Source organism: Epinephelus lanceolatus, chromosome 19, assembly GCF_041903045.1.
Source record: "Epinephelus lanceolatus isolate andai-2023 chromosome 19, ASM4190304v1, whole genome shotgun sequence".
Classification (NCBI taxonomy): domain Eukaryota; kingdom Metazoa; phylum Chordata; class Actinopteri; order Perciformes; family Serranidae; genus Epinephelus; species Epinephelus lanceolatus.
Genome location: NC_135752.1, coordinates 21,663,239 through 21,735,327, shown reverse-complemented (window position 1 = coordinate 21,735,327; position 72,089 = coordinate 21,663,239). Strand labels below are relative to the sequence as shown.

Here is a 72,089-nt window from a genome sequence, read left to right as displayed (position 1 = left end):
AGTCGGACTCAAACCCAACACAAACAAAAAAACAAACAAAATCAAATCCAATCTGACCGGAGCTGAAACAGACATCAAGAAAAAAATGATAAATACATCTAGTTTGTTCTGAAGCCGGTCTGTTTTCATACGGATCACTCATCCATCCAAACTGCTGATTGACACAAATTGGCGTAACTGGTAAATTCAACCTCTACTGCCTTGTTCACTTAAGCGTCCCAGGAGACATTTGTAAGTAATGCTTATTTATCAGAATACTGATTATTTATATTAAGAGCACGGAAATATATTGAAGCACTGAGAGAGCTGCTGCAATTAGTTGATTAATCAATTAGGGGATCAACAGAAAATAGTTTTGCTTTTGTTTTTTGATAATTTATTAATCATTTAAGGTATTTTTCTTTTCTTTTTTTTAAGATTTTTTTTGGGCTTTTTGCCTTTAATTGACAGGACAGTGTGTGAAATGGGGAGACAGAGAGAATGGGGACTGACACGCAGCAAAGGGTCACAGGCCAGACTCGAACCCGCGACCGCTACAATGAAGCAATGCCTCTGTACATGGGGCGCTGGCACTATCCACTACGCTACCGACGCCCCATTTATGGCATTTTTCAATAAATCTCTCTCTCTTGTTACAGCTTCTTCAAACGAAGGATTTGCTGCTTTTCCCTCTTTAATTGCAGTGTAAAGTGTTTTGAGTTTTGGACTGCAGGAAGGCAAATCAAGACATTTGAAGACATCACCATTTTAATTGCTATTACTATTGTCATTATTATTTGCAATTTTATGATTTTTTTAAGACCAAATGATTTAATTGAGAAAATATTCAGCAGTTTAATCAATAATGAAATTAAGTTGCAGCCTTAGATATAATCAAATGATCAGTAACATTATGCTGGCGAAACCATTATGTTACCTCCTGGCCAAAATTCAGTGCCTTAAAGAGCCACCATTTTAAACATGACGCCACATAAAGTTGAGAATTAGGCCAATTTCTTGGTCTTTATTAGGGATGTGAATCACCAGAGGATCCAAAATACGATATTATTGTAACACTTAAGTCCCAATACAATATTATTGCAATTTTAAATATGTTGTGATATGTGATATGATTAAATCTATTGCAATATATTGTGATTTTTTTTATTATTATTATTATTATTTTAAGTGTAAATTATTTCCACAAAGGAAAACTTGTCAATATCTAACAAGATCAAGTTTTCAGTCTGTGTATCTCACCACAGCCATTTATTTATTTATTTATTTTGCAGCAAAATGTATCAAATAAACTGAAAAAGCAATTGATTATATTATTCTGGTAGGCTACAAGGTACAACTACAAAGTTCACCAACGACCTTGCTTGGGTTCTTGAATTTTCAAGGGGTCACAGTGTAAAGCTTGGGCTCTCAAACGTGTTTAAAACACTCATGGGTGAAATCACAAAGAATGTATTGTGGCTACTGAAAGCACCATGAATTGTCCATCACTTGCAGCTGCTGTCGTTTCCATCTCAAGGTCACAATCACAAAAAGATATTGTGTTAATATTTTGACAATGCAAACATGCTGTTTGCAGGTTTTGCAGCTGTGTGTAATTCCCCCTTCTACGTCTGATCGCAGTTGTTATTGTAGCAAAGTATAAATGCTGCCTTTGCCCCAAGACCACAGTAGGCAGAACAATGGCGGAGAGAAAAAGAAAACGAACCTTTTCAGACTGCAAGCTACAGGTCCTCAAAACTTTAGGCAAGGAGATTAAACGTGACAGAAAGAAATTGTATTTGGTATTTAATATCCTAGTCTGGGTGGCACAGTGATGCAGTGGTTAGCATTGTTGCCTCACAGCAACAGGGTTCCTGGTTTGAACCTGGGGTGGAGGAGCTCTTCTGTGTGGAGTTTGCATGTTCTCCCCGTGTCAGCTTGGGTTTTCTCTGGGTAGTCCAGCTTCCTCCAAAGACATGCAGGTTAATTGGTGACTCTAAATTGTCCGTAGGTGTGAATGTGAGTGTGAATGGTTGTCTGTCTCTATGTGTCAGCCCTGTGATAATCTGGTGACCTGTCCAGGGTGTACCCTGCCTCTCACCCAATGTCATCTGGGATGGGCTCCAGCCCTCCTGCGCCCCCTAACAGGATAAGTGATCACAGAAAATTCATGAATGAAAGAATGAATATCCTGGTCTGTCATTGTTGTTGGTGCTTTCATATGCACACCTTCAGATTGTTAAAGAAGATGGCATGATTTGTACTTCAGTTATCACCAACTCTGACGTGAAGATGCTAATAATTTCACTGTAACTGCTTGTGGCTATTAGCACTGATCTTGTGAATTGGACTGCTTTTACATTTGAGGCTCACTTGCATAGAAAGGGGCCAATTTTGTTCCCAATGTATGCATTTAACCTCATTTGAATAGATGCAAACAGCACAGAAGCACACTATTTGCTTGATAATGCAGGTATGGGTGTATTTCACCTTTTGCAAGGACTTTGAGAATTACACTTTTTGTCTTATTTGTGCAGGTTTAACGGACGCAAAAAGCCACGCAAACCTCTTGTGAACTCGCCCTTCAGTTTTTTCAAGTTGTGATGCTACCTGAGTGAGAGCAGCATTTGAATATGCAGCTGCATATTGTTGACATAAGATGTCCTGATTCTGGATCAGATCAATTTACACTTTGTGTCTATACTTGATTTTCTTTTGGAATAACAGACATTATTTATGCACCTTAAACACAACAGCGTTTCCAGAATTACACAACATGTTCGCCATCTCCCTTCCTCACACGTAACGAAGTCTTGTCTTGTTGCCAAACCGTCTTTTTAATTCCAATCTTCCAACGTGTACAGAGCGAGCCATTACTTGATATCAGATATAAGGTTTCATTTGTACAGTTTAAACACACGCAGGTGTACTTGGACTCACACACAAACAGATGCATGAGGTGAATCATCACATAAAAGAAATAATCTTGGCTTCCAACACTTCACTTGACATTGGCCAGATGTCTCCCTACATTTGCATATTACCACTGTCATATTCAGCCAACAAACATCTCTGTTTACCTATTACAGTCAGCCCAAGCACCTGTGTGTTACTTGGTGCATAAGAGAGGATTTGGGTTTCAAATCCACAATCAAGCTCCTGGCCTTCATTATTCACATGGGGATGGACGTGTTGTTAAACGTTTAATAATTTTTAACTGAACATGTTGCTGCATCTTGAATATCTGTGGATTCAAGGTGGTGTTTACGCTCTGTCTGTTAATGTTTAGTTGTATGTTCTTTTATTGATTTATGTATGGTAATATGAATATGTAGAAGAGATTAAGAAGAGACGGTTTCCACCTCTGGTAATAAGACAACCCACCAGTAAGCCGTAGTCAAATTGTTGTCAAATATTCAGCGCTTCGTTGAAATTAAGCAACAGATTGGGATCAAATTTCCACACTGAATCCATACTGCAGTGATCCACATAGAGCAATCATGCTGGAACACATAAACAAAGCTGCAACGTTCACTGTGGGATTCGTCCATCCCTCCCATTTTCAGCCTTGCATCCATTCTGAGTAACTTGTCCACAAACAGGAATTAGGAGCAAGGCCACATCACAACCCTGTGGGGAGTTTCAGTGTGGTGCCTGGACCACTCATTCACCCACCTTTGTTTAATTACAGGTCAAAGACACCTCAAAGTTTGTGGCCACATACACAACAATTCAAAGGGGGGGGAGACCCCCTGGAGGGTACCTCCCGCACTGTAAATAACAGGATCCCGCCTTTTTTTTTTTTCATCTGGCTGTCCTCGTGCGTGGATTTATGGATCTCTGCAGTGATCCATAAATTGTTTTGTGGAGTGTTTTGTGAAAGCTCTGGGGGGTTGGAACCACTTGTACATGCCGATTTAATGGACAATATTTTGTACAGTTTGTGGTGTGATGATATAAAACCACAGTCCGTGTGAAAATAATGGATGTAGCCACTGTGATGTCACCCATTGTTTTGTGGCCTCCTGTTCTGAAGCCTTGAGTGTGGCATTCTGGCCATCGCCATCGATTTTTGGAGCCAGAAGTGACCATGGTTGGATAACAGGGTGGAGTTGTGGAGGACTTAAGTGATGCCACACAGACAGCCTGTCACTTAAAACTGCCACGCCCTTATTAAGGCATTACTTTAAGCCTTAATTAAATATAAACGCTTGAGTTATACGAAATGTCCCCCCCTGGGAAATTAGTTTTAAAGGCGAAAACTGTTTTTTGTACCAGTCCAGTGTTTCCCACAGAATGAGGGTCTGTATCTGGTGGTTGGGACATGGCTTGTGTGTCCCTTAGTGATCATTCTGTCTCTCCTCTCTAAATTTGGAGGTTTTTTTGCTGCTCTATGAGTGATCGTACTGTCAGGTAAAGAATTGCTCACTCAGTTTGTGGTCAGATTGATCAGAGCTGATCAAGTCACATCAGTGGCTTAGAGGAGCAGCTGCTGCAGAGGCGAGTGAAAGCAAAGTTTCAAACCTGGGCTGTGGGGTGCATGGTTTCCGTAGGAATGCAGTTGGTTGGAAAAACAATGAACAACACAAAATGGAAGTGCCGTTATTCTAAGAAATACAGTGTTCTGTTTCTATGTGAATTAAATGTGAAAATTGAACGGTATATTCCAGCAGCACTCCCAATGAACAGTCCAGCTCCAACAATAGAAAATCAAATGCTGACATTGTGGTGGGCTGCCACAAATAAAAGAATGTTTGGGAAACCCTGCAGGCTGTAAACATGTTAATTTCTGCTGTCAATTTGGGCGTTTTAACATGGGTGTGTGTGGGGATTGACTCACTTTTGGAGCCAACCTCAAGAGGCCAGTTTTTGGCACTTCTGTGTTGGCTTGATTTTTCAGCCCCGGAGGTTGGCGCTTGTTTAAAACAGACAGCAAGATTCAGATGTTATTCAGTGGTCTCCAGCAGATACAGAAGTGGTTCAGTGTTTAATCCTGTCTTATACAGTAGGTAACATAGCAACTACTATTCTATTAGACTGCATTCGTTTTTACCAGGTGTATTTCACAAACTGGATCTGAGTATACTTCTCCTTCTTGTATCTATGCTGTATTTACAAAATAAGATTTACTTTTTCTTCTTGACAGTGATAGCAACTAGCGTCAGTGCACCAAGTGAACACACGTGAAAACAAACGTGTCGTCATCATTAGACACTCAGTCCGTCCCTCTCTCTTTCTCTCCCTGAGGTCCCTCATCCCCTCTTTTGAAGTCTGCTCTCAGTCCCTGACTCTTTTTAATCATGTGGAAGACCCGAGTTTTAAAGCCAAGGTAAGATAAACTCTGTCTATAGAGTACATCTGGCAGCTAAAGCTCTGCTAGTAAAACAGCAGGAGAGAGAAAGGAGGAGAGAGAGCCAGAGAGATGTCAGGGTGAGGACAGCTACAGGCAGAGCAGGATGAACAAGCTACAGTATGAAGAGGGCATAGAGAAGAAAACTTGAAATGTGAGCTAGGAGAGGTAATGATAGTATATTCCATTGCTTCTGTGAGCATGGGCAGAGCTGCATGTAAACAGCAAATAGTCAAGTTGAGGACAGGTAAAAAAAAAAGAACATCAGATAAACAGAGGCTATGCAGCAACAGCAGCAGTGATGTGCAGTATTTTATATGCTTGCAGTGAGAGGGCCAGTGTGGTATCCTTATTATCTTAGTAAACCTATCACAGTTCATCTTACAATCTGCCACTTTGAAATAGCCTGGAACTAAATTAAATTGAGGAAGCTGATAACTCTGACTGAGTTCAATAGTTTTGAAAAGTCTGTGGTCAGTGAATCCACTTTGATTTTTCTCTGCTTTTGGCTCTTACAGTGTTGCAGTGTAGCTTTTGGCTAGGTCGACTTTGCAGTAGGGGTCTCTGACCCTGGTTGAAGCTGATGTAGGCAGTTTTATCATGGTGTTACTGGACAAATATCCTACTGTAAACTTTGTGCATATCATGTCAGTGGTCATTCAGAGGGAGTTCCTACTGGCTGTTTTACAGATGCAAATGTACGCACTTGTCCCTTAAGATGATGACAACTTCTGCCAACACATGCAAAACAACCCAAAAAAGGAAGACAGACTCATCAAAGAGAGTCTGACAATAAACAAAACAAAACATGTGTCAGTCTCGATGGAGCCTTTCATAGATGGAGAGAAATTGTTGTTAATAGTCCAGCTTTCTGCTAACTGCGGCCAGTGGCTCACAGCTGCGGCTTCAAGTTCACGTTTATGTAGCCAAATAGAGCAACGAATCACCGTGTGTCCTCCGCCTCACTCTCCGCCTCCACAGACCACCTCGCTGGGAGGAGGGCAGACAGCAGCCCCCAGCCAGCAGCTGCAGCAACTCAAAGTCAGACCTGCTGCTGCTGCTGCTGCTGCTGCTGGCTACTAGCCCACTGTGACCACTGAACTGGATTTGCTGCAGCCACTGACCGGAGGTTTGTCCCTGAAACTGCTGTCTGCACTCCCTCTCGGTGATCCACGTTCCACAGGGGCGGAGAGTGAGGTGGAGGGACCCCAGGGTGTGGTAGCTAGCCCTACAGTACCTTATGTTATTTGTGGTTTGATAGACAGAGAGAGAGCTCTCAGATTAAATAAATCAAAGTATGGTAAACAGTACTCTATGAGGTGTGTGCAGTTGGCCTTAGTCGTGTGGTGGGAGGGGCTTAAGACAGAGAGGGAAGACAAAAGAGCTGCAGGAGGAGGAGGATGTATTTCAAATCCTGTTTTTGCCCTCTCCAGAAAACTGCATACCCCTGCTTTAACTATTGCGAATGTAAAATTTAAAACTATGACGAGGTGTCAGAATGGATGAGGGTTTTTTTGTTTATATTCTTTAACATATTTTCTTTAAGAGGGCTTTTTCAAAAAGTTAAATTTTGATGATGAAATGTGTTTCAAAGTCTTGTTTTAAATCTTCAGCTCTCATCTCAGTGCGGTGTGGTACAGGAGGAGTCATAAGATCATAAACATGGGAGGTTGGATGGAGCAGGAGTGAGACACAGTGAGGGGTAGGTCCGCCTTATGAAAGACACATGGAAGTGAGCACGATCAGGCAAAACCTGTAGCAAGCATTGGCTGGCGTGTGTGTGCCTAAGCCTGTGTTTAAATGTACATTTATTTGTGTATGTGTGTGTGTGTGTGTGTGTGTGTGTGTGTGTGTGCATGTGCATATGAACAGTAATTGTGTTTGTCTGTATCCTCTTGTACATCCTGTACATTTGCCAATATTTGTCTGGATATAAGCATATCAATAACTGTAGTGTGTGTGTGTATATGTATGTGTGAAGCAAAGTACAGTGAAAGCTCTGGAAAAAGCTTGGGCCGTCATCAGTTTTATCCGATCCATTTCATGCAAGAAAAAGCACAACATCATAATGCCCGCCATATGGAGATTGTTACTATAGAAAGCAAAGCAAAAGAGGCTGCTTGTGAATGCAGGTCGCACAGGCTGGAGTCTGCAGGAGAAGACTGACTGCTCACACACACACACACACACACACACACACACCAAGGATATTGGACATTTACCAGGGAGAATCAGAGATAAGGAAATTGAAGAGTCTCTTTCCTCTGTCTCATGCGGCTTGTTTTCTCTCTAAACAAACAGCCGGCAGCAGCGCAGTGTTTAGGAGCCCTTTATGAAATAGTCCGACATCCTTTACGGGATGCACACAAACACATGCACACACGAGTTTAAAAGCTGAAAAAAAAAGCTCAACTTTGACACACAAGTACAACAGGGGTTAACTAATTCCAGAAAAATAACACTTCCCGCTAAATTCAGCAGCTGCGAAACACTTTGAACTGCTGGAGGTCCCCCAGCCAACGTCACCAGAGTCACTGTAGGTTACAAGCTATCTCACATCTGGATCTGTAGGTGACCTGAGGGTATAGACGAAAAATGCCAGTCTAAACCACCACTGTCCTCGCAGAGTCTCTATAGCATAGTGATCAAACAGTGGGACGGGTAGTCGTCCCACTGCAGCTCAGCGTGATGGATTCAGACAAATCACACACATGCTGTCGATGCTCACAGATGCACAGCAGCACTTGTGCTTTTATAACGTATAGAAAAGCCTTCTTTTCACACACACATGTACCCACACAGAGTCCTGGCACAGTGTTATGAGTGACATTGTGGTGGCCCGTCCTAGTCTCGCTCTGCCATAACCATCAGTAAAGATGAGACTGTGAGGCCGACTGCATTAGACTCATGCCGCAGAGTCCCCAGCGACCTGCGGTTCCTATTAGCTGGCCATCATCTTTGACAGTCTAATAAAGGCAGATCTTTTCAGGAAGGGCTTTTCCTTTTGTTTTCTCTTATTTTAAAGCTTCACTTTTGAAGTTAATGTCTGATGCTATTGTTCACAGTGTCTAGAGGAATATGAGCAAGAATGCGCTGTGGAACGCTTTGTCTTTAATGTTATTTGTTAAAGCTGTAGCCGTGATTTGTGCGTCCATGTGTGAATTGGGTTGCCAGACTGTGGGGGCACCCTCGAGGCGCTAGGCAGCCAGTGTCTGCTAAGGACACAGTATAGCTACTGTAGCAGCATTCACACAAGTCACCTGCATGGATAAAATATGTGCAGTGCTGATCTTATGTGCAAGTCTGACCAATATTTAAAAGCAAAACTGTTAAGATCAAATATAGTTTTGTTGGTGTGGAACATAATTGAATTCATAAACTATAAAAAAATATCCAATATATAAATAAAAAATTATATTACATGTCAGTTTCTCATCATAAGTCAGTATGGCAGTATGACAATCAACAACTTCTGACAATCATATAATAGAAAAATCAACTCATTACTAAGATTACACTAAGCCTTTACACACGACTTTGATTTGGATTTCAAGCTGTGTGATTAATGGCGAATGATTGTGTCTCATATAACCATGGGGACTTGAAAGCACCATACTAAATAATTAAATGCAATAAATGTGTTCTGGGCAGTCATCGTTGCTATTATCTACACTCGCCCTGTATGACGGCTGGAATTGGGGACATGGGGCCAGAAGCTGTTTATTGCTTTCATATGGAGCCAACATGTGTTTCACATTTGCCAGGAAATTTTTTTTTTTACTGTAATATGTACACTCAGGGTGCTCTTACCGTTGAGATCACACTGCCTCTTCTGCACTGTTATCATTTGTTAGTAAAACTAATAGTAAAACTAAGAAAAGAAAACGAAGGCTTGTCCCAGATAGGCTGCACTTTATTATTTTTCTCCTTCTTGTGTTGTTGCAGGTTTAAATTACAGCTTTCGTTCATAATGAATTGGTGCAGATCAGATGTTGATGCACACAAAGTAAAATCTAAACTGTAACAAAGTTGTAGTGTAGCATTACAGTCCTGGTTCACCTGCACGAGGCTGGCTGCGGTTTGTTTATAATTAATCAAGTAAATTTATTCGGCTGCCTTTGATTGCGGTTTGACTATCATGTTAGTGTAAACAAATCTGGTTCAGCATCCTCAAAATAGCCAAAACATTCTTCTCTCATGAATTACTGATTTGGACTCCAACAAAAGTCCCTTTGGCATCTTTAACCTGTATTATAATCCAGATCAGTTATGGTGATACACTGGCATGGAGCGGAATATGACATCAATGAGACATCGTCTACGGTGCTGAAAGGCAAAGTGCATCACTGAAAACCTCATCAATGTTCCTGAGGGCTCCGCACTGGTGGGACCACATCATGCATATGCGCACGTGTGTGTGTGTGTGTGTGTGTGTGTGTGTGTGTGTGTGTGTGTGTGTGTGTTCACAAACACCACATCCAAACCATCACAGGACTCATCTTCTCTGTGATTACCCTCGTCTGAGGCCCAGCAGGAACATGCTTGGTTGAAATGAAGCAGGCATTGTTTTATTCTGAGGCAGAGAGGAGCGGAGAGAAGTGGCTGGAGTTATTTTGTCGGGGCCGTATCCCGTCTCATCGAGTAAGATTAGTGGGTTAGCGAGTTAATTTACGGCTTAACCCTGACCTTTTTTGGTTTTACAGTGGTGCATTTTGCAGAAACATACCGTTTAATCTTGGTCACTGTACGACAAATTTGTTCCCAAGCAGGTTATGTTGATTTATTAAAAACTGCAGCTGATTAAAGAAAACCACCTGAACATCATCAGCAGATACCATTTTGAAAAATATCAGTGTTAGAGAAAAGCATGTTTAAAATATCTGTGAACTTAACTGTTTTGGTTGTTTAAGATCTTCCCAAATCCAAATCAAAAAAATCAAACTTGTCAGGGGTACCTTCACATTACAAAGCAACCGAAAACACCCAGAAAGATAGTGTATAGTCATAAACATCAGCTTAAAGAGAAATAAATCAATTCTTTTTAATATTTTTAGAATTTCATTAATTATTTTTACATTGTAATGCTGACAAATCATGCACTATATATGCTCCTTTTGTCTTACAAATAAAAGCACCACTTTTCCTAAAAAAAGAAATAGCTGTTCTCTAGTCAGTCAGCTTTCATGTCTTAATCACCAGATGTTAAATGGGGATTCATAAGAAGGTATGTATTAATATTGACTCAAGGCTGAAAAATGCAGAATTACTTATTTTTACTTTGTTAATCCTGAGCTGATTTGTGTTGTCACAACACTGGAATTTGTAACTTTGATACAAAACCTTGAGAAATATTTGATGCCATTTTTTAATACTAAGGGGGGAAATTGACATTGAGTACGTACAGGTTGAAATTTACATTAAAAGATAAATATAACAAGACTATAACTTTTCTTTTCTTGGTTAGTTGCAGAAAACAGTAGAATGACTGCAGTAAATATTAACAATAAGAGAGAGTCTCAATATCAGTACTTTGGAAAATGAATATTGAATTACTAATAAGCACTAATAATATGGCCTACTGCTATTTTCAAAGAGCAGGAAGCACATTATTTGTCAAAGTCAAAATGTGTGTCAAAATACCATTTCATATTAAATATACATCATATTCAACAGACTTAACAATACAACTTTGTTTGGTTCAGATGCCCACAAAAATCATGCCATAATCACTGTTATTCGATGAAATTGAAAATAATGATGTAAAAATTATCATTCCCTCTAATATCAAATTGGCAGTGTTAGTCAAGGTTATCGCATTTAGACATTTTGTCATAGTTGTTCAGCCCTGACACATGAGTTGACAGTACAAATTTGCAATAATAATCTTCAGAAAAAATGTTTTGCTTTAAGAATTTATGTTGTTACCTACAGCAGGTACGCTGTAGCTGATCTATGCCTCCTCAAATTAAACTGGACGTCAAGGCAGCTACAGAAATATGAGGACCACAAAACCTGTGGTTGGTCAGTCTTGCTGCATGTGCCTCCTCAAATTAAACTGCATTGTCAAGGCAATTACAGAGATACCATACAAGGACCACAAAAGCTGTGGTTGGTCAGTCTTGTTTTTCTTCCTACAAATGTCTAATGCCAGTACAGATTGTTGAGAGTAGTTGAAAAAGATTCAATTACTTTATCCTTTTCAGTGACACACATGCGGCTCAACGATTCCCTCTGTAAACCGTCTTCTCACTACAACCTCCGCTTTCACATAGCTTAATAAACCAATGTACATACGGTGACCACACAGAATTAAGAGATAAAGCAAGGCAGAGGTTCCTAGTGTCGCTCATATCACAATGTGAAAGGAATGTAAACGCAAGAATTGTGTCCAACAAAATTAAAGACGTCCATTTAGCATTCTGAAATGAACAGGTAAAATCCAACACTGAGCAATAAAAGACTAAACCGCAGGTATCTACTGCCATTAACCCCTTGCAGTGACTATAAATCCGTTTTATTGTGAAACTGTGTTGAATTGATTCGTGAGACCCCCTCTGGTGTTTATAGCTTTGTGGATATCCAGTGTGACAAAGCACAGCCCTCCACAGTGATACATACAGTACAGGCCAAAAGTTTGGACACACCTTCTCATTCAATGTGTTTTCTTTATTTTCATGACTATTTACATTGTAGATTCTCACTGAAGGCATCAAAACTATGAATGAACACATGTGGAGTTATGTACTTAACAAAAAAAGGTGAAATAACTGAAAACATGTTTTATATTCTAGTTTCTTCAAAATAGCCACCCTTTGCTCTGATTACTGCTTTGCACACTCTTGGCATTCTCTCCATGAGCTTCAAGAGGTAGTCACCTGAAATGGTTTCCACTTCACAGGTGTGCCTTATCAGGGTTAATTAGTGGAATTTCTTGCTTTATCAATGGGGTTGGGACCATCAGTTGTGTTGTGCAGAAGTCAGGTTAATACACAGCCGACAGCCCTATTGGACAACTGTTAAAATTCATATTATGGCAAGAACCAATCAGCTAACTAAAGAAAAACCAGTGGCCATCATTACTTTAAGAAATGAAGGTCAGTCAGTCCGGAAAATTGCAAAAACTTTAAATGTGTCCCCAAGTGGAGTCGCAAAAACCATCAAGCGCTACAACGAAACTGGCACACATGAGGACCGACCCAGGAAAGGAAGACCAAGAGTCACCTCTGCTTCTGAGGATAAGTTCATCCGAGTCACCAGCCTCAGAAATGGCAAGTTAACAGCAGCTCAGATCAGAGACCAGATGAATGCCACACAGAGTTCTAGCAGCAGACCCATCTCTGTTAAGAACAACTGTTAAGAGGAGACTGCGCGAATCAGGCCTTCATGGTCAAATAGCTGCTAGGAAACCACTGCTAAGGAGAGGCAACAAGCAGAAGAGATTTGTTTGGGCCAAGAAACACAAGGAATGGACATTAGACCAGTGGAAATCTGTGCTTTGGTCTGATGAGTCCAAATTTGAGATCTTTGGTTCCAACCGCCGTGTCTTTGTGAGATGCAGAAAAGGTGAACGGATGGATTCAACATGCCTGGTTCCCACTGTGAAGCATGGAGGAGGAGGTGTGATGGTGTGGGGGTGTTTTGCTGGTGACACTGTTGGGGATTTATTCAAAATTGAAGGCACACTGAACCAGCATGGCTACCACAGCATCCTGCAGCAACATGCCATCCCATCCGGTTTGCGTTTAGTTGGACGATCATTTATTTTTCAACAGGACAATGACCCCAAACACACCTCCAGGCTGTGTAAGGGCTATTTGACCAAGAAGGAGAGTGATGGAGTGCTGCGGCAGATGACCTGGCCTCCACAGTCACCGGACCTGAACCCAATCAAGATGGTTTGGGGTGAGCTGGACCGCAGAGTGAAGGCAAAGGGGCCAACAAGTGCTAAACACCTCTGGGAACTCCTTCAAGACTGTTGGAAAACCATTTCAGGTGACTACCTCTTGAAGCTCATGGAGAGAATGCCAAGAGTGTGCAAAGCAGTAATCAGAGCAAAGGGTGGCTATTTTGAAGAAACTAGAATATAAAACATGTTTTCAGTTATTTCACCTTTTTTGTTAAGTACATAACTCCACATGTGTTCATTCATAGTTTTGATGCCTTCAGTGAGAATCTACAATGTAAATATTCATGAAAATAAAGAAAACGCATTGAATGAGAAGGTGTGTCCAAACTTTTGGCCTGTACTGTACATACATCCTAAAGCTGATGTTTCTACAGGCTCCAGGCTGAAGGCTCCGCGATGCCATCTAAACCCCTGATGCGGTGCACCCTCACAGACCCCTCTCAATGCGAAACCACATATTGCTTATTACCACACACTCTAACACTGTGCAATACCAGACTGAGACATTCCAACCATCCAGCTGAATCTGAGATCGAGGGACACTCGGGCCCAACAGTCTGTGCAAATGATCATGTATGACAGGTTTCAAGACTCGCCACTTGAGTCACCCCCCCCCCCCCCCCCCAAATGTGTTGATTTTCTTGGCTTGTGTGTCATGAAGTAGTCCAAGAGTCTCCAAGAATGAGCTCAATTGTAGTAACAGCCAGTGGGAGTTAAGCTCAAGGGGGAGTAAACGAGAACAAACTGAAAAAAGAAATCACTTTTAATAACTCACACAGACATAAGTGAGCAGAAGGGATTCCCAAGCACATGATGTAATTATTAGCAAAGTGTGTGATGGAGAACCTAATATATTACATTTATTTACTGGTCATGCACCAAAAAGTTAACTGGAATAGGGTTCAACATGACCCAGAGACTTCATTGTGTGTCACTTCTTTGTGTGACCATTATTCTTGTTAGTAATAAACATTAAAAGCTCTTCTATGATGACCAGAATGCAAACAGCATTCATAGAGAATATCAACATGAGATCCGCACCATCAGGTTCAACAAAAAGCGAAAACACTGAATGTCGCAATAGATGGCCATAGCATGTTGAGAATATTTCGAACACATTTCTCTTACTTCCCATGCGCAGTTCACACACACCTGCATTTTACAGTGTTAAAACCTTCTAAGACTAACTCCGTAGAAATGCAGAGCTTTCCACACACACACACACACACACACACACACACACACACACACAGTCCCCTAAAATAGCCCACTCCTGCCACAGCCCTGTTGTAGGTCTATACCACACCAATCTCCCCACACTACCACAAAAAAAACCCACTTGCTCCTTAAGCCACCTCACCTCATGTTGAGCCCAGTCAGTCTGTTCTTACTTTAAAACACACTCTCACCAGTCATATAACACACCATCCTCAGCCGCAGCCCCTCATATTACCAGTGCTCTGACCAGAACAAACAGTATGGGTAGCTTTAATTCTCACAGCTATGTGTTGTATGAAAAAAAAAATCAAAAAAAACAAACAGGCTAAGAATCTAGAAAGTGCTCAGAGAATACATTTATCCACCAACGCTGCATAATCATAAACTTATGATATAAAATGTTAGAGGCAGGAGATGAAGCCAACCCCAACTGTGGGCATTTATTTGCAATATCTTACAGTGATCATGATAGCACATCACAAATCACTAGGATGTAGCGGTGAGCAGATAACGTAACGGAGACTGAGAGGACCTCCATTACAGTTTTACAAGTTGTTGATTTGGATCTGTATCAGAGTACACAGTGACATCATATACACTGATCAGCTAAAACATTAAAAGCATTGACAGGTGAAGACTCATGGATGGCACTGCAAGCACTGCTCAGGAATGGCCCAAGGACCGTGACAAAAAGCTGAAGGCATCGACCTCACCTCCGAATTCCTCAGATCCAGATCTGATCAAGCATCCATGGGCCGTACCGGTGCCCCAACTTACAAACCACAGGAATGAAAGAGATCGGCTGACAGTGCCTAGTGCTGGACACCACAGGACACCACCCAGAGGTCCTGTGTCCATGCCTCAACAGGTCAGAGTCAAGTTCAATCCAAGGAGGCCCCACTGTGGATGCGGGGTACCTCTGGGGTACTGGCACGTCCCACAGTTGCTCGATCAGATTGGGATCTGGGAAATTTGGAGGTCAAGTTGATGCCTTGAGCTCTTTGTCATATTCCCCGGACTATTCCTGAGCAGTTTCTATGGATTGGCATGGTGCATTGTCCTAGTCAGGGGGCAACTGCCATTAGGGAGTGCTGTTGCTAAGAGAGGGGGGTACTTGGTCAGCAGCGCTGTTGGTTTGGGTGGTGTGTCAAGTGGCATCCACATGAATGCCAGGACCAAAGGTTCCCCAGCAGAACATTGCATTGTAAAGTGATGATCAATGTTATTCGCTTCACCTGCCAGTGGTTTTAAAGTTTTCACTAAGAGGGTAAATGAAAGTGGATACTATTCATGTTCATTTTTGACTATTAATATTCCTCATATTGCTGCAACACCAGCTACAGGCAAAATGCCATTCATATATGTTGTGTACCGGGTCAGTGAAGATTGAGTGAATTGGTGGGAGTGGATAAATTTGTTACATTAATGTATTCACACAAAGGGCGCTGTTAACACTGTGCTACATTACAGAGAAATACAAAACCGTACTAAAGAACCTTCATTAATATAGGCCTATAATTTTTCTACAAGTGCACGTCACACACTGAGCGAGCCGCCTGTTAATGACGCTGTCGCCAAAGCAGTAATGATTGTGCTAAGTGGCTAATGGGCATGTAGCTACTTCCATGTTTCAGATGATACGTCATGTTTGTAGTCGACCAATGAAGATGAGTTTACATATCACCTTGGGTTCGTCCTTCACCTTCTCAAAATGATGCCACACTTTGGATTTCCTGACTGACATGTTATTAACTAGCCTGTGGAATAACCACAGGTACCAGCCCTGGAAATTAACCTGACTCCTGTCTGACTGCTGAGCGTGGCCACTTCCTGTGTCTGTCCTTTCAAATTAAATTCCATATCATATAGGTTTTGATTTATTTTGAAAAGGCACAGCTCCTAATAGAGTTTCACATTTGTTTTTTTTTTTTTGTTTTTTTTTTTGTAACTAAGCAAACAATGAAATCTTGCTGACTAATGAGCTGTTTGGTCAACTATTTGGGGGCAGCCCTAAACTTATTACTAATGAAACTTAACCAAATTTGCTTTTGTTGCCTAAACCGAAGACGAGAGTCTGGATGTGAACCCGAACTTCTGGTGTCAAGGTTCTGCACTTTGTGCACCCGTCTTCCTCCCCAACCACCTTCTACCAAAGCCTATGGGGTACGGGAATGTAGTGTTTTGTTACCTGAAAGCAAACTGAACTGATGATGTTACGTTGCCACAACATCGTAATTAGGAAAGCAGCTTTGTAACATAAAAACGTAATTTCTAGGGGAAAGGGTTGACTGGAGGTGTGTTTAATACAATGGTACTTGGTTCCTGATGAAGAGCAGAGACAGCACTGCAGATACGCTGACCTTGTGGATAGTTATGTCAGCATTAACACTTTGAGTTTGTGGTAAATTTAGTTTCTCAGCAGCGATGTCTACATGCATTCAATTCATCCTACAAACACCTTCAGATCAAGTTTGGAGGTCTGTGTAACTAGAGGTTCCCTCGGGGAGAGTGATATTCTGATTTTAATCTGTTTGATGACACTTTTCTCCATGAAATCCCCATGAATCAATAGCAGATGGTAAAGGTATTCTTTATCATAACAGCTTCTAGTGCTTCATATCAAGATCTTTACCATGCAATGTAAACATGACATTCAACCAAATCCTCTTTTAAACCAGCAAATACCTTCCAATGGGGAAAATAGACTGGTTGGGCAGTGATGATGCCTTTAAATTAAACCAATATGATCCAATAATTTAATACAAACTGATTTTTCATTTCTAATCAGCTGCCCTTCTATTTGCCCATTATAAGAGCATTTTTCTTCCTTTTTTTTTCTACAGTAAAATAACTGCCGCCTTGTTCATTTAATTGATTAACTTATTATTTTCAGCTAATTTGATTATCTAAAAGCAAAACCAGAGAGGAATGGTTAATGTGGTTTTACTATATACAGACACCCAGTAAATTAGCCTTTATTTGATCCCATGTCAGGCCGTAATGCCCTGCATGTTGACTCTGCTGTCAGGCAGCCAGTGATCAAGGACTAATAGAGGCTTTCTGCTGCCATAGCTGCTTCCAGCGACCCTGGGTCTAAGGCTAAATCACGCCAGTGGAGTTGGAGCAGAGAAGGCCAACAAAAACAACAAATATATTTTCATTTAGAATGCAGGCCTATTCCTCTGGAGAGTAGGGGGGTGAAGGAGAGTGGAGGAGTAAAGGTGAGGAAAGGAGAGGAGAGGTAAAGCAGAGCAGAGGAGAGAAAGGAGAACCAAGATGAATTAAGCGAGGCAGGAATGAGATGAGAAAAAAAATCTGCGAGAGGAGAGGAGACTAATTTGGGGGTTTTGGCTGCTCTGGCTCAGGCTCTGGAAAATGTTTCATAGGTTTATCAAAGCCCAGACTAAAATATTAGTACAAAATACATGTTTACATTCTTGTTTTTATCTCCATGTACCAAATGCATTAACATGAAACACACTCCACTTGAGTGACTCACATTCAGGACTCTTGTGACTTTTCCTGAATATTTCTCTCTCCTGCTGACAGGCTTTAACGTTTTTTTCCCCTGTCTTTTTTTTTAAAATTTCTGTCTTTCCCTCCCGCTCCTAACTCTCCTCACTCTTTCCGAATCGATAAACAGAGGCCTCACCTCAGTGCAGGCCAAGGCAAATGTTTGAGCCACCTGTTGCAGGAAACTTGAAGCCCTCAGGAGATGTGAAGATGGAGCTGGAGCTGAGGCTGTGCTCCAGGTACAGGTTGCCTCTGAACCAGAACAGAGAGGGCGACGGAAAACACAGAGCAGTGTGTGCATTTGTGTCAACGGGCAGGCGGGGGTGCGCTACTTGATGTGACAGTGTGCGTTACAAATTAGATGCAATAATCCTTATTTCTAAATTTAAACTCCAAGGTGTTTATCTGCAGCCCCATGAAAAAGAATAAAATAATAATCCCAAGAGAAAAAAGGGGGGGAAAATTATTTTTTAAGAAAGTATGCTACTGCATCAGCAAATATCTTCATTTAATTATACTTTTCAACAAAAGCAACATTTCAAATAACTGGCAACAAGAGTCAAAAACTCAGGGTTAAATAGTTAAGTCTAAGAACCGAAGTAAGGTTGTATAGAGTCCCAAAAGGGACAAAAGGCAGGAAATTGTTATTAGACTATTTTTTTCTATAACCTCTTGACATTTGAGTAAAAAATTAAAAAATGCTACCATTTTATTCTATCTGTGGCAAGTAATGAGTAGAGGATCATGACTAAAAAATAAACTTTGGTTTTGAACAAATGACAAATAATTACAGCAACCACTTTTGACCACTAGGGGCAGAACGCCGAAACAAGTTGTCAGACACACAACCACAAAATGTAGTTGCGTGAATAAGTTTTTATGGTTAACATGTTGGCAAACAGTTCCCTGTTCACAGTAGGGTTGAGCAATATGTTAAAATTTTTCTAACAGGCCACTGTCAGCCGAACAACCAGCAGCTGCCAATATATTCATGCAGGTGTGTTTGAGTGTGTGCCCACTGAGCTGCAACTTTCTCATTCTTCAGAGGCAGACCACTAAATTAGCACAATAAAATCACCCAAAGATTACAACCAGATTAAAGATTAAATTACAAATTAAATGTAAGTATGGCGGCATGGTGGTGTAGTGGTTAGTACTGTTGCCTCACAGCAAGAGGGTTCCTGGATCAATCCCAGGAGGGAACCCTTCTGTGCGGAGTTTGCATGTTCTCCCTGTGTCAGCATGGGTTTTCTCTGGGTACTCCAGCTTCCTCCCACAGTCCAAAGACATGCAGGTTAACTGGTGACTCTAAATTGTCCGTAGGTGTGAATGTGAGTGTGAATGATTGTCTGTTTCTATGTGTCAGCCCCCACTGAACCCGGAATTGCTCCCAATGGCTGTTTGAGTGCATGTGAATGTTTACTGAATAGCAGGTGTAGTAGTATGTACACTAGAAAAGTATTATACAAGTGCAAGTACATTTACTGTTTTTTTTAACATGGCTTATTTCCTGACATTTTTTATCTTTATTGCCAAGCATTACCATCTGTTGGAGTCAGTGTTCTGGCTAAGTAATGAACGACTCTCCTTTTAACTCTGTTTTGGTCTCCACCATGATCTGAGAAAAATATCTGGCTGTATAGCCACCGGATCTTTGGCTTTTCCATCAGTCAATCAGAACTTTTCAGAACTTTAACAGATGTTGGTTGGAGTGATGAGATTTCCATTAATATTCAGGCTGTCAAACCAAACTAGTGAGATATGTGAGGTTAAAAAGCCATTTGGAGCTACAGAGTTTTGTGATTATTCACTGTGGGTTTGTCAGTACAAACGATCCAGTTTGCTTCACACGTTGTGGTTAATTGTTGGTATACAGAATATTGATGAATTCAGCTTTCATGCAAGGCGTAAAGGGGCTATTGATGAGAAATACAATGACAACAGTTGAATATGGCTGCAGCTAACGATTATTTTCATTTTTGATCAATCTGCATTATTTTCTCGATTGATCTCTAGAGCTTTAAAATGTTAGAAAAAGTGAAAAATGTCTGTCCCAGTCCCTCAAAGTCCAAGGTGAAGTCTTTAGTTTTGTCAGTCAAAAACCCAAAGATATTTAGTTAATATGAGATAAAATGAAGAAAAGCAGAAAATCTTATATTTGCAAGATTGGAAACTGCATTTTCTGTCAGTTTTGCATGAAAAATTACTTGAACATTTAAGGTGATATTGCCTTATTTTTATTCCTCATAATGTTTATTGTATATTTTATGTATGTATGCACCAAAAAATCTAAGTGAAAACCTACTTTGCAATAAATCCTTCTCTGATTCTGACATGGTTGGTAATTATTTTTCTGTCAATCGCCTGATCAGTTAGTTGACTAATCGTTGCATCTCCATAGTTGAGCTACGAAGGACTAAATGTTGAGGGAAAAAAAAGAAAGAAATTAAGTAAAAGGAGCTGAACATGTGAGGAGGAGGAGGACTCCTGGTTCACCTCCTGGGTTCCAGGAACTCCCTTGGTCTGCTTCCAATGATTGCCCCCAAGCCCCTTTGCCCCCCCCAACCCTCTTTACCTCTGCAAATACCCCTTCAAACCACCCCTCAACCCTCCAACCCCAAATTTTCTGGCAACTCCTTTAATCGCCCCCATCACCCCTTCTTCCTCTCAACCACTCACCCCCTCCTTTCACCCTTTGGCATCCCGTCCAAACTGCTGCCCTCTCAGCAAACATCTCCCCTCCTCCCTTTCTTTCTCGCCCACCCCCCTTCCTCCCCCCTTTGACTGCCGTAAATGCCCCCAGGACTGTGGTTCTTTCAGTTATTCACCTCTCCTCCAAACCCACACGTCTTTCTCCGATTCAAAGCTTGCAAACTCTCCCTCTCTCTCTCTTTCTATCCGCTTCCCTGGCTCTCTCTCCCCTTCTCCCCGGGAAGTAAAATATTCACAGCTGCTGCTGCGGTCAGGTCGCACGGCCACAAGACTCTCTGAGCAAACAGAGGAGCTGTGAACGTGTGAAGCCGATGGTGTACGTTTCATTTGAGGTCCGACACAGGTCCGATAGATCCTGATGTAGTCAAAACAGAAACCGCATACTGAGCCTCGCCACATGCCTCAACAAACCAAACACTAACCAAACATACCCAAGCACAACACTAAAAAATGACATTGGCAAACAGTTTTTAGAAACATGTTAGGCGCACTGCAGAAATGGGAGAAATGATGCGTGGCTTGGTGCCGCTGAACAGGCTCACTCAGATGTCATTGGGGTTGATAATCAGTGTGAAACATCTGTCTTGGATCAATGCCCCACTTTTTAAGTCTGGCCTTGTTATGCATTACGGGTAAAGGCTAGAGCACATTAAGTCATGTTAAAGTTGCAATAAAAATACATCAAGCTATTCCAAGAGGGCTACACATGATATATATGCAGACTTGATTCCAAGTTCCCTGAATGAACAAGTGGACGAATTTGTCTCAAATATCTACGCCAGATTCCCGCGTTCCAATAAGGGCTTAAACGGGAAGTTTTACATATGTAGATCTCTGAAGTTGTACCACCAAATAATAAAGACATCTTGGCTTAGGAATGCCAGCCCTTGAACTTTATGAGGGAGGGAGACGGGGGGGAAGGAGGCGGGGGATCAGTGTCTTGAACACATTTCAAAGTAATTGTACTTGATATGTCGTTTACAGAACACCCAAGTAATCATATAAACAAAGGACTAGATGCCCTGGGAGGATGAAAGGAAATTTGAATCTCCCCCTGATGCATCATACTTACTCACGTTTTGACACGAGCGTAAGGCACAGAGGATTCCTGAACACAAAAAGAGGATCTAGGACCTTTTTGTAATAAACACAGCGGGATGGACCAACTCTGGTGGATTCCATCATACTCAAAAATTACCATACACACACACAGAAACAGATGGCAGAGAGTTGAGAGTAATAGATGCAATGAACAAATTACAACTGCTGCAGCCCTGGGCAGAGGAAGTGTGTGCATGTGTGTGTGTGTGTGTGTTTGCGCGATAACCTTGCTCTAGGTCTGATCCCGCTAATAGCTGGAATCTATCTGAACTTAACCAAGACACGACAACATTTCGAAAAGCAACGAAAATATAATGTGAATGCAGCGCAGAGGGAAATGGCAGGACCCAGACAGCAACAACATGAGAAAGGGCGTTTAAGAGAAAAAGAGGGAAAGCAAGAGAGGAATAAAGAAAACATGACATCATAGTTAATTAGAATCAGGTGATAAACAAGGGAGTTATATTTACGTTATACCATATGTCTTGCTCCATGTGTCTTTCTGTCTCAGGGGGGCACCGCAACAGGTTTCAGACAAGTAAGGTCAAGGAGGAGGCTTTTCCCAGCTGCTAGACCACACTGATGCACACACCTCTTTACCCGGCCGCCCAAGTGTGTGTGGTGTGTGTGCGCGCGTGCGTGTATGTCGGCCATTTCTAAAGCCTGTTTTGTCTTTGTTGTTATCACATAAAAGACAGTGTTTATCCTCCAGGAAGCCATGTTTGCCATGTGTACTTGTAAGGGGAGAGTTCTTTGCAGTGAGAAATGAAAACCCCTGAACTCATCAACCAGGTTGTTTGCTGGGCTTCTTTCAAAAGTCTAATCTCTTACAGATTCCTGATCCACGTCTCGGTTTTAAAAGTTTTCCACTGACTTAATCACACTTTGTAAGAGATTACTGTAGATAAAGATTGGTATGGTGCTTTTGAGTTGCCAAAACATTTGAATGTTTGAGCGAGAAAAGTCCATCTGGACTTTTTGAAATAGAAGTTTGACAAAATAATCATGGCCTACTTTTGTAGGGTTTGTTCCATCCGAGAAAACTGAGCAAAAGTTCGTCTGCCAATAAACATCATTAGATGTGGTTGAAAGCTGCCGAAAAACTAGTAGACCATGGGTTGAGATTACTTTGTCAACATTATTTTGCAGATCAGTAATGGGCTTTTTAACTAATTTCATGGTCTTCATCTGCTTGGAGTATACACCGACCAGCCACAACATTAAAACCACTGACAGGTGAAGTGAATTACTTTGATCATGTTGTTATAATGTAATGTTCGGATGCTACTTGACGCACCACCCACCCAAACACAAAGAACTGCTCAGGAATGGCCCAGGGAATGAGACAAAGAGCTCAAGGCATCAACCTGCCCTCTAAATTCCCCAGATCCCAATCTTATCGAGCATTCATGGGATGTCCCAGCACCCCAGAGTTCCTGTGTCCATGTTTCGAGCCAAGTCCGGTCCACAGTGGAGCCTCTGACCTGTTGAGGTATGGTTTCTGTCATTGTGACGCTGGTGGCGAATTCTTTGAGTCCTGTGGATTGTGAGGTGAGGTACCTGCATTTCCCGCGGATGTTCGATCAGCCAGGTCAATACCTTGAACTCTTTGTCACGTTCCTAGGGCTACTTCTGAGCAGTTTATTTGGCCCAGGATCCGTGGGATGTGCAAGTACCCCAGAGGTCCTGTGTCCATGTCTTGACTGGTAAGAGCCAAGTCCGATCCACAGTTGAGCCTCTGACCTGTCAAGACATGGACGCAGGACCTCTGGAGGTGTCTTGCGGATTGTGAGGTGAAGTACCAGCATTTCCCACAGATGCTCGATCAGCCAGGTCAATACCTTGAGCTCTTTGTCACGTTCCTGGGGCCATTTCTGAGCAGTTTTTTGGTGTGGCATGGCACATTGTCCTGCAGGGAGGAACCACTCCCACAGGGGAGTGCTGTTGCCATTGGCCATGGTACGTGTCAAGTGGCATCCATGTGAATGCCAGGACCAAAGGTTTCCCATCAGAACATCACATTGTAACAAGTTGGTCAATAGTTTTCACTTCACCTGTCCATGGTTTTTATGTTGTGGCTGGATGGTGTATAATAGTAGGGCATAGTCACAATAGCTTTTAATTCCCAGCACTTTGCATGGTAATATAGAAATAATACAGTAAATCAATTGCCTGGGTCAACTGATTGAAGCATTTCCTTGAATGTTTAGTTTATATATGTATTTATTTCTATCTCTTTGCTGTGTATTTACAGTAAGAACAACCAATAATTGAACTGTGAAAATATCTGAAAGGATTCAAAGTCACTCAAACAACTTAAAGACAAATATATTTTTTATATTTATTCAGGTTTAAATGATTAGTATTCAAAAAGAGAAGCATAAATGGTAAAAAAAGACAAGAATTTGTCCTTTTTGTGTTTTTGTTCTTTTTTTGTTAAATATTACACAAAATAAATAAATTCAAAGAAAAAACATGATAGTGTTAGACTTGCTGTTGTGTTGGTACCTGTTGGTACTTGACTCTCTCTTCCTTTTCATTTCCTGCTTGTCATGCCTTTTCTTCTCCTCTGTTCATCTTTCTATCAATACATCCTCTTCTAGTCTTTCTTTTCCTCTCACATATTTTTCATTTTCTTTCTTCCAAGTCAAGCGCTTCACATGTACACAAATCTAGAAATGTGAGTTACTAATCACATTTTGGCACAGAAGTAATTTCTTTTCATATTTTCTACTGTGCCAATGTACTTGATAACTTAAAACAGAAAATAATATATACATTGTATAGCAATATATCTTATTTCTTTCTTTAAAAATAGAAATGTCTTTATCAAACAGAGATAAAATGTCCATAGGTTTCCATTCTGTACCTCCTCAGTGCATCATTCAGATCTGATTCAGATCTGTCCAATGTAGCCATCGCTGTAACTCCAAAGAAAATGTCCGACACCCTGCGTTGTGCAGAGCTCTTTCATGGCTGATATGTCCAATCATCGTGGTTGTACCACAATGGGCAGGAAGTGAGTGGCAGTGTTTTTCCTCCGTGTCTTCTTCCCCCTCATTGGCTTTCCGTTGGCGTTCAGTCCCACAAACATGTGCTTCCTCTTGTTGCGCCACTCTGCTGAAGCGTAGGTGTTGTACTTGTTCTCCTCGATGCGTTCGATCAGACGGCAGTCTGGACCAAAGTCCCTCTGTAGGGGAGAGACAAGATGTAAATGTCAGATGTTTAGACTTGAAACATTTGGTTGGTTGATACTAGTTTCAGTTTTTGAATTTCAAGGTTTTCTTTGTCTTGTATGGCAGTAAACTGAATATTTTTGGGTTTGAACTGTTGGTTAAACAGAACAAACTATCTGATGGCATCTCTTTGGACTTTGGGAAATCATCATTTCTCACTATTTTAGGTAGTGGGTCAGTTAGTCAGAAAAAAAGACCCCTATTGATTTTGAGAGCAGATTCATACATGTAAAAATGGTTTGATTTCAGAACCTCGATGACGCTGCAACAGTTTTTGGATTTCTCAGGCTCATATTTAACTACTCTGCAAATCAGAAGGCTGTTATACTGTACAGCTGGGGCTGCTTACTTGCTGTATGTTTTATTAACTCCCCATTTTAATGGAGCCTAGTTTTTACTTAATCATAATCTTCTCCTTATCCACATCTTGTTGTCAGTTCCTTCTCTTAAAGGAATACTTCACCCACAAAATGACCATTTGTATGCAGTTTTTTTCATGCCCTGTTACCTTGAGTTCTTGAATAACACTGTTTTCTTGCATGTCTCCGCAGAAAACGACATATTGATTTAATGACTGATTGGGGACCATGTTTGACAGCCAAACTATATTAAAACTCTCACACAACTCATGCAGTATGATCCAAGTCTCATTTATCCAGTGATACTGTATGCTCAGTACTTCCAACACAAGCATTTTTGCTAAAACCTTACAATTTAAAACTGAACTGAAAGTGAAAGCTATGTTCTCTCCACAGCCAGACTGCAATACTGTTTTTTCCAGTGGAAATGCACGTGTTTGGAAAGTACTGAGCATACAACCAGATAGACGAGGCTTGGATTATACTGCATGAGTTGTGTGAGAGTTTGTAAACGGGTGTTTTAACATATTTTTGCTGTTGTTAAATGTGGTACCCAATCAGTCAATAGATCAATAAAGTTGCTGTTTTCAATGGAGGCATGCAAGAAAAAGTTTTCTTCACAAATTCAGTGTAACAGAGGATAACTAACTAATACACAAATGGTCATTCTGTGGCTGAAGAATTCCTTTAATCTTTCAGTTTTGTTATTACTATGACATTTAGTTGTTACTAGAAGTTGTTCTTTGAGGCCTTGACTGAGCACAGCAACAACATGATTTATCACTACTTGTGACAACACAGACAAATGGTAAGCTGTTGCTTAAGAATCTGCTGCACAGTCCCCCATGTAATCAAGGCCAATTTGTAAAACCAGGCATGAATTGTTTCAGAGGATGTTTGTGTGTCAGTGGACTGGGGGAGGGAGGGGAGATGTCGTAGGGCAGCGAGGTCAACATGAGATGTGACATCTTAAAGGTTCAGGCTCTGTGCCAGCAAAGAGCATCGTGACACGGTGTTTGTGGCTTACGTTACCGCAGTGACCACCCACTGGTAAATAAAGAGAAAATGATCTGAGAGAGTAACATTTGTCAGTTTACTGGAAGCTGCCCTTGCGCTTTAGGCTAACGTCGCTTAAACAGCCAGTTAACTGGATGCGGTTATTCACGAGCAAAAATGTACTCGCCAGGCACGCACACACACACGCACACACACACAGACACACATGCACAGTATAACCCAGTCTCTCCCTCTGTATCTGGCCACAGCTGTTTAAATTGGTTCCAGAAGTAAAACTGAATGTTCCCAAAGCAAAATGAGAATATTTTACAGACACTGTGCAGCTATCATACGCTGGTGCTCTGTACGATCAACCAGTGTGTGTGTGAGTCTGTGTGTGTGTGTGTGTGTGTGTGTGTGTGTGTGTGTGTGTGTGTGTGAGTGAGTCTGTGTGTGTGTGCGCATGCTGGCTGCCTTTCAATTAAAATGATTGGAAAAGCAGATAAAAGATAATACTGTAGTCTAAAGTGACATCAAATTATGGTAATGAATTATGAAAAATGATGGTTTCAGTATCATTTTATTGAGTTACTTACAGGACTGATCTTAAAACGTCAATCTCTACTTTTAATAGAAAAACTTATGGACGTGATTAATTTTGCAGAGACCACACAGTGGATTCATCATTCGTCCTTCTTCGTTGGTTTTCTTTGAGAATTCTATACAAATTGAATCATGGTTTAACCTACAGGCAATCATAATCATTTGTGTCCCTTATGTGTATTAATATGGGGATTAAATGAAACAATGATTTCATTTGATTACCGCCGGATAAAGAGGGCACTGTGTAAACCCATCAAGTGTAATCGAATGCCATGCTCTTCACCGCCGCGCTACTATGGCTTGTGTTGCACCGAGCAGAAGACGTCATGGGAATTCAGTTTCAGGCCATGCAACAGAATGCCTCTCTGTCTTTTTCTACCGTGTGTCATTTCATCTGTGGTGTGGCTCCCAGAGAGACACGCTGAAAGTTGGGTCTTTCAAAGTAAGCAAAAGAGGAAAAAAAAGAAAAAAAGGAGGGAGAGAATGAGATGAAGAAAAGGAAGGAGAAAGAGAGAAAACAGATGAAACAAGGGCTGCTCTCCCCAGAGGGACTGAAGCAGAATAGAGAAACTGAAGGATTGTGTTTCCTGTTTCTGAATGGAGCAGAGAGGAGAGGTAGGTAGCAGAGGAGAGCTCTCATTGACTAACTGTGGTTCCTATTTCTGGAATAGAGAGTCTTGCAGTCTTGTCCATTGTTTTTAAAAGGCATTCAAGAAAATTCAAAGCTGCAGGGTCACCAGTGTAGGGAGAGAGTGTCTCTTTTGCAAGACTTTGATACATTAAGACTGACACATGTTACTCAAAGTCACCAGTGAAGAGGAGATTTTGGATTATAAAAAATAGTAATAGATATCCTTCACTCAAAGGTGCAGATCATTGTGAAACAGCTACTCACCGCTCCGTATAGCTCTCCCTTCTTGCTGATTGCCAGGTAGTAGTTACTGCTGAGCCCCCTGATGGCCACGACTCCCACATCCACTGACTTGATCTCCAACATACCTGGTGCAGCGGGGACAGAGAGACAGAGATTTAAAAACTTTGTCCTGCTGATTTTACATTCGTCTGATACCAGATATATTTTATTTATGGTGCTGAATAAGGTCACAACTAATGATAATTTCAGTATTAATGCCTGTGACATTCCAGCATGCATGGTGACCTCTTCTTATCGTTTATTTTGTTGACATCAGTACAAAATACAGAGATAAGTGATATAAACCAGAGGAAAGCAAAAAAAGTCACTCTTTCGAAGCTGAAACCAACAAATATGTGTTTTGTTTTTTTTTTGCTTTATAAACCGTTTAAGTGATGAGTTGAATGTCAAATTTGATGTTGCATATTTTGACTAATCACATTGTTACCAAGAAAATATGAAAATGCACATGAAAATTATGAGAACATCACAAAAATAGGTATTTGACAGTATTAGCAGTAGTTTAAAATGCAAAAAGGTGCATCTTGGAATAAGAGATTTTAGACATGGATCTTTCTTATCTTTAGACATGGATCTTTCTCCACACTGCAGGAGAAACCTGAATAATCTCAGTTTCTTTTGCACAAGTGAACCCCAGTCTTGTCTCCCCGTCTCTTTTTTCCCTCACTGTGTGACAGTCAGACCTCAGACCGGCCTCTTGCCCCCTGTTCATTTGCTGGTTAGCTCGCAGGCTGCGTGCCCTGGGACCGAGGTGCAAGCCAGGAAAAAACATTTCTCCGTCCTCTGTTTGTTTTTCTGACCAGGGGAGCTCAAGCGGGCAGGCAGGCGGGCGGGCACACGGACAGGACGGAGAGAGGCTCTCTGGCTGCCAATCTGGCAAGAGGTCAAGGCGTCCGTATCAGTTTTCAAGCCTGAACCAATTACTGGTTTAAGCTGCGGCCGCCGGCCCTTTCTTCTCTCATCCTAAAGCCAGTTACACCAAGCCATAAAACTATCAAGGGTTTGAGAGGATTAGCTAAAGGGGCTGTTAGGAAGTGGAGTATAGTTGCAGGAAAAGTCAGAAGGATGGAGTGAGAAATAGGGACGATCTCTCCAGACTGTCTCTAGAGGTCTGATATTGGCTATTTTTATGTGCACACAAATATTCCACTATTTTCTGAATATTACAATATTCTAAATTTGATGTGGGTCTTGTGAACAACATATTCTGTTAAAGATATTCCAAATTAGGCCTTCTCCAATGAAGCATTTTCCGATTAACGCATGGGACATGCCGGTATTGTTCAGATTTTTGGAGCATTCTTTGGACATGTAGACAGTCCATTCAGAATATGCATCTCAGTTGGAGTTTTTACCACAGTTTGCAACACACAGCGTCTTGCCTGTTGTCAGTTGGCTCTGTGCGTTGTCATGGATATGTCGTACACAGACCAGCAGTGTGCAAGGCTGTGGGGTAGAGATGCATACCCAAAAGAAAAGCCCATTCTGAGCAACACACCTACTTTTAAACATTATAAAAGACTAGGACATAACAGGTTTCATCGCAATGCCAACCTTTTCAAGAAGGTGGTTGAAGGAATGAAAGAGGGACGCTGTGTTTGCACTTTGATGCAAAGAAGCAAATGGCACAAGCGGCTCCAGCCATTCCAGTATTCCATATTTTGACGTGATAAACAGCATGTTAGGGCACATCAATCAGTGTATGCATGGCTGCACGTTCATGGGAATTAGCGGAATATTCATTTCCGTTAGCCGTGTAAACAGCTCAGTAGGAATATTGTGTTTTTCAGAATGACAGTGAAACCCAGAGTATGTTTTGCCTGTAGATGTAGTCATTGTCATTCTTGAGATTTTAACATGACAGATTTGGACAGCTTTCTGTTTGAGTAATGTGTTATTATAGACAACTTAATGCCAGAAAACAATCTGTAATTCTCTGAAGAGTGAATTGGCAGCATATACAGCAGTACGGTTACCATGAAAGACTGAAAACGGACACAGTCTCAAGCAAACATCCAGAATAATTACTGTTTTCATGTTTGATTTCTTTCTTTGTAGATTTTGCACATATTTTCACATGTTCCCCAACTTTGGCAGCAAGGCAGTAAAAGCAACTCCGGAAGAAAAAGTGACCAGTTGAAGCAAATAACACTAAATACAATGTGAGAGGAACGGTTAAAGGTCAAGCAAATGTCTTTTTAAATCTCATACAAACCAGTCTTCTTTCCAGACGCCCCTTTCCTGCTCTCATTCCCTTGTTTCTCATCCTCAGACGGGGATTTGCAACATCCTGCAGCCCTGGTGGGATTTTTATGATAGTCAGAGAGATGAAGGGATGAAGGTTGAGGAGAGGTTGAAACTTCAGATGGAGACATCTGAGAGCATCTGCCCTCAAACAGCTGTGTTTAAGAGCTATGAGTCCTCATCTTTCTTTCTTTTTCTCTGCTGCTTTTACATCTATCGCTACTACACTGTCACTGACATCTCCCGTTGTCTGTTGTTATTTGTCTTTGCTTTGGAGTAGGAGTGAGAGACCGTTTTGCATTTGGAAGTGTGTAAAGATGGCATAAAAATTAATTTGATGTTTTGCATCTATGAACCATCTTCTTTTGTTATTGTTTTTGGCCTTGTTTCTTTTATGTTAAAATCATTCCCTGGCCTAAATCCATCCCCACCGTTCCTTTATTTGGTCAGTAAGGGCTTGTTAAACCTCCTAAACTTCAAGTGGATTTTCAGAGCTCACAGTGCATCATGTTGGCTTGTTATGTTAAGTCCATTACTCACACTGACGTGCACCACAGCACAACACTTATCTATCAGGTTCAAAATGTTCCATCTCGCTGCAAACACAGCTGACATTTCTGAGCTGTGATCCGTCAGGAAAGGATCTGTCTGTGCTGCGCTAAAGGCTGGTCCACCTGTTCAAACCCTTTTCCCTCCTCCCGTTTGATGTGGTTTGTCGAAAAACCAAAGCGCAGGGCTCTTTTATGGCCCCTTTGCCAGTTACCAGAAGCAGCCCGTCTGCCTGCGAGTTAAAAGGCCAGGCTGCAACAAAAGGCTTGGATTGCAACAACAGGGTTTATGGCGAGGAGGCAGAAAAAAACAGGACCTGCGCTTGTAACAGAGCCATTCATCAGGTTCTTGTGCACACAGATGTACATACACACATAAGGTGGAAGACCTGCATTGATCTTAAAACTTTACTTTTCTATTTAACATTCAACACTTAGCATTATTAGTGACTCAAGTCTGTTCATGTATTTTCCTCTTTTTTCCTTTTTTTTCTGAGAAGGGAAAGCTTGTTTTCTCCCTCCTGGTTCTTAATTATAAATTTATGTTTATAAGTGCAAAGGAAAAAATGTTTTATAACCCATCACTGAAAGCACAAACAGTACAGGGTTCAGTTAATATAAAAGGCATGGACATTTTCCGCTATCAACAGAAACTACCAAGGGCAAACACCTGTGTGTGTACAACTTTCATAGGGGTCTTTGCCAGTCAAACCCAAACCGTAACACTAACGGAGCTACAAGTACAAATAAACACAACCTGGCCTTCTAACAGTGAGAAACTGTTCATTAACCACTTCATAAAGACCACCACCATGTTTAGAGGGTTTTGTAGCCAAAAATGAAATCCATAAACCTGAATGGAAATCTGCCTTTGACACACAAAAGCAGACTGCAGATTGCTTGTGTCTTCAGTTTGTGATGTTAAATCCACATTTCATGGCTGGCTGTTGTTGATTTGTCGTCTGGTTCTCTTCGACCTTCTGACTTACATTCCTTTATTTCTGTTTATCAATACTTGGTCGGACAACAGACGCTACAATCACAAACTGAAAGTGTGTGCTATGTACAGCAGCAGCAGAGTCACAGCACAGAGTAGCAGGAGTCAGATTTCCCTTCAAGTCATGATAGTAAGGAGAGTTAACCGACAAGATGATGGCTGAGGATGTGGTGTCAAAGTGAAAAGCAAAAGCACCTATATGGCAATATTTCTATGCTAATAGGAAACCTGATAATGTTAATGAAGGAAAAGGAGTTGGTTACATCTCTTAGAGGTTGGAGGTGTGCAGCTCACTGGCTGCTACTTCTTGTTTCATGGCCCCCCTGCATATTTCATTAAACAAATGTCGAAAACAACAGCTGTCTTTTTATGTAAATGCATTTAAATGAACGATAGAGGTAGTGCTAATCTCACTGACAAACACGTTGCATTTTCTGTGATTACTTCATAATACAAGTCATGTTTTGCCACTTAAATGCTTTTAATGTGAAGCTGCAGCAGTGGGAAATGTTCAGTTTGCATTAGCAGTAACTTAATACAGCGCTCTACACTTGTAAAGTGTCTGGTTTAATGACTAACGCTTCCTAGCATAGGAAGTCTAGTTTTGGCATGAATTGGGTGATATGATACGTATTGTGATAAGGGGGGTTACGATTCAATATATTGCGATATATCGCGATACTGTAAGCAAGGTGATATATTGCAGTTGTTTTATAAATCCAACTGTGCGCCTTTTATGACTCTGCCTCTTTCATAGGCCTGTGTTCCCTTTGTTTAAGTAGTGGTATGTTGTCACGTTGGAGTGGAAAAGTCTGGCTTAAGATAGATTACAACTCTGCCCCCTTTGCATAAAAATTATTGACTAAAAAATTAGTGGTGTTTTTGAGAATCAGTATCACAAAACATAACATTTCGGTACTCGAGTGTATCGACATTTTCTTACACCCCTGGTTTTAAGGAAAGTATTTTTGGGAGTAGTCTACAGTTATTTGTTTTGTAGCCCATTGATGAGGCTTTTAACTGTGGTTTGGCATGAAATTCACTTGACTCTCACTGAAATCTGTCTTCCTTTCTTTTCTTAAAGTATGGTTTTGGGTATTTCAAGGTTTTACAAGAGAGTAAACAAAGAAGAGATGACAGGAAATGAGGGAAGATGAAAGGGAGAATGAGATGCAACAAAGTAGTTCTCAACTTAACCTTGAATATTGAGTAAGTAACAATATTTTTACTTAAGTGATATATATTCTAGCGCCCTCTCTACCCCTGGAGGCTTGTCTTTATGTTACCATCTATTCAGTCAACTATACTTTAGTTGTTCAATGTGTTTAGTCAGTCAGGAAACTTTATGATGATACAATACTGTAAGAAGATTCAGACGTTTCAAGTTGTAAATGATGATTTGCTGTGATACCATAGAAAGTAAAGTCAGAGGTAGCCTTCAGTTGCAAGTTAAGATGAATTAAACACTCATTGTTTCTTTTACTGCTCTTAACAGCGCCTCTGTGCACATATGCATAACGCCATGCTCACAGATCCACACACAAACACAAATGGGATCACACACTCAAGGAACACACACATACGCAGACCTCCCGTCGACCCCCACTCGGCCCCCTTTAGAAACACGGTCAGTGAGACTCCTGCTGAACCTAAAGGTTAAGGGAGGTTATGAAAATGTTTCCACTGTTTATCCAGGGGCTTTTTTGAAGATTATACTGCGGTTGTTCACAATTTGACCTCGACACGGTGACCAGCTGTGAGCGGGTCTACTGCGTGCCTGCAGCCCGGAGTGGTCTCGCTCTCCATTGTGAAATATTGTCACTCGCGGACTAGTTTGTGTCATGAACTCCCCTTAGCGAGGAGAATGGAAATGCTTTGGTTCTTTTATTCTGGGTCCAACACTGATATTTGGATGAACCTTTGACTTTCCTGTGTTTTTCTGCAGCAACTAATTCTCTCGCACGCCTTTTTTAGATGTGAAATGTAAGTGTGACATCCAAAAACATTTTTTTAAAGCAAAAGCCATTTTTGAAAGATTTAATATCTGATTTGCATCAGTTGAGGTCCAAACACCAAGATCATTTTTCTCTCCGAAACTATAGCAACAAAGTGACTGACGATGTCTCGTATTCATTGTGACATGAGTTTACATCCATGCAGCTGCCAAAGACTCAAAAGAAAAGGGAATCTCAAGCCAGTAAAAAACAAAGATACAAAAGAAGAATAGAGGAACTCTGAAAATACAAAATAGACCACCAGTGTGATTAAATCAGATATCAGTTGCAAATATTGAACTATTCTGCTGTATTTGGTCCTATAGATACAAAAAACAAAGAGGAAAAGGCATGCGATGGAGTCGTCTTGGTGCACATCATCAAAGCCGTGGTTTTAACAGGATTAAACTGTTTCCTTTGTACAGTTTTTAATGTTTGGTTGAATATTTCCGGAGAAATGAGAGAGAACAAACACTTCTCGGTTGTGCTTGGTGAGTGCCGGTGAAGAGATTGGGTTTGAGTGCTGTGTGTTATGTGTTTTGAGCAGCGTTGAGGTATTGGTTTAGACTGATGTGGTTGACAACAGTATCATCCTGCGCTAAGTGGCCACATCAAAGCCCGCCTGGCCGTAGGATTTGACCAAAGCTGAGAAAACAGAGGCCTGTTTCTTATTTTCAAAAAGGCCTATTTTTTTTTACAAATAGTTTTTTTGGGTAAACTGATTTGTTTTCAAAATTTGTTTTGCTCGTATTAAATTTCTGCGTTATAAATTAGATTAAGCAGATATTGTGTGCCCTATTGTGCACTACACTGAATGGTTTTCTTCTCAAGTCTTTTTTCCATTAGTAGGATTGTTCTTTTTGACCTGCACTCACTGTATTATTTAGCTTATTCTTGCCCCCATAATGGTTTTATTTCCTTCCCTGACAGGAACACTCACATCACTGTCTCTTGTTGTACAGAAATAGCTGAAATCGCATGCTGTTCTTCAAGCTGTATGTGATTTCAAAACTGGCCGGGGTACGGGAAGAAAAACAAACCTAGATTATTCCAAAAATCAAACAAAAGGGGATCACCTGAGCGAAAACCCTTTTAGTTTAAAATACCAGAGGTCTAGCCAACAGATAGCGTTGAGTTTCCCGTCTACGCTGCTCATCATTCCAGCACCGCATAATTTGATCTCACTTTACCGGGCGCAGCAAGACCGCAGCGAGTTATGTCACACACGTTTAAGAGCAGCTGGGAGGAAACCAAGAGAAATTCACAGTGATGTTAATGGTGATTTGATGGAGAGGAGGAAAAAAAAGAAAAAAAAGCATAACCACCTGAGATATTGTGATTCCTTTAACACAGTTGACTTTGTAACATGATAAAGTGCCAAAGCTGCCAGTTTCTGTCAAAACATTTCATGGGCCTGACACGGCAGGAGTTATGTTTTCAGGCAAAGTGCTGTGACGGTCGTCTGCATTTCACACATTTTTCATTTACAGTTCAGCTCCCAGTGAGATGTTGCCCAACTGTTGTGGTCGGAGTTGTTGGCGTTGGACTCTGAGCTTTAGAAATCTTGTTATTGTACACCACAGATATAATGCACCGACATGCACAAATATTATTCAGTTTGTCACATGTGTCTTTCTGTCTCTGTGTCGTTCTTACTTCCTTTGTCTTTCCTCACACATGCATTCATGTTCGCACACATACAGTACACACACACACACACACACACACACACACACATACAGGGTAATTAGCTGGCATTCCTGGCTGCTCTGTTCAAACGGCCAGGCTGTCCAGATGCCTCTCTGGACTCAGCTCTAAGCTCTCAGCTCTACCTTTGATGACTCCATTAAGAGCCTCACTTTCATGCAGTGTGTGTGTGTGTGTGTGTGTGTGTGTGTGTGTGTGCATGTGTAACAGGGTTAGGGGTGAGTGAGAGAGTATGGAGGAGCAGGAACATGAGGTGTGTGTGTGTGTATGGTGGGGGGCTTTTCCTACAGCACATGGTGTCTATATGGCAGCAGCAGCCCTGGATGTTATCTGTCACAGGTGCTATTCTTCACCTCCTGCTGCTTTACTGGCCATGAATTCTGCCTGTTCACATGCACCAGGCCAACACCAAAATGACACTTTGGGTATTAGACTTCAAATGCATTTTTCAGCGTAGTTACTGAAGCATACTATAATGCCATACCAGTTTTCTAAAAGAAGTTTATAAAGGACTTGGGTTGCAACTAACCATTATTTCCACTGTTGTTTAATCTAACAACAATTTAAACGACTATTTTCTTGATCAATTAGTCGTTCTAGCCATTGCAAATCCCTAGAGCTGATGATTAAGTTTTAAATGTGTCCTAAGGACAGTCCAAAACTTAAATATATTCAAGGAACAGTTATATAAAACAGATGAAAGCAGTAAATCTTTGTCAGAGAACCAAAGAAAGTTTGGCACTTGAATTTAAAAATGTCTAAAAGAATATCAAAATAGTTTCTGGTTCATTTCGACGTCCAATCAATTAATCAGCAGATGGTTATAGATCTAAAACAGACTCGATTGTTTTAATGTTTTCTGGAATATTAAAGGTAAACTACGCAGTCAGTTACTGTTCTGTCTCACCAGCAAAAGTGAAAGCCAAAGCCAAACTTAAATTTACTCTTGTTTTGTGTTTCACCGCACTATATTTAATTTTTTTCCCAGTACTGTGTCTCTTGAATGCCTGCTGCTTACAGTCTGCCACCTGTTTGCTACCTTTTTATAAATCCCAGACCTCACCTGAGCACTGTGGGGGTACACGTCCATAAAAGTCCTGAACACAGGAAGTTAGAAAATACAGTCAGAGGGCAGAGTCTCTGCAGAGAAATACATCGCCACACAAGTTTATATGAGTCAGAAAGTTGTTCAGTTTCTTGCTACAAGAGGTCACTGTTCAGCCTGGTTTAAAGAATAAAGGGTCATCTCATGGACAGATGAAGCAGCTTAATTACACGTACATACTAAAAACATTTTTCATAATCTGAGTTTCGTTTTACATAGACGTTTCTTCCTTTCTTCACTATGAAATCCTCTCTGGAACACCGCAGCGCTGGCTCCAACTGTGCTGACATTACACAACGTTATGACATTAAGCCGCGGAGAAAAGTGTCTGGCTGACACGGCGAATACTGCAATTTCTGGTTCTTAACTGTAAATGATGCGGACAACTTTCCCATCATTGTTTAATCCAAAGTGAATATTACTGTGATCCTGCTTTGTAGCTCGTTGCCAAATGTAATGATTTGTTATTTAGACAACAACAAACTGTTGGATCATTGTTAGGACAGCACTGAGACGAGCCAGAAATGGAGCCGAATGTGCAACATGTTTGCGTCTATACAGCAGATGCCTCTCTGTATTGATAATACGACCTCTTGTAGAGAACATGACTAAGGATCTGATGTATCCAGAACTTCCAGTTAACTTCCAGATAAGGGTATTTGTGAAGTACGTTTGCTCATTTAGCAGATTTGTGTACCACGTATGAAGTACATGGAAATGATGATTCACACTAAATCTTGATGGTTGTTTAGAAATCTGGTTGATTACTGAAACTAGTCGTAAGTCAGAGAATCTCCCCCTGTTCCGTCCTCTTTTTCGTCCTCTCTCAAGGATATTTATGATTGTACTCTGCAAGAATCCTCCACATAACATAAACAATGAAAAAGGCCGTCCATCAAAACAAAGATGTCCAACTTAAGATTCTTTGTGGATAGTAATCGACTCTTGATGTTTGGAGCCATTTTCTCTTCAGAGAGCCGAAGCAGCGGAGGATCTTACAGAAACATGATTTGCTGCTGAAAGACTTTTGTTTAAGGTGGTGCCTGACTGCTGGGGTTTGTGGCAGGGCCGCCTCGGTCTGCCTACAGAAATCTGGCTCTTATTTCAGCCTTGTTGTAGCTGACACATTAATGGACAGAGGAGTGAATTGATGGGAAAATATATCAAGCAGCGATGATAGGAAATATGTAAACAGTGATGGAAAAATGAGACGGATCCTGTCATTGTCCTCGGCGACTCTTGGCAAAAACACTGAGCTTTCAAAAGGATAATGACTGCACTTCAACAATGCAGAAATATCTTAACCAGCATCTTGATGGGAACGTTTTATTAACTGCAAGGAGTTTTTCTGATCATTGTCAGCACTGCATGTTTCTCCCAGACACATCCAAAGCATGAACACACACGTGCTCCGTAAATTACTCTGCTCAGGCAGTTATGGGGTCAAAGGGCTGCATACATCTGGACCTCTGGACCTTCACATTCACCCCCGTGTGGGAGATGGAAAATAGTGCTGACAAAGGTTGGGAGGGAGACATGAGAAGTTAAAAAGGTGTTTTTACTTATCTTGCCTCGGCCGTGAATTGGAAACTTTTTTGTTCTCAAATAATTTTAATATTTATCATAGATTTGCAAAAAAAAAAATTAGATATTGATATTGCATTTAACTGCTACATTTTAGTCACTCAATTCTAATCAAATTTGGAAGTAAAAAACAGGCATTGTTTTTACAAATGAGCGCTGACAGCTGCCTTTTTATTACTACACAACAACACACTGAGCTGTTGCAGTCATGCGGAGATGAAATTGCCAAACAGTGATGAGCGCTGCACATCTTGCCACGATACGGGGCCAGAGAACTTCTTGCGTAACGGCTCAGATAGGAGCCTTTGGAAGTTTCCAAAGTGTCAGACTATGTCTAATATTTTTTAAAAGACAGCAAGTTATAAATTAAAGCAGTAAATTTCACAGCCTCTGTTTCACAGTGTAACCTGCACATTTCAGTGAAAGGAGTCTCACCTTTGTAGGTATTTGACTGATTTCTGGGACTCTGATTGAGTTTTGTCCCAAGCTGAACGTTTCAGCCTCAAAGCATTAAAAGTGATATGTAATAATTTGTGTGAGGTGCCGTTACACCTCCAGTAAATGCCAGTAAACAGCCTGTTAATCTGTCCTTCTCCAAAGTCTACAACAGTGTCATCAATGCTTTGGTTTGGTTTCATTATAGAAAAGTAGCATAGCTCTTACGTAACAAAAGAAATCTATATTATGTAATGTTTCTGCAGGACACTGACAGTGTTTGTCTCTGTAGATTCCAGTAGGAGGAGTCATGAACCAAAAGTAGCATATGAAAATGAACTAATGATTGGTTTGTCCATACAAGCAGAGTGTAGCTCATAAGATGTTATAAGGTGAAGCCATAAGCAGAATGAATGTTAGTATAGCTGGAGGATCAGAGATGTGTGTTCAGGTAGTATATGTTTATGTTTTCAGAGTACAGCTGAATGTAATTGTTGATGTTAAACTTGGCTCCGGCGGCTTTAAGAGTACTTGATGATGGTTTCAGTATTTCCTGAACAAGCTCGCGCGGCGACGTTTGCGCACCACTTTTATTTACGGCCGTTGGACAGAAGAGTCCATGAAGATGTCGGAGTTACTTTGAATGAAAAGCAACGCTGACACTAACCTCTGGTGCATCCAGTGCCTCCTCATAACTCTCTTTTATGGGCCACACTGTTACCTTTTCCCACGAGAACCCTAAACATGCTCATCACGCAGAGAGCAGGGAGAAGCAGGGAGAGCAAGGCAGCAAAAAGAAGACACACGGAAACTGAAAAAAAGGGGAAAAGGCTGGGACGGGTTTCAAGATGTTCAGGAAGGACTTGCTACATTTTTGTGCTGCGTTAACCTTGCTGAGTCATTGGAGGTTTGTGGATACAGAGGGGAGAGATGAAGAAGTGGTTGTGGTTTCGAAGACCTTATTCAAACGTTCCTGAAACACAAATTTACATTCCACATGTTTTAAAAGAGAAAGAGACTGATTACAGCATTTTTTGGGGGGTGCATTTTGCTTTTTGTAATCAGGAGTGTAACTGCAAACATTTCCATCTCCTAATCCCAATAGTCAAATGTTCTGAAAACAATTTCAAAAATCTGTCAATGCAGTGAAATCTTTGTAACACTTCCAATACAAATCTACTTGTAACATGACTTTTTGGAATCAAGTGTAATTTTCCTTCATTCTAGTGCTGTGATCAGCCTTATTTTGTCTGGTTTAAGATACTGACACGCTCAATCACCTCTTCAATTATATGAGGAAAACAAAACTTCTTAGACTCAAAACAGACAAAGTTGCTTTGTCCAGTGTTTTCTCCAGTAGAATATATAATTGGAAATAGACATTTTTTTAGTTTTGCAGACAGAATGTGAAGTTTGCATCCTCCAGCTACACCACATAACTAGCAGTGGCAGAGTAACAGAATAGCCAAAAACACGGTTTGTGGTATTTGTCCTACTGTACCTTGTCCTGTGTACAAACATTGGTGTGTATACCTTTTAAAAATTACATGCACCAAAAGTTTTCTTTCGCACTATTTGGTGTGTTTTTCCTTCTTTCATGGCACTTGGCGGGATCCAACGGACATTTCAGCAAGTCACCAAAGGAAAACATTTAGTAATTTAATTCATGAGAGTTTAAAAATGAGGATTTTCAATGTGTTAGTGTCATTTGAGATGACTTTTCCCTTTACAGTAATGTGCAGTGAAACTACTATAAATCTTTTATGGTCACAGGAATATTTTGAGCTTCTCAGCAAATCTAATATTTGGACTTCACATTTGTTGGCGTCACATATTCAAGAGGACTTGTTTACTACGATTTGTAATAAATTATTTGAAAGTCTTTCTTTGTCCTTTTTGGCTCCTCCAAGTACCGTTACCATAACAGCAGGAATAGATGTGCATCAAAATTGTGGTTGTGGCGGCGGTTGGCTTGACCATAGTGTTTTATGGTGCTGTTGCTGCTCTGACTTGTCTGTTTGTGAGCTGTCAGCGTCGTCTTTTTGCCCTGCAGAGTTATCAGTTGTGAATTTGTTTTTCATTGCATGAGAAACTAGACGTGTAGCATGTGAGAAGTGTCAATTAAGTGGGCATCAAGGTCCATGCGTGACAGTTGGCAGCCCTAAACGATATATTTTCTTTAACATGTCACGTGCACCGGTGCATGTAGAGCTGAAGATTACGTGCACAGCTTAGATTTTACATGCACTACTGCGCATGTGCATGTGGTATTTAGAGCCCTGCAAAAGCAATGCACTATGTGTAGCACTGACCTCTGCGTTGACAAAGCTTCCTGACTTGGGTCAATAGGTAGAGGTCAAACCAGAGGGGGCAGACCTGTGTAATTAGCCTGGACATGGAAAAGCTGTACTAAATCAGAATAATGTCCCGAGTGTTAGGCTCGCCATAAATTGTGCTGTGCTCGATTCATTCATGTCAGTGGGTAATGTGTCTGCTGTGATTAATGTTAACAATAAGTATGTGTGTCAGCTTTTACAATCCGGGTGGCCACAGTGAGAATCAAAGCTCCAACTGTGGTCAGGTTGGCACCATCCAATACTAATTGAGCTACGCACGACCACAAGTCTGTGGTCCAACTGCAAACACATGTCCATTTGTTTCATTGCTTTATTCGTTTGTTTGTAAACAAGATGTGACAGTCCGTGGACGACAGCGAGGGAAGAGAACAAGGACAGTTTTGTTGCTTACGGTCAGGGGCAGGATCAATGCTAATCACATGACGGCCCGACAGGATTTCCATACTCAGATTGAGAGCACCTTACTTTGAAGCCCTGGTGAGGCGAGATGGATAGATGGGCATTGATCACATGACCACAAATAGACAAACACTGACATGCTCCAGTGAGAACACATTCACAATACAGGCCCTAAACCCTGAATGATGTACTGCCCTCAGCTTTGACAACATGATTAGAAAGACTCAGCTCTGGAGGAGAGCCTCGACCCCGGAGCTGGGGCTGAAACTTCTTCATCACCTCTGACACCATCTAATGACGCTCATTTGCAATATGACCTCCTGAACATTACCAGACTACTAGACCATGATAACCACACTAACAACTGCCTCCTCACTGGTTTTTAATTTGACGCTTTCCTAAAGGAGTAGTAGATCAAAGAACTTAAGGATGTGCAACACCTGAGTTCGCTCTGACACATTGAAGCCATTTAAGTACACTGTGTTATACTGGTATAATATGATGTGCCTCTTATAAGTCGAGGATTTCTGCATTATCTTTAAAGAGCCATGTGTTTTTAATGAGCACATAAAGGCCAGAAACACGCATCAAAGACCTAATTTGTCCAAAAGTCTGTGTACAGCTTTGTTTTGGTTCTATCAGCTCTGAAACTGTACAGTATAAGTGAGCAATGTTGTAATGTTCAGCATATAATATAAGCAAACGTTTATTGAAACTTCTGAGCGGGAATGGTCACGCGAAAAAACATCATCTCTAGTATGTCAAATACCACATCCATGTTCTCTGTTGGAGGAGAATTAAATTATGTTCTGTTTGGTTTAGTTTGAAGGGTACAGTTTGTTCTCTGCTGATTTTAGAGCACATGCAGAATAGCAGGAGGTGGCGCATGAGGGTACAAACTGCTGTATATGCAAGCTTGTGCACAGATTCAAATACCGTGCACCCAAATATATAGAAGGATGGTGTGCAGACACATGCATTGGTTAATATTTATTACATCACAGCCAGACCCCTTTAGTTTATCACAAAATTTCCACCTATCTTCTTTTAATCTGGAACTCAACCTACTAAATATCCTGCCAAGACAAAATATGACCTGATAGGTTTGGCCTCCATGGCCAAGTCCTCACATTCAAGATTTTCCTTTCCCCTCTAGAAAGTTCTTACCTACTTCCCACCACAATCAAGTGGCAAGAGCTGTTGAAATTGATGGATTGTGCTCCTAATGCCATGACCTGATGCCATTATAGTTAGTGACACGTTGCACCCTAATGGTTGAGCTCTTTATGTGCATGTGCGTTCAAAAGTGTATGTGTGTGTGCACATGTGCATGTGTGTGTCAGAGAGGACTGCAGGCGAGGGGAGGGAGGAAGAGACGCTAATTGAAATTCCTTCAGCCATGTCTGGCAGAGCCTTGGTGTCTGAGTGGCACACACACACACACACGCACACATGCACACACATATTCACACTGGCCCTGGCCCTAATAAAAGTGGGCTTTGCCATATGGAGGCCATGTGCAAGACTGGCCTCTCTGTGCTCGAGTGTGTATGCGCTCTTAGCAGGAGAGGCTTGTACAGCACCACAGACCCACAGACAGATGCATACAAACCTACGACATGTGTACAAAGTTGTGCAAGTGATAAAGATCCATTTATGAAGATTAGATTCCCAGACTTACACACACTTGACATGCCGTGGCAGATTCAAACGCATACAGCAATGCAGCGAGGGGGCCTGTTGTATAATCTTAAAGAAATTAGCTGGTGTTTTGGACGTCGCCCATCTCATTCAGCGAGCTGGCAGGGGAACTCTGTGCAGGTAAATGTGGGAGTAATGTTCTGTTCTCCCTCAACAACTACTGTCAATGTGCCCTCAGGCCATGCAGCTATTCTGAGCTGCGCAGAGAGCAAAAAAAACCTGTGTCAGTCCTGGAGAACTTCAAGATGTGTTTAACGAGAAGATAAAGTTGTGGACTACAGAATGATAACAGCTGATTTCCTGTTCTGGATCAGTTATAAATGATTATGATGACCTTTACAAGTCGTTAAAAGTATATTTCTTAGTGTAGAGATGAGATGTTCTGTTGCCATCAAATAGCTGTTGTGATGCAGTTTGGTTTTTAAGTAACTCAAAGCAAAGCAAACTTGTTACAGTAATTGTTACTGCACATTTTTCCTACAAGAGATTCCACAAAATGCATGCACTTTGCATTCATCATGCACTCATGCTCCTTCCTCCCTCAAATCCAACAGTAAAGGTATCTCAAGGTGCTTTAAAGGTACCAGTGGAGTTTCTCAGTGCCCCACAGTGGAGCACTACGAGCTGGGAGTCTTCCCAGCGTGAAAGAGTGTAACTGTGTGAATGTGAGTGGTGCTGACAAAAGAGCATGTGTGCTCTGTGACCCTTCTCAGGATAAATAAAGGTTAAAATCATATTTCACAGCCCTCAAAATGTGCGACCAAAAAAAGGAGCAAGAATGGCATGGTTACTACTTTACATCTGAGTCTGAATAACCTCATACTTAGCATATGCCCACCACTATTATAGCTGCAGCACAATAGCAGTGAGGAGTAAGTGGACTTGTCATTCTCCCCAGGGGTTTGGTAATAGCTGTGTTTTAGATATTTCCTCAAAGACGAAGAACTTTCTCTGGGCAATTTCTAATTGGTTCCAGTGGATCATCTCTCTTTTTTATCTTCCTGGCTTACTCATTTTGTTTTTTCCTCCCCTCTCCCGCTGTCATGCTCCCCCCTTTTCTAACTCTCTGTAGTCTGGCCCTACCTCGGCACATGGTGAGAGGGCTGCAAAGCACGCAGCTCTGTTATTTGTTCTTTTGCCCAGTCACCTGTCTTAATGTGCACGGTTGCCCAGGGTGGAAAACCAGAAACATGTCTCTCTACAGATATACACACGAGACACAGTGGGAGAAAACCAGTCCATAATTTGCTGCAGTGTTCTCTTTGGTGGTTACGGGCATAAAAATGTCGTTTCATAGCAAACTTCATAATGTGGACTTCCCTTTGCGCTCTTCTGTCAGTTTTTAGTGCAAGTAAAAAGTCTAAAGAGGAAATTAAATCACTCAACATCTAGTAAGAGCTTAAAAAATTCCCAGATGACCCTCAAATTCCCACAATCGATTTTCATGCGTAAAACCAGCTTAAAATATAAGGAACCAATGATGGACGTAATTGTTTAGTGGACTTACTGTATGGATCGTCCTCGCTTTTGGTGCCATTAACTTTTCCTTTCTTGTCAATGCGAAGGAAGAATTTCTGGTAGGAGAACAGTTTCCTCCGCCGCACATCTCCTTGCAGATGGTTGTAGCTGCTCCGCACATGGCGCCCGACGACCGTCGCGGAGGACGATGACACATTGGTTGCCCGTGGCAACCTCGCAGAGGATGCGTGCAGCGGTGCGGGCGATGAGGAGGGCGGCGGGCGTGAGATGAAGGCGTGAGGAGTCCCATGCGGTGCATTGTGGTCCCCTTCAGAGTCTGACGGTGTGGCGTACAGGGGTGAGGACGAGGAGGGTCCGAGCAGGAGAAGCAGGAGGAGGAAGGTGAAGGAGAGGATGAGTGAAGGAGGTCTGTAGCAGGGGCAGGTGGAGAACCAGGCGACCGATGCACCTTGTGTCACTGTCCATCTACACATGGTAGTGGAGCTGGGAGAGCTGTGGATGTGCTCAGGGGCTGGGGCATGCTGAGCTGGGTGCAGGGAGAGGGAACGAGAGTGGGAGAAACTCCCCCTGACCGACCGACTGCACCTCCTCTGTCTGGGGACCCACAACCTCACTGGGACTGTAGGTGCTGAAACCTGTGGAATGGCTGGCTGCGGTAGATGTGATGCAGCGTAATCGGTAATATTGGTGGTGATGGTGATGCAGCCGCTGTCGGTGGTGAAGCCTGCAGTGTTGTGGCTGACTCTGCTGTAGTCCCCGGTGCTGTTTATTCCTCACAAGCGCCGCAGGAATGCGTCAACATCCATAACTCAGATCACCTCGCAATGGGAGCAACTGGGGGTTCGCCTTTAAAGACCTCTCACAACCTCCTCCGTCTCCTCCCAGAACTGCCGCTCTTTGCTCCTGATTGCTTACGCACACACGCTCACACACACTCAAAATCCCTTTTAAAAGTTTGAATAGACACCTACTCTCTCACATCCAAAGACAAACACAGTTCATTCATATACACTGCTAAAAATCTACTCCACACACATGTCCCAGACCATTGATCTTCTCCAGTCCAGGGAGGTGGATCACAGGAAGGCGGAGGAGTCCTGGTTGAAAGATGCCAAACTGCTCAGAACAAATTGAATAAATAAAAACAGGAAGTCAAAACAATGATTTATGCTGCTTCTCATAAAATGTCCCGAGAAATCCACGCAAGGCAGGCCACACACAAAAAAAAGTCACAGAATCCAGACTTTCTTCTCTTCTTTTCTCTCTTTGTTTGTCTTGGTTTGTTGGAGCTGGTTTGAAGTTACTTGAGTGTGTAACTGAGCCCCGGCAGATCTCGTCTTTCTCCCCTCTCTTGTCGCGCGTCTTGTCAGTGAGCTGAGCTCCCTATCTCTCCTCTGTCCTCTCGGAGTCTGAGCGCTGGAGCAGTGCGTTGCCTCTCTTCTTTCCTCCTGTGTGTGGCTCTCTCTCCTTTGGCCCCCTCCCTCTTTCCTTTGCCTCTCCCTCTCTCCTATCTCTATCAGCGGTGCGCTCTCTGGTTATCTGGAGTTTCTCTGAGGTGACTGAATCTTGTCTTTCCTTTCACCTTATTTATCTGCTGCAGTTCCCCAGATGTCATCTCTTAGTGTAATTGGATGTCTATGAAAACCACTTGGCTTTGAAGAGCTGTATGCGTTTATGTGTGCGTGCATGTGTCTGCACATGTACGTGTGTGTGTGTTTGTGTGTGTGCATGTGTGTGTGTGTACGGGGGGGGGGGGATCTGTCCCACCCCGTTTTGTCTTTCCCTCCCTCTCCCTCTCCCTCCTTTCTCTGTCTCCTCCCCTTCCCAGACAAAACCCCACCAGTTGAGCAGAGCAGGTCCGGCAGAAAACCCTTCTTCATATCTCTCTCCTTTTGCTCTCAGCTCCATCGTTCTAACATTTCTGTCTTCCCAATTATTGCTGTGTATTGTTTGAAATTTTTCAATACTAGTGCTGATACGATATCTGAGTTTTGGTATATACGGTCCCAAATTGCTGTGTTTCCATACAAAACTTTTTTTATTTTCATTTAACAAATAAATCCAAAGCTCTGAAATGTTAAATGTGCATCACAAGAATGTTGCTTTAATACAGTCGTCTGAAACTGGCAAAATTTTATTTAAAATCAGGCACAAACTGAAGAAGATAATGACTGTGATCCATTCAGTGACACCTTTGGACAGTTTTGAATTCTCTAGGTTAGTTTAGGACTAGGACTGCAACTAACAGTTATTTTCATTGTTGATTAATCTCAATTCTCAATGAATCAGTTGGCTGTTTGGTCTATAAAATGTCAGAAAGTGGTTAAAAATGTCCAAGCCCAAGATGATGTCCTCAAATGTCTTGTTTTGTCCCCAGCCCAAAGATATTCAGTTTTTAGTTTTTAAAGAAACCAGAAAATATTCACATTTAAGATGAGAATTCAGATAATTTTTTACCTTTTTTCCTTGAAAAGTGAATTTGCCGATTAATTCAATAGTTGATAACTAAACGATTTTTGTTGCGGCTCTAATTCAATGACACCTTTGAACAGTGTTTTTTTCTACAGGCTGTGTTGGGACATATTTTGGTCAATACCAGAACAATATTGAACCTTATTATAAGTAGGGCTGGGCAATGCATTGATATTATATCAATACTGTGACAACTTTGATTTTGGATATCATCATGTTATGTTGGCTTTTCCTGGTTTTAAAAGCTGCAGTACAGTGAAGTGATGTCATTGTCTGAACTTACCAGGCTGTTATATCCACATTACTGGTGATTATTTATCAAAATTTTCATTGTGTAAATATTTCATGAAAGCACCAAGAGTCAACCTAAAAATAGCATTGCAGTATTGATATCAAAGTATAAAGTAAAGTACCGGTATATCATGATATTCGATTTTCTCCATATCTTACCTTATTATAAGTTGTATATCATAGTCTCTACTAGTTTTCAGTACATAATGATTGCCAGGGTCGTAACCTAAATGAATGGCAGTTTAAAGTTCATAGTTCACCCATAAATAAAAGATGAGCATAGCGTTACTTTAGGCAGAGCTCTGAAGTTGCGCTTGCATTAGCTGATTGGCATCAGCTCCTTCATTCATGCTTCACAATCACTGGCTCATTCAGAGCTCTGCGGCTGCCAGCTGACTCGTAACATCCAATCATATTCATGCAGGTGTGCAGCGCGGCCATTTTTAACCTGACACCTCACTGGACGTCTCCCCCCATCACTACAACTGCTGTTCATTCAGCCAAAGAGCAGAGCCTTTTCTGCCAAATCTAACTTGCTGTAAATGCTTAGTTTATTGACACACACAAGTGACTCTGACTAATTTTTCTGATTAGTTCCTCTTGTCCAGTTGAAGGGATGCTCATTAGCAAAATTATCTCTTGTAGTGTTTGTGACAGTATTAAAGAAAGCTATGAATCCTCCACCCTCCATGACACATAGTTACCTTTGTCTGATAATGGCCAAAGTTTCTTCCCTGTGAAGATGCACAGACCCGCTCTGAGCTGAGTTGAGTCCGCCTCAGCTATTTTGACAGATTCTATCAAGTGATTTCTTTACTTGGAGCTTAATCTTTAGATAAACATCTCTTTGTGTTTGGATGGAAAAAGTTGTACCTTACGTGTGTTGCTGCGTTTCACATTTCAAGAATCTAGGTCTGCTGTCTGGTTTCAGCATTGTTTAATTTCCTTTTCACATTGTCAGACGACAGCCATATCTCCGCCCCTGCTTCTCCTCCTCTCTCTTCTCCTCATGAGTTTGTCGGTTATGACTGGAACTACTAACCTCTATCCAAAGTATGCAGCAGATAGATTTAAGTTATCACAGTCCACTGGGTTTCTTCCTTCTTTTAACCCCTCAGTGGCAATCCATCGTGCATTAGTGCTTTGGGATTTTTGAATAATTCCTTTTGGCGATGCACCAACAGAACTATGTCTTATGTCTTATGTATACACAGCATTTCCCTCTAAAGTGGTTAATTTTAACTAGGATTGTTGGATGCTGCCTATAGTCTGTCATTTACGTCAACGTGTAGCAAACATTTTCTGATTCCAGCTTGTCGGTTGTGAGATTTTGTCATTTTTCTCTCACGTTTTAGTAGTTTAGTTTTAGACTGTTGGTTTGACATTTTATGAAGCACATGATTCATGGAGAATACATGCCCTGCACTTGTTCAGGTCAACACCTGCAGAGTAAGTTCAGCACCACGGACAGCACTTTACGATGTAGTTCTCCACCATCCCGTATGTAATCAAACATCCTTGCTTTAAGATATCGTGAAGTTTCCACAGTTATTTGTCACGCTTTGAGACATTTTTCGGGTTGAGTGAGCCATAAGAGGATTCTCTGAGGCAGACATGATTCTATCTGAAGAAAAACAACCTCCAGCCGTGTTGCATTTTGGTTGCTATATACAGGGTTCCCATGGGTCCTTGAATCATTAAAATTTATGAATTTAATGTGAAAAAATTTACGGCCCTAAAGTTTTTGAAAATAAACATAAAACTAGAAGTGTGTGGTGCTATATTTTCTGCAGAGATTTCACCCTCTGCCTTTATTTTCTTATTTTCTGTGTTTGGGACATTTATGGGCATGTACCCCACAGCGCTCAGGTGAGGTTACGCCTTTATAAAAAGGTAGCGAGCAGGTGCTAGACTGTAAGCAGCAGGCATTCAAGACACACAGCTCAGAAAAATACAAATATAGTGAGGTGAGAGTGAATCTGGGGTTGACTGACAAACAGCAACTGACAATCCTGCACAGTATACTTTTAACATTGTACATGCACTCTTTTTTATTGTTGCCTACAAGCTTCTGTAGAGCCTGCTAGTTCTCCGCATAAAAATGTTCAGTGTTGTGACAGTAATTAACTTTGATCCATGTCTAAAAACTATGCCATATAGGGTCCTTAAATTTGAAGGAATTGGGACTGGAACACCTTGAAAAGTCCTTGAATTTGATATTTAAGATGGTGTGGAAAGCTGGAAATTAGATTTCTGTTTCACATCCATATCTCATTTATGCTGATGCGTAGCAAGGCAAGGCAGCTTTATTTGTTCATCACATTTCATACACCAGGGCAATTCAAAGTGCTTTACAGAGCAATAAAATATATAAACATAATAAAGGATACAGATTTGCAATAAAAGATATAAAAAGATAAAATGAATGACTAAAATATGTACTTTTAAAAAAAAAAAAAAAAGTCACCATTAAAAATATCAAACGTGCAGATGAGGTGAAAAGATTAAAATGATTTAAAATTGAGTTTTAAAAGTAATTTTGCTGTCATCACAGATGATGTAACTTATTGCAGTAAAATGAAAACATCCTCTCATTTATTGTAAGTCTAGTTAGTTGATTAAACGAGGCCCTGGGCAGAAATTAATCCACAAGTATTTAGGTAATGAACTAATAATTTTCTGACATTCTATCAATGAAATAGTTAAGAAAATAATCAACAGACAATACTCATTAGTTGCAGCACTGACGTGATATTTTTTTGGTTGACCTTTATAAGTAGTTATATATTATTAGTTGGGGCTGAGGATACTGTTGATCACAGGCACTCACACATAGTGCCTAGCATGTTAAATGTGGCGATAAAGGCATGACACTATCTAAATGAATGAATGGGAAAAATGGAAATTCGCAGGGAAGAACAAAGGAGTGACAAAGAAGAGACAGAAAATGCCAAGAGATAGAGTGAAAGAAAGAGAGAGAGAAGGAACATCTGGTCAGTGGCTCTGTGGCTTGAATTTGGGTTGTAGAATAACAACACACACAACACACACCCACACACATGCACAAACACAAAAACAAATACACAGAGTTATGTCTCTGACTCTTCTTTTATTGTGCTGAAAATTAAAAAACAGTTTAATCTCTGGTGTGTTGTAATAGTAAGCACAAATCACTATTGGACTAATTATCAGTTGCTGATCAATTACCGACTGATCTCTTCATTGCTTCGCCCCGCAGTTTTGTTGTTCTGTGTAACAGTCCTAACAAGTCTCAGATGTTGGAAGTCAGTCGTCCGTGAGGGAAAAAATGTTTCGTCACACCAGAAAACAATTTGTTGGATGCAGCGAAGCTCCGCATATTCGTCTTTTTCCCCCCTGAACTACTTAAGAAGGCTGTAGGGGCTTCCCTCTCTGGAAAGGATTGTGATTCAAATGTTTGTTGCTTGACAAAAGTTTACACAAAGCTCAAAATTGAATTACATGATTTTACAACCGTTTATTTTCCAGCAATTGAAAAATATTTTTAAAATGTTTCACAAGAGATTTAAAATTTTAACTAAGGAGTACAAACACATCTGAGTTACCATAGCTACGATGCTGCACATACATAGTTACAGTTGAGGATCTCTTACATTTACGTCATGATGCTACAGCACTGCCTCTCTAATGATGAATATATCATTTTTTTAGATGTGGCCACATTTCTCAAAATCTTTTTTTCCCCCTCCTTGTAGGAAAGAAATGAGTCAGTCTCATTGTCTCGTGGTTTTGGCTTAAACTGCCGTTGCAATCTGAGGCCAAACTTCAAAGTCGAGCGGAGTGGAAGTGCTGATCCGGGGTCAGCACCCAAAGCAAATGGCTATGATCTTATTTATTCCCAGAGAGCTACGCGGGTTTGAGATCAGTGAATGTGAGCGGCTTTGTGGCCCAGATGAGCTGACACAGGGTCCCCTCTGGCTCCGCTGGTCATGCCTTGGATAAGTCTTGATTGCTCATGCCTAGGAGGAGAACGCCATTAGGGACCAGCAGTTCGGCTCAGTGATTCTAATTGTTTCATTGCGGTTGAGCTGGTGGCTTTGAACGCATTATGGTCTTCAAACCAGCTCTGCAGAAATGGCCCTGGCAGTTAACTTTAATTACAGACACATTAAAGCACTTACAGACAAAAAGGAGGTCTTGCGATAACGTACAGATCCATTACAGTTACGGTCAAGCTGCTGAATAGATAATTCTCAGCGAACGCAAAACATCAGTGACGATCTAAATAACGTGGAGCACTTTGATTGTGATCTGTTTCCAGTTCGATGTCATGATTTTAAATTAATCAACATGAGTCCTTTTAAAGCTCGGCGCTGTTGCCCTTCCCACCCACTGCATTATTTTTGTCATTCCCTTGGAATGTACTACTCTTGAAATGGAAACAAACACAGATCAGCGTGTTAACTGCAGCACTAAGAGAAACACAAGTAAACACCTCCCTCTCAGGCCGCCTCAGAAGGTTTGCCAGACTCCTGAGCGAAGAGACACGACCCTCAGATCACATAAACAAAGATGTTCTGAGACGGTGACACAGAACAATAAGACTGTTGCTCTGGTTTAAGGGTATTTTATGATTCACACACTGCAGTATTTCTGATGGTCTCCTCATGCTGATTTTCTAAAAATAGGCATGTTTATAATCACGAACACGTCTCTCCTAAAGCTACAAAGGATACATAAAGGCAGCTCTGTCTTCACGTAATAATGTCTCTCAGTTAACGTCACGATTGTCACATATTAAAGTCCTGACGATCTGGTTTCTGTCATTCACAGGAATGTCTTATTGTTAAAGTATGCTGCATTCATGTGCTCCTCGGATGGTCCAATTTCCCGAGTCATTCTTCAGACTTTAGTGTGTTCATGAGCTTTAAGTTGTAATGTGGAAACAACATGGACACTGCAAAGAAGATGTGTTGTATTTTATTGCTCACGGCAACGTCAGCAGGTTAATATCAGTTTAACGTTTTATATTACAAAGTGATTTTGTCCCAGACTTGTCCCAGATACCCTAAAACTAGAGGTCAACCAATTTATCAGTTTGGTCAGTTAATCGACTTTGCTATCGACTGAACTTGCCTCCGATCATGGCTGATAGCTGTGCAGCCTCCACCATTCATGAGGGGACGTATCACCGACAAGAGCTAAAGAGGGCAAGGTTGTGATGAATGAAGGAACTGATCATTGGAGAATTTGCTGTTCCTTGTGTTAACATGTATTTACATTAAGGTTTTGCCTGGATCGCAACAGCTGGTCCAGTGCTGTAGTACCATTAGTGCTGGAGCTATACTCGGAGAGTCCATGAGTGAGGGCTGACACTTCCTGTTACAAATTATAAGCTTCTGTTTCAAAATAAAAGCCCTCTAGAGTTTTATACACAGACCTGTCTTGGTTTTTGTCTTTTATGAATCACAGAGGAATTTTCAAGTATGAAATTACTCCACTGTAAAGTATCTTGTTACAAAATACATTTGATTTTTTTTACCAATTACAAAACACTCAAAAGTAATTGAAATAGGCCTCATGTTCCAAATCCAAGTAACAGATACACTGCCCTTTTCTCTAAGCGTTTTGCATGGAGGCTACATACATGAAGTCAAGGTGATGTCATTGTGTACCTGAGAATCTCAGGCTGACTTTGAGGAAAAAGAATGGCCCATAAATAAAAATCACTCCGACTTAGATTTTTTTTTATGGTTAGTTTGATATTTACTTCCAGATTTATTAATTAATTACTTCTTTTAATTACTTCCAGACTTATGGTGGGGGGTGGGGATTGAGGGGTTGATTGCCTGCTACCTTAAACTAAAACTAAATATTGCTGTACCTGATGAATGCAAATAAATGCGCTTTTCTAACTTATTTAGGTTACTCTGTGTGGACAGCAACTAACCAATATAACCTAATGCCATATTACAAATTACATGTTAGCATAAAATTGCAATATGAAGTTCATTAACATCAATGGAACATTAACTTTCGTCCACCATGTTTATGACAACTCTGGAACTCATGTACCTTAATTTTTTATGACTTGTTCCAACCTGAGGGGGCAGCCACGTGAATTTTTCCAGTCAGGAACTTGTTTTCCCGATTATTCCGACACCACATGAATGCAGGGTTATATTAAGCAACATCATTTGAACCACAAAAGCATTTTTGTTTCACTAATTCAAATGATTATCAGATAAAGATATCAGAACCAGGGAATTCTTCAAAACAGACTCTCAGATCCATCCGAGTAACTGCACCTGTGTAGGTCAGAGGACTGAAGGGTCACTACCAATGGAAACAAACAACACAGAGAGCAGTCTGATGAAGGCCTGCTGTTCTTCTTCATCCACAACTGTCCTGTAAAAGTCGACAGTGAGAAGGAATAGTTTATTACATAGGGCCATGTTGAAAATTATGACTCAATATGAAGTCATAACGGAGCTAATTATACATTTGAAGGAAAGTGCTGCCATATTTTGCTTTTTAGACACCAAACAGTGCATCTGTGAAACAGACATAACCCTCTGACATCTGCCTTACAGATACATCCAGCAGCACTGATGCCATAATGAGCTATACAGTCAAACAACAATCAGAAACACAGACTTCACAGAGGACATAGGAAGTGTGTGCAGCAGGTGTCGATTTTATTAATGGCTGCGGACCACCTCGATCGGAAGTATTTGTTGCTTCTTTTGTGTGTTGGCTCTGTAAGGTCAGAGTAAACTAACATCATGGCTGATGCTGGATGTGGTTTAGGATAAAGAATTACTGTCAGTGGCAGCGCCAACAAGGCAGTCAGAGATTTTAAATCGATGAAACCGGCCCTGATTTCTATATGACACATGTGGAGAAGCAGTAACCGCCATGTTTAAGCAAAGAGCGTACTCTACATCAGACCAGTTCAAAGTCTGACATCAGAAAACCTCATCGCATCCGTCTGCAGCCACTTTCATACTTAATTTGTCAGCTAATGGCTTAAATTACAAATATAATTCCTCATATCAGATGGTGCCGCCTCTGCGACCGAGTTTACATTTTGAAATGTAAACCTGAAGTTCTGAAATATTGCTCCACTGACAGCTTCTTCTAATAGTGCTTCCACACTCTGAGATAGCTTCCATATTTTAATAACTACATGGAAGTAATTACCGTGTGGCCTCATGCAGGAGACTAGAAAGCTGAAATGTTCAACACAACTGCCACTGGAATGCTAATTCTCATGATGCATTTGCCACAATAACAAATTACATTTCACAGAGTTGAGGATCATTTCCCTCACTTGGCTGGCTGTGAACGCACTGGCAGCCACCTGAGTGTCGCTGAAATGAACTCACTGACCAGGATAGATCCTTTCAGATACATGAATGTAGCCGTCTTCACTATCTGTTTCTGGGAAAGTCTTCTTAACCTAAGACAAATTTTTGAAAATATATCTTTTAGTCTGGAAAAGTAGATGTCATCTAATCTCAAATTGTATTTACAGCTGTAAAAAATGTAGTCACAAAGGCACGTTATTGTGTGTTGTAAAGAATTCATTTATTTTTTGTATACTGCTCATGAATGCTAAACACAGGGACTCAAGTGTTGCTGTATTTGGGCATAAAGAATCATAGCCTGTGAGCTATATGTTGTCCACCATGCACCATACTAACCTCCACATCTATCTCATCACGCTGTCCAGTGGAGGTGCATGGTCTTCACTGAAATATTGATGGAGGGACTGGGAGTGTTGGTTCCGGGTGAATAATGCAACAGGTGGATTAGTTCTGGTTTCAGAGAAAGCGAGCGGATAGATAAATTAATGATTATAGTTCCTTCCATCCGACTCTCAAAGAATTAAAGGTGAAAAAAGGGGAAAAGAGAAGAAGAGAAAATGCTTGTCATACAAATGTGTGTTTACTTACTCGCTCGAACGTCACAGAAATGGATGCTTTTAAATTCAAAGTAACTCTTCAAAATCTAGATGTACTCTGTTTTTGTTGCAGTTGGGACCTTGTGGCTTTATTTTGAATGCATATAAAACTGACATGACTTGTCCTTAGCATATGTTGTTGTTGTAAATCTACACCTTCATCTTGTGTAGTTTGGGTCCATGTCATTGGTTCGACAGCCCATTGGTTCGACATCCCATTAGTCCGACTGTCCGCGGTGCTGAACGGCTCGCGGCGGGCATATGGTGCGCCGTGACCGGCTTGAGGCGGAGCAGGCTCACGGCTTATGTGTTTGCCACTTTCTTTTTCATTTTAACCCACACCATGATCTTTTCCTAACCCTAACCAAGTGGTTTTTGTGCCTAAACCTAACCAGACCTTAACCACAGGGCATCATGATGATTTCGGAACGGACTTCGGAACAATGAGTTTAATATGGTCGGAACAATGGGATGTCGAACCAATGGGCTGTCGAACCAATGGGCTGTCGAACCAATGGGCTGTCGAACCAATTGGCAGTTCCCGTGTAGTTTAAGGCCCAGCAATAATTTGCTACGTTACATTCATCATTACTTAAATGAGCACTTGACCATCAAGGGTGGGAATTAATTGACACCTCACGACTCAATTCTGAATCAGACTCAACTCATTTCAAATGTATTCATAAAGCACATTTGAAACAACTCACGTTGACCAAAGTGCTGTACACACGGAACAAGATGCTAAAAACACATACATAAAAGGCAACATAACTGTCAGATACACAGCGCACACATTTAGAGACACAACACACAGGCACATGTCAGAGAAAGCCACATCAGAGGGATTTAAATGCTTAACGATTATTGATGCATTCGAACTTTTGATTTCTCTACATGTTTCTTTTCATTCTGTGACTTGCCATGTTTAAAACACAGCATATTTGTGTACTAGTATAGCATACTAGTATATTTTATTAGTACTAGTAACAAATAGAAGAATGCAAACATGATACACATGTTAAGTCCGTCTAATTTTTTTTTCTTAATTTCCAATTACTGACTTTTCTGCATCGTGACACAATCTTTCAAGAGAGAATCAAGCTGCATCTCAGAATCGATTATTTCCCCCATCCCCAGTGACCATAATGAAGTTTGACATTCAGTTTACACTGGCACATCTGTCATAGTCCAGACGTGTACATAATTAAAGAGAGACTAAATAAAGGTATACAGCACGAGTGAGGAAGGGGGAGGTTTTCTGGAGGACTAAGGAAGAAGGAGAGGCAGGGAGAGAGAGATAATGGTCTTTGATGATTGACGATTCTTGTGGCTTTTCTTGTTTATTTCACCAGGCAGGAGGTTGAAAGCAGAGTAGGCCTGTGACCAATCAGTGGTCATCATTAAAGGTGGGATGAGTGCCAGAACCAATCAGATGCTGGTTCATTAGAGGACGAGACAAGTGTGAGGCAGACATGTTGTCTGTTTCTGAGAGGTGTTTAAGTCTGTAAAACTGTTTACACGTGTAGCTGTAGGCTCTTGTTGTTTCTACGCTTAATCTGTCCTCTAATGTCTGTAGTAAACACTCATTATAATGGTTTCAACTTTTTAAGTGAGTGAATTAATTAACTTTCAGGAGAGCACCAGCCCATCACAGATAGGGTTTGTTACATAATACCCAACTGTACGAAATTTAATGTGAATCTTTCCCGGTCTTTTCTACTCTCAATCACTGCATATGTAGTTTTTAGTAGTATTACAATTACCTTTGAGCAGTAAAATTATTACTATTATCTTTTTTTTTCCCCTGACAATTTCTGACTATTTTGTGGTTAATCTGTTGTTTTGTTTGTTTTGTATTTTTCCTATTTGTGGGTTGTATTTTGTTTCTTTTTGCCTTGCCTATGAGACACAGCTGAGATGTGAGCCTAGATCTGAGTGTGAATCTGTTGTGTGAGACGTGCAAGTAAAAAACACGCCTGATACGCTTGCGGTCTAGACATAGGGAAGGTTTCTAACTGGCGTTGCTGTGCCACATCCCGTCTGAGACCTACTTTTGTTCCGTCCTCTATTGTCTAGAGCTGTGGTTCCCAACTAGTGGAAGTTAAGTGACTCGCAAACGTGTGAGCTTTTATTTTGAAGTGCTGTTTTTTCCTGTAGAGTGAGTGACTGATGGACAGCTACTTAACAGAGACAGCAAACTAACTTGACGGTATGGCCAAACACAAGTATGACGTTGAATATATTAAACTGGGTGGACCTTGAACTGTTGGCCAAGGAGAAATCCAAACTCCGTGGCTGCACCAGTTGGGAGCCACTGGTCTAGAGTGACCGCGATCAGCCACGGTGGTCGCAAAGCAGCTGAAACGTGGCACATATTCTCTCACCCAGATGTGCTTTCAGGTACCAGAATTTGGCACCAACTGATTTAACACAAATTGGTATCCTGTAGTACTGACGTCATTTGATTGGAACCCTTAAAAGTACCGCATTTGGTACCAAGCCCTACTAGACGGGATAAATAAGGTCGTCTGTTGCTGATCTGAAGCATAGCTGAAATGTATCCACTTGACTAAAAGACGTCTACACCTGCTCTCACATTGCTTTCATGAGGTTTGCAAGTAATGATTATTTTCATTTCTGGTTAAAAAACAGCCCGAGATGCTGTGTTCACGTAGCTTGTTTTATTTGACCAAATGTCCAAACCCAAAGGGGATTTAGTTTACTATGATATATGACAACAAAAGCATCAAATCATCTCATTTGAGAAGCTGGTAAAAGTGAACTGATCCAGCATTCTTGCTTAAAAAATGACTAAAACAATTAAACCATTATAGAAATAGTTGCTGATTTGGTTCGATCCATGCCACCATGGTTCATATTAATCAAAGTTCACTTGAGAAATCCTCTGCAGGGGATACATCTATGAAGCGGCTGCCATGACGTGCAGCATTGCGTCAGGCAGGAGGTAAAATGGAGGCCAGGTGTGCATGTGTGTGTTAACAGGCTCGAGGGTTGTTTCACTAAAATGCTCCCAGATCCAGCAAGCACAAAGAGCATCCTGCTTTAGACCTGCTTTAGACTTCACAGTCTGCTTCGTTTTAAAGATAGCTTCTGGTGCTCTCTTGACCTTGACGCTGCCTCAAATGCATGCACCTCCAACCTCACACACTCACTGACACATAAACACAAACACACGGACACTGTCATGTACACACACACGCACACACATTTGCATAAAGGTCAGATGAGGGTGAGAGGTCAGGGGAAAGAGTGAGACATGGGAAGTTCCATCAGCTCCTTCCTAATGTTAATGAGGATTTTGTAACCTTCCACACCAGGCCCTAACACACACACACACACACACCAACCCACCCCCCACCACCACTGGCGTCCATTACTTCGGCCATAGTTGGAACCAGACACCTGTCCTGTTCCATGTCCTGAGGTTCAATTTCAGGTATCAGATTTAAGTGGGCCAATAACCCCCTCCCTCCCCTTTGCTAACCTCTCTGCACACGCTCAGTCAGCAGGTGACCTGCGTAGCTTTATCCTCTACATAGAAGCACGGCAGGTAGAGACGTTCCACCTCCCCCCGCACGACACATTAGTGAGGAGGCGAAGAGAGGGCGACAGGAGTTGAAAGGCAATTATGTCTGGTCTCTGATGAGAGAACAAACTCAGGCAGACAAAGCCCTGTGATGTGGTGCAGCCATCCAACCATCCCCAGGTACACAGGTACACAATACACAGTCGACTCAAAGCCCCGCAAAATGCATTCTGTCTAGACACGCGAACAAACCAAAGCAGAAAGAGTCCATACAGAGACGATGAAGACATTTGTTGGTGCAGTAGACGAGATGAGAACAAAAATAGTTGAGCTGGAAAATCTTTGAAAGCACTTTGAAGCACTTGAAATGCACTTGAATTAACTTGTTAAGCACTTCTCTCAGTAGTGGTTGCTCCACTTAAAGAATCAATCAAGACAGATTATTTTATAGGATTGTGTATGTTCTGAGCAGGTGTTTGAAACTTTTTATTTTTCTAAGATGCAAAGAAAATTCAAAGCGCTAAGACATGTTCATCTTTAAAAAAAGACTGCACCCCTAAACCACATCATGTAAGTGAGAACCTTCCACGTGACCATAATGAAGTTTGACATTCAGCAAAAACAGGCCACAGTCACAGTCCAGACATGTATGTAGCTAAAGAGAGACAAAAAGAAAGAGGTATATCACATGGGTGAGAAGAGGGGAGGTTTTAAGGTGATTGAGGAAAAGAGACAGAAGAGAAGAAAGGTAATTGTCCTGATTCTCATGGCTTTCTTGTTTATTTCACCAGGTGGTAAGTCAGAAGCAGAGTAGGGCTGTGAATCAGTGGTCGTCATTAAAAGGCGGCATGGGTGCCAGAACCAATCAGACGCTGGTTAATTAGAAGTCAGGACTAGAGTGAGGCAGACATGTTTTGATGGCAAGCAAAAAACAAGGTGTTTAAGTCTGCAAAACTCTTCCTGCGTCTTTATGTCTTACAATACCAGTGCTTATATGTCCAACGCATTAGTGCTGTACTTTGAGCCTGTTGTCATTTGCAAACAGTTAGATTAATGTTGTGTTTTCATCTTTGCTAGAGAAAATTTCTATGGATGGCAACGGCTGTCTGTCAGTTGCTCCACCACTTCAGTTCAGACTGAAATATCTCAGCAGCTACAGTATGGTTTGACATGACATTTTGTAGCGACATTCATGCTCCCCGGAGGTTGAATCCCACTGACTTTGTGATCTCCTGACTTTTCCTGTAGCGCCACCAGAAGGTCAAAGTTTTCACCTATTCTATTGAATATCTCAACATCAACATAACAGCATCTAGCAGGTGGATTGACTCCAAATTTTGTGCTGACATTTGTGGTTCCGAGAGGAGGTTTTGTGTGAAATTTTGAAACATTACTGTCTGTTAGGAAGCCCCCTCACTCTGACTCACTCTCTCCATACATAATGCATGTGAATAGATCCTGTTTGTTCATGTGTACATTTGGACCTGTTTGTGGATATAGGCCTACTGTATATACAACAGTGAAAAAAACATAATTTCCCCTTGTGGGATTAATGAAGTAAACCTTCCTTAATGCAGATGGGTTAGTAAATGTTGAGAGTTCATTCATCAGTCTTTGCTGAATGCAGTAATATTGCAGAGTCTTGATTTCCTCTGATCCCCTTCTGATTGTATAAGCAGCTATTTTGTGAATCGATTAATAATTTTAGTGATTTTTCAAGCAAAGTTGCCAAACATCTGCAGGTTCCAATGTGAGGACTGGATTCTTTTGTCAATTGTAGATGATAGTAAACTGAATATTTTTGGGTTTGGGGTGCATTAAATGAGCAACTGAGCACATCTTCTTGGGCTGTTGGAAATTGTAAAATGCATTTCCCCCCGTTTTCTTACATTATACATAGGCAAAGCGATTTATTGATGATGAAAACAATTGTTGCAGCCCTATTTCTTACTGCTATTGAAACTGCTACTATGGATGGATGGATGGATGGATAGATGGATAGATAACTTTATTATCCACCTCAGTGGGAATTTGTCTTTGGCATCTCTCAAAATATCAAAGGTACATACAGACATATAACACAATACACTATTAAACACAATAAGTTATACTGATAGTAAAAGAGAGTACATCTTATAGAAATAGTAGTGTTCCCTGATACAGTCATTCTGTGTTCATTGCCTGTATGGCATAGGGACTAGATTGGAGCAGCTCAAACTGAGTGTAATGGATGTGAGAACAGTTAAAGGATTACTCCACTTGAATTTCCTTCAGTGCTCGCCTATAGGCCTGAGAAGTGGCTTTGAAGAGCCAAAGTGACCACAAAAATTGTGTTAAAATATATCAAAACGTCCACAGAAACGTCTCAAACCACTTGTTCTGTTGATTCATATTTTCAATAAGTTCCAGTTGTGTCTTTGCCAGATAAATCAAAAATTACACTTCTTCTGGTGGGGTTTCCCCACAACATAGTGAAATGCACAACTTTCTCACCACATAGTTGCCTACTCATATTGTAGTTCTCAAGCTCCACTGAAACTAGTGTTTAAGGCATTTACTGGTGAAACGAAGGATTGTTTGGAACTTGCTAAACATACGGATCACCAGCAGAGAGGTAAATTACGCTGCAGGAGTGGGTCGTTGGGTTTATGTGGATGAAACATTTTGACAGTATTTTCCTGTGATTGGACTGAAATGTTACTATTGTGATTTGGAGCCGAGTAATGCTGCCTTCCTCCTCAAAAGAGCAAGTTATAATCTGTTCAAAGACACCTTCAGGGCTACAACCAGCAGGTTTCCAAGAAGTAAAAGATTTTCATTGGGATATTTCTTTATTGCAGTTTTAAATCAAAGTATGACGTTGCAGATCTTAAGCTTGCTTTCTTGAATTCCACTACATAACTAGTATAAACTTTGCCTTCACAGAACTATGTAACGCTACTTGCTGCACTTCTGCTGCACTGTGCACCTCTAAGTCATTTGAAAGTTCTTTTGTGCTGATGTAGCATAGTGTGTGAGCTGTGAGTACATCTACAGTAACCTCTACAGTCAAAGTATTTGCTCTGTCACAGCTCAGAAGAAGTATTATTACCACCTGTCATGCTTTCTCCCATCAGTCTAAATGTGTTTAGTGACAGCTGATTGACGAAACAAGTTGTCATTTGTCTGTAATAAGCGTGTTGCAAGTTTTTACAAGGCCAGCGTGAACACCTGCGATCGTGTGCTCTAGCTCGCTTTGATTCCACGCTGGGGCTCACAACAACAAATGCATTTACGGCGTTAGAAGGAGCACTGCTACCAGAGATGGCACACACTTGCTCAGACACACATTAAACACACACATGAACCTGTGGTTTTCCAAACCACAACAAACACTTACTCCAGGACTAATCCCATGTCTGTATGTAGTGTTTTCTCCTGTTTACACTCTCCAGTAATGACAGGGCCATTAGACATGAGACATAAAAGGAGTCATCACGCTTCATCATCACAACGGTCTGTTGCCTGTAATGAGGACAGTGAGGCTGGGCTTCCCCCTTGGTTAGCTGCTCATGTCTTGACTCATGGGTTCCCACAGCGGTTGTCCCTCACATGTCCTGATTGTAGGTAAATCCCGCCATACCCTCGTGTTCTTGTGGTTCTTAACTTGGGGGTCGGGACCTACCACAAGGTTTGTTGTACTGGTCACAACTGGTATGGGACACGGAGCCTGTTTATGTCTGGTGTTAACATGTATTTCAGTGATCCAAACACAAGTGGATGACACATCGCCATACTTGTGTCTATCATGCGTCTCCAGCTGACCACTTTTGTTCAGATTTTATTCCTGCCTATGTCACTTACACTAGAAGGTCAAAGGGCCCTGACACGGTTATTACATCCACTCTCACTAGCATGCTTGCTAGTCATGTTAGCAGTTGTGTCGGTACAGCTGGAGATATGACTGTCAGCAGGATTCTGAATGTAAATAGTAAACGGACTGCACTTGTATAGCGCTTCTCTAGTCTTCTGACCACTCAAAGCGCTTTAACACAACATGTCACATTCACCCATTCACACACACATTCACACACTGGTGGCTGAGGCTACCATACAAGGTACCACCAGCCACTCTGTAGCCATTTACCACTGGAACAGCCACTGGGAGCAATTTGGGGTTCTGTATCTTACCCAACGATACTTTGACGTGTGGACTAGAGGAGTCGGGGCTTGAGCAACTGCGCTCTACCTCTTAGCCACAGCCACCTCAAAATGTCTCCTTTCATTGGGCAAAAGGATGGACGGTCACACGACACTTTATCCAACTCGACATAAAATGGGCAAGTTGCTCTGTGTGCACACTGCCACCAAAACAACCACCGCCTCCTGCACTGATGTCGTATTCCTTATCAGGGACGCTCTAGGACACTTAAGTGTTTGCGCTACAAAAGATATGTATTCAAATGCATCCCACACCACCTCGACAAGTGGTTTGATTGATCGGGTCACAGTGTGTCTTGGTGGTCGTTTACACTTGTATTTAGCGCCGTCCAGATCTTAACAGGCTCATACTTTATGCAACGGGTTGTGAGGTGCTCAGGTAAACATTGCTTTGTTTCAATTCATCATTTGAGCCTAAAAAAATGTTGGGCACTGCTCTCAAAGTCAAAAGTCATTTTAAACATTTGTTGCAGTCCAAAAGTGGGTGGCGGGTCCATTCTGAATGGACCGCAAGTGACTCACAAACGTGTCAAGTTTGTAAAAATCACATTTTATTTTGAAGTACAGTGAATTTCCGGCACAGAGCTTTTATTTAGAGGTGCTGTTCCCTGCTGTAGAGTGAGTGAATAATGGACAGCTACTTAACACAGACAGCAAACTAGTTCAACGACATGTCCAAAAGCTAGTATGATGCTGAATATATTAAACTGTGTGGACCCTGAACCAATGACTAAGGAGAAATTTGGACCCTGTGGCTGGACCAGTTGGGAACCACTGATCTAGACAATTATACTTTTTCAAAGAATCAAATCGTGATTTTGCTTTTAATCTTAATCCATCCAATAGTTACCAAGATATACCTCATGGTGGATCAAGAGAACAAGTCAGGGGATCACCAAGTCGGTATTATTCTTTCTCTGAGGACCCTATGTCTGTACAAAATTTGAATCCATGCAGTAGTTGTAAAGAAATTTCAGTCTGGACTAAAGTTGTTCAGAGACCAACCAACAGACTGACTTTGCAATCCCAATAAAGTCGTGCTGCGAGCACAGCTATAAATTGTTTATTCTGTACATCTGTGGCCTGATTTACAAACAGGCTTGAGGTTGAGCGCCACAGAGAGTCGGAAAATCAGAAAGCTTTGAGCGTCAAACTGAGATATTGTTAGTTTTTGTCTGTTTGTGAGATTTGTAGATAATAACAAAAGTATTTAATATCACCAGGTTTAACGTACAAAGTAACTCTTTAGGTATAATATGTCTTTTGAGTACATATGTCAACACTCCAGTGGGGTTTAAGGATGGCTGTGAAAAGTCTGTCTTACTCTTTCATAGAGGACAGCAGCTGTAGTCAGCTCGGATTCACAGCACTAAACAATGCATTTAAATTCAAATGTCATTTAAATTCACATTCTCTTAGAGATATGACAGTGACATACAGTGTTTGGAGCTCTGACATATTTTTGTGAATTTCAAAGGGTCTTTTCATATGGTGGCCAGCAACTGGCATGTTGACTTCACTGTCGTCGCTATCAGTGTGTGTCAACTTTGGCCAAGTCACTCATATGGAGGCAACAGTCTTCAACTGCCTCTCTCTCTCTCAACCTCCTGGATCAATATATCAATATACACAGATACACACACACAGGCCAACTCCCTCATATGGAGGCAACAAAACTTTAAACGACACTGTCTCTGTCCTGGATCAATACACAGACACACACACATACTTATACACATACTGAGTCTACAGTACCCTTTTGTCATGAAATAAGTAAAAGTGTCTGCTGAGGCCAACTCCCTCATATGGAGGCAACAACACACAAGTATCTTTGATGTTTTGGATGCGGACCCAACTGAGTCCACATGTTTCCCAAAGAGACGATTAATGGCTAATAGAACAGAAAAGAATTAACAGGCAGTGCCACAATACAGGTCATGAACTTTTATACGCAACAAACAAACATGACATGTAACATTTGTTTGTACAGTGGTTTTGATTGTTGGTCTTGTCTGAGATGCTGATGAATGATGAGGCAACAGAGGAGCTTCCAGAGCGGAAAACCGCGGTGTTTCTTTAGTGGAGCTTCATATGTGTGTTACATCAGTGAAGTGAGGTCACTAACATCACCGCTGGGGTTATGGCCTACTTACTCAAACTAGTAATACATCACCTTCCACCTGTAACTCATTTTAAGGCAACAAAATTACATAAGTTACAGAAATCCTTGTTAGGACTAATTGGCTACATCAATTATTATATAATCTTTCATTAATGCCCTTGCGATCCTTGTTAATCCTCCCACAAACCGAGAATATCCAGGTTATCATTCCTGCCTTTTTCTACTTTCTTTGTTCTCAAATTGCACTACAGACACACAGCAGTGTAGTTAAGGGAATTGGTACTTTTTATTATTGATATATGCACCAATAAGCCACAACATTAAAACCACTGTCAGGTGAAGCAGTTGCTATGTTCTGCTGGGAAACCTTTGGTCCTGGCTTTCATGTAACTGCCACTCAACTCGCATCACACATCTAAACACTGTTGCAGACCAAAAACACCCCATAATGGCAAGGGCACTTCCTGATAGTAGTGGCCCTATAGCAGGACAAAGTGCCATGCCATATTCACAAAACCTGTTAAGGAAGGGCCCGAAGAATGTGACAAGAAGCTCAAGGTGTGGCCTTCAAATTCCCCAGAAGAACATGCAGAACATTGCATTGTAACAAGATGATCAATGTTATTCACTTCAGCTGGCAGTCAGTACGTTTACATGCACGCAGTAGTCGAGCTAAGCTCATAGCTCGGCTAATCAGTCAAGTCAGACTTCTCGTCTTGTCTGAGTGTACATGCAGAGAAGAGAAAATCAAAATTCTGACCAAGTATGCCTGACTCCGCGTTGATAGGCGGCGCGGTGTCCTTTTTAATATAGTGCATATTGAACTGATTCCGGTTCTTATTCAGAAACTTTTTAAAATAAATCCACATTACGCATTTTCCTATCATCCATAAACTTAAAAATGTTTAGCTCCTTTAGCTGCCGGAGCATGAATGTAGTTTCCTCGTCCGTTCAGAAGTGCGTCTTCTGCTTCTCGATTGCCATGGTGTTTGTTTGTTTTTCCGGGAGTTATTGCACTGCTGCTACGTCATCTTCTTCTTCTTGCAGGTGAAAGCCCACAGAAGAAAAAGAGGTGCATGCGCAGAATGCCGAGTCCGACTCCAGTTGGACTAAGTGGATACATGCAGCGATCGTTCGATTTTCAATCGAATTATTTAGGTGTGTTAGTCGAGCTACGGATAGGCCAATTTCAATCGGACTAAGCTGTTCACATGCATTTGAAAGTCCGGTTTCAGTCGGACTAAGCCAATAATTCGATTTTCTCAAGCTCACTCAACGTACTGAGTGATTGTAATGTTCAGGCCACCTTGAGCCATGTGTGAAAAAACAGCCCTCATTCATTTCAGTGGAGCCTCCTATCAGTGTAGCCAAGGTGCCAATGCAAGGGGTTTAAAAAATAAAAACACAGGGTCATCTGGCTAAATAAGTAAAATCAGTCTCACCTGTTGCTGGGACATAGTGCTATGTCATCTGGCAAGGCTCTGCTTTGACCAATCAAATTCATGCAAGTACAAAATTACTCTGAAAGGTGAATGCAGTGTGAGTATTGTTTACCTTGCAATCGTCGTGAATGATAAACTAGTTGCAGCCAGTGTTTGAACTCTAGCTGGACTTCCTGTATTGTAATTTCATTGTCTCACCAGTACCTTAAACCACTGGTTCCCAACTGGTTCATCCACAGGGTCCAGATTCCTCCTTAGGGGCTGTACACATGCCACGTCTTTAACCACCTGGATAACGCGAGATCAGGCGGCTCTTCTTTTGTGCCTTTTTGTGCCAGCTTTCAAGAGCACGGCAGTAGGTTGCGCCTGAGGTTGTTAAGCAACCTCAACAAGCACAGTACCATAACCCGTTTAAATGTAATCCTGAGTGCAGAGCTGATCTTCTTCCAGGTGCTGTTTATAAGTGGATGTCATCAGTGGGACAGATATAAAGCTCTGGCAGCCCTGCACCAAAATGATCAACTTCTCCTCCGCATTTACCACAGACTGATATTTACGGAGGAAGGGAAAGATATCTGTCAGCTGTGATAGGTTGTTCCACATCACAACATCTACCAGCTGTCCCTGAAAAATGGGCACTCGGGGAATACTTGTGCATTGAAAATAATGAATTTGAAGGCACAAAAATGTGGCATGTGTATGGCCCCTAAGTCATTAGCCCAAGGTCCACACAGTTTAATATATTCAGCGTCATACTTGTGTTTGGCCACATCATCAAGTTAGTTTGTTGTCTCTATCAAGCAGCTATCCCTTAGTCACTCACTCAATGCTCAATGCTGGAAATTCACTGTACTTTAAAACAAAGTGCGTTTTTACAAACTTGACACATTTGCGAGTCACTTGTGGTCCAGTCAGAAAGGACCTGTGACCCACTTTTGGACCGTGACCCACCAGTTGGGAACCACTACCTTAAATAACACTGCAGTCTGAATTTCTGTTGAGTCTAATTTGAAGGTCTTTGATTAAAGTTATGATTTGTGCAGATTTCATGTTATTTTTTCACTGATGGCAACATTTGCACCTACAGTTGGGCAGGAATACTTTTGAAATAGCACAGAGCCTTTTGACATTTTATATTGAGGTTAGTTCAGTTGACATGTTTGGATCAACATCTGTACAAGACAACTGATTGGAGAAGTGAATGCGATATTTAGAGCTGGTAATTTCAATAATACTTTGGTTTACATCATCACTATCCTCCCCTCTCTTTCCTTAGTACATTCTGTTAGACCTGTTTGTGTGGCGCTTCTCTTTGCAGTATCCTCTAGGACCTGACAAAAGCAGATAATGGAGAAGTACCATGCTGTTGCCTCAGTCTTTTACATCAGCTCAACACATTCAGTTAGTATGTGGCAGGGTCACAATAAAATAACTCAGAGATTGGATGCAGTCTGCAGCGTATCTTTGATGTGATCTGTCAAGCATCTGGTGTAAGTGAGGCATATTATGGGCAGACTAACAAGCTAGCATTAGCTTAGCATCTCTGTCGGCCGTGTGGAATGGCAGACCGAGACAGCTGAGCCAGACTAAATAAATGAAACCGTGTCATCAGAGACACATTAACCACCTGCTGCTGTCGCGGACAGATCTTTTCTTCAACAACAAACTCTGCTGAAGTGGTTTCCTTCTCTTCATGACTGTTGGTTCTGTAATTTTCCAGCAGCTCAGCTGACTCAACACGGACACTTGTAATCCTGCTGCCTGGAGACTTTGCATTTTCACACCTAGAGTAGGCCTCGAGTGAAGGCACTGTTCCCTGCAAATGTGCAAGCAAGCTGTGGATTTGTGAGATATTTACCACTTTCAGAGGGCAGGAGGGGAATTTTAACACAAACTCAGATGACTTTTTGTGCATGGCACTGGCAACAATTGCATTACACATTAGATCCCATTATACCTGCATGGAGCTCTGTCTGTTGAACCTTTTGTATTTATTCTCATGTCTCTTGTTCTTTCTTCTTTTCATCAACTAGGACTAAATGTGCAGACAAAGAAAAATATACCCACAGATTCCCTCCCTCCTTTTCTCTTTTTTCTTTATCTTTCCAACTCGCTCCACTTCCCTTTATTTATAAAGTCCATGACCTGAGTTCCTCTCGCTGATGAATCAGTTTCATCCATCTAAAGACCACACAAAACACACTTGTACCTTATTAGACACTAATTCTTCGATTCCTGATTTATAATAAACTTGACAGTTAACATTTGCTTGTCGAGAGGCAACAAACTAATCCGAGAAATAACATTAATGGAACCCTCAGCCATTTCCCGCTGAGCCTAAAACAAACACACATGATTCAATGACTACTCAACCTTTCACTGGTGGGGATTACAGTATTTTGTCCCAGTGGGTTGCTGGTTTGAAACCTCATTATAATGTGTCTGATTATGGATTTAATCCTGAACCTGACATGGACTGGTCCACTGGACCGAGACAAGACATCCGCTCACTCAACGGGAGGGACCTGGATCATGGTCCACTGAAACTTCGCTCTCGACTTCAGGCGTCTTTTATCCATCAATGTAATAGACAGCCATGCTACTGATCTGATTAATTAGCATAATGGTTTTTCTGCAAGAACACAAGAAATTCTTTAAAATAGTCATGTTTTACCATGTTTAAATCAAACACTATGTAACTATAAATTCAGGCCAGAGACGGATGCCTGAAAGGTTTGCAATGAACCCAAGTGTAATATTGGTAAATCAGGCATTCACGAAGGGAGGTTAAAGCAGAAAAGTGGAGACAGTGGAGGAGGCTGGCTGAGGACAGATCGTTCTGGACTTTTCCTCCAGCACCACTATTGCACAAGAGTTTGTCCCATTATAGCACAAATTACAGCCAACCTCTAATTTGTGCACAAGATATTCCATAACATTACGGTACTGCTTAAAGGGTATCGACTGTACTACTGAGTACCGAGTCATTTTAAATGAACTGGTGCCAAATTTTGGTGCTTAAGAGCACATCTGGGCGAGAATAGTGTGTTCAGACAAGAGGAGGAAGCAGCGGGAAGGCTTCTCAACAAGCCAAAACTGTCACTACAGCGCCAATAGTTTTTATGTCTGATCTGTTTTCCTTTTTATGTTATTTTATAAATAGCTTAGTACAGTGGTTCCCAACTGGTCCAGCCATGGGGTCCAGATTTCTCCTTCATCATTAGTTCAAGGTCCACACAGTTTGATACTGTCAGCATCATATCTGCATTTGGCCATGTCATCAAGCTGGTTTGCTGTCTCGGTTAAGTAGCTGTCCGCTAGTCACTCACTCTACAGCAGGAAACAGCACTTCAAAATAAAAGCTTTGTGCTTGAAATTCAATGTACCTTAAAATAAAGTGTGTTTTTTACAAACTGCACGTGTTCGCGTGTCACTTGCGGTCCATTCAGAATTGTCCTGCAACCCATTTTTGGACCGCAACCCACCAGCTGGGAGCCACTGGCCTAGTATCACTGCTGTTTGTGGTTGCTTTTTAAATTATGTACTTATTCCACAGATTTGTCGTATCTGAACAGAGAGCGACAGATAAGCAGAAACACGCACACACACAAGCAAGCAGACGCACAAACAGAGCTGTATGTGTTTATAGAAAAGAGCAGAGGAGTACAATCACTTGTTGACTGGCGTCCAGTATAGAGAGAAAGAAAGAGAGCAAGACTGCGTCACTCCTGCAGCCTGTTCAAAAATTACATTTTTGTCATTACGAAAAGAGTTAAGTACTGAAAAAAGGTACAGCTGAGAACTGGCAGGTGTTGATTCCAATGTGAATGGCACCTCACCCTAATTGTAACCACGATGATGAAGGTCCCCTTACCTTAACAAAGTTGTTATTGTAACCCAAATTGTTGCAGTGCTGGTTTGTAATGGTTTTGGAAGGCAGAGACAAATGACACAGTCCTGTGTCAAACACATATGCTTGTGTCGTTCTTTAAGGGCAGTTGCAAGTCATTTTGTCAGTTAATCGCTGAGCTTTGGAAGTGCCAGTTGGTTGGATTTAGGTGTTTGGTCTTGTTCTGTGTTGAAAAATTGGGGGGAAATTTGTCTTTTAGCAACTGCAGTGACTGTCAGTCATTGTTGCCAGTCCTGGACTAAAACTCTTGCACGCAGTTACATTGCAACATGTGCTTGGTTTTGATTTTTGAGCCTCTTTTGTGCACAATGGGTAGACAATTTCTACCAGATCTGAACCCAGCTGTTTTAGATCCTTGTAAAGGTTGATCCGTCTGATCCCATAGTTTATGGTCAGAGTTGCATAATAGAGCAGTGATCATGTCTGATTTCTCCAACTGCACTTTGTTTGTGTTTGTTGTTTTCGTGGGAATCTGTGAATTGTTTACGGGGAAAAATCATCACTGCTCCAATACTCCTGAAGCACATTTTGAGGATAGATATACGGATATATTTTAATGTTAAAAAATGTGCTGCTAGGTAGGAAAAGCAAACATTTCAAAGCAGCTGCCAAATGAATGTCCAATAGTACAGATTTCTATTATTTACAGTTTTGTTAGGCCTGCATGGAGCCGATTAAAGCCATCTAACAGTTAGTGTCTGTTCAGCCTGTGGGGACCTCCAGCAGTGGGTCATGCCAGCCTGGTGAGCTCAGTAGGAGAGGGTGACCCATATTTGTCTGTCTGTCTCTCTCATTGCTTGAATGCCTGTTTTTTTTGCCTACAGTATATCTGTGTCAGCCCGCCTCCCTGTCTTTTTTCCCCCATTTTTCTCATTCATACACACACACACACACACACACACACACGTCTGTACACACAACCATTTTTGTCAGGTTCCTGACAAAGTTACAACAATCTTAATTTCCTCAGATAGTTTGGTGCTGTCAAATTATAAACTTAACTCAATTCAGAACTCCGGTTCCCAGCGTGCTGATCTGTTCCACTGTTAACCCAGCAGATGCAGTGATCCTTGCGGTGGTAAATCTGTCAGTGTGTCTGACGTTATATACGTCTGTCCCTCACATCTAGCATATCCAGCCACCAGCGTGAAATTAAGAGGAGTCTTCTTGATGTTGGGAGGTTGAAAAAGGTGCCTCAACTTGTCCCCACAGTAGCTTGAAAACTTATTACTCAAATAAATTTCCCCATTTTTCACACATCCAGGAACTCAGATTAAACATTATTTTTGCAGAAGTCGGGTATTTATATTTTGAATTATTTTCAGTTCTCATAAACTCATCCCAACCATCCCAAAGAGAGACAATAGCTAGTGATAAACTAAAGCTAAAGCTCTCAGGGATGTTGTGTGTTAGGAGGGGGAGTACTGAGAAGAGTGGGTGGGCTGTGATATATGTAACAAGTAATGATGTCACAAGAACAATTTGTCTCAGAGATAAAGACAGTTGGTGAAGTTGTTATCTAAGAAAGATGGAGAGAGAGAGAGACAGACGGAGAGGTTAAATGCAACAAAATTTATCACCGAGATACATGATAAGATAACCTCAAGTCAGGATTTGCACTATTTCAGCTGAGAAAGAAACACTGTGTGCTCGTAATGCATCTTAAAAAAAAAACTAGATTGTTGTTACTCATATTATTGATA

The 72,089-nt window shown here is 41.3% G+C and overlaps 1 protein-coding gene across 1 annotated transcript; it reads right to left on the bottom strand.

Annotated features, from left to right (window-relative positions):
* Positions 1–24,106: 24,106 nt before the first annotated feature.
* On the bottom strand, positions 24,107–45,227 carry fgf10a (fibroblast growth factor 10a). Its single transcript, XM_033647268.2, has 3 exons — positions 44,486–45,227; positions 27,869–27,972; positions 24,107–24,969 (listed from the first exon to the last, which is right to left on the bottom strand). Exons 1-3 carry the CDS (start codon positions 44,928–44,930, stop codon positions 24,769–24,771), a joined length of 750 nt encoding a protein of 249 aa, XP_033503159.2. The 5' UTR covers positions 44,931–45,227; the 3' UTR covers positions 24,107–24,768.
* Between the last annotated feature and the right edge of the window lie 26,862 nt (positions 45,228–72,089).

Bases quoted from the DNA above. Each gene is read 5' to 3' on its own strand.
- fgf10a (XM_033647268.2), bottom strand. From the start codon at position 44,930: ATGTGTAGATGGACAGTGACACAAGGTGCATCGGTCGCCTGGTTCTCC. The intron at 27,973-44,485 runs GTAAGTCCACTA...CCGCTGCACCAG, and splicing joins AAGCGAGGACGATCCATACA to GTATGTTGGAGATCAAGTCA. The intron at 24,970-27,868 runs GTGAGTAGCTGT...TCTCCCCTACAG, and splicing joins AGGGAGAGCTATACGGAGCG to AGGGACTTTGGTCCAGACTG.